Genomic DNA, 70,104 nt, shown 5'->3' on the forward strand with positions numbered 1-70,104 from the left:
TGATTCTGCTGCACGTGACCTCGTGTAGCGGAGTTGCAGTTGAAAAAAGCTGCCTGTGGTAATTCGGCATGAAGGGGAGTGGATCTAGGGCGGGCAGTGAAATTTTGGCACAGCTATAAACGGAACGGCTCTCAGCTACGACTCGGTTCCCGTCGTTCGCACCAAAGAGCTGCTCAAAAGAATCGGATCGTTCGCGAACGTCACAACACTGGTCCAGTATTTTGCCATTGATATCCATCATGTTGAAAAAAATGAATTATTACATTATTATATTTATTACAGAAATTATTATTGGTCTTCGCTGCAGAATTTACTTTCTCTTCTCAGTTCAAATTTTCATTTTTTCTAGCTTTCTAGTCTTAGTGATTGCAAGGACACAGCACATGTTATAGTTACATTGTAGGAGCAAATACCAATGAATGTTTTGAAAAATTAAAAACAATACAGTGCAAAGGGTGAACTGGAACAAAACCCTTTAGTCTTCCAACTCAAGATCTTTGTAAAAGCAGGCTATGCTTTGGTGGACACATTTTATAACAATTTGCCTCATAGGGCTCAGAAGTGATGTTAAAAAAGGAGACAGAACAAGGTGCAAAAGGAGCTGCAGCAGCTATGGATTGGAAAGGCCTTTTCTGATAGCTCTTTTCAGATACAGGATGAAGATCTGCAGCAGGTATAGGGATAAGAAAAACAGACAATCTGTAGTCCTCCAGGAGGCAAACGGGATTTCAGCATCCATGCAGACTTGAAACCATAATCCTTCCTCCCCCCTTGTTTCAATCATAATCAGACTGATCTGAAGCCAATACAGGGAGAGAGGGGGGATTGGTTCTGCAGTAATGATTACCTATTGAGCTTTCAACAAGTCAATGAGGCTGATTCCAGAGCAAGAAGAGGGGGCATTAGGTGTTCATGGATTCTGTCTGTGGGTTCCAGCTGACAGCACTGACCAAAGTAATTGAGATTAACAGAGATCCCTCCAGCGATGGATTCATCACATAGCTACGTCAGTCTCTCCAATCATATATCGACTGTAATCGATACAAATCGAACGGTTGTGGTGGCAACCACTCCTCAGTATTATGCAAACATACACTCAGAATGTGTACACAGGAATAAAGAAAAAGTCATTGTCAGATAATAACATATCATTTAATCAGGTAGAAAATATCTTTCAATTTAAACAACTACCTACCTAACAGAACTACCCTGATGTGAAACTGCTTGGTGGCTTACTTGGAGCTCAGTTGAACCAGCTGTCTGCAGCTACACACAGAATCAGTCAGAAAGTAGAGATGAATATAAAAATGCAAAGCTCCGCAAAATTCATGCAACAAAAGTTCTGGAGTGGAGCACCCTGATTCATTCTCCCATGTGTGTCTCCAGTGTCAAATCTGGACTCCAGTTTGGACAGTCACCTACTGTGGCCGAATCCCATGGAAGTTAATATAAGTATGCAAATTAGATTCAAATGAGCTCATTACAATGTATTCAAAGTCATTGCTTTTGCAGCTGGAAAGCAGTGATGCTGAGAGATTGGCTGTATTTACAAAGACATATGTGATCAAAATGACTCATTATAACAAATACATGGAGCAGAGATGATAAAGACAAGAAGTGGGTGGAGGAATAACCATACATTAAAGGGTGCAGGTGTGAAGACGTGCACAGGGATCACTCAACACTCTCCTCACACTCCTAATGATTGGGTTATATTGGCCCTTACAGCGCGTGGAGCTGATTGTGGAATTGTGCAGGATTTTGTCCTTCCCACTGTGCTTTTACAGCTCCTCTGCAGCCCTCTCCTCTCACTGCTATGGTCCTCCACACGCGCGGTTGTAATATCAGCACCACAGACAGCTCTCTCTCCAGCTCCAGCCTCAGCACCGACGGCACCCTGCGGGACTCCCCGGCGCCTCAAGCCCCCCCAGGCGGGCTGAGCCGGAGCGGACACACGGTGGTGGCGGTATGCCTCGGCTTTATTTTAGTGGCGGGAATCCTCAGCAACGTCCTCGCTCTCCTAGTCTTCGCAAAGTTTCGCTCCCTCTGGACGCCCATCAATCTCATTCTGTTGAACATCAGTCTGAGCGACATCCTCGTGTGCGTTTTCGGGACTCCCTTCAGTTTCGCTGCGAGTCTGCAGGGAAGATGGCTCATGGGAGAGTACGGCTGCAAGTGGTACGGCTTCGCCAATTCCCTCTTTGGTGAGTTGCGTGTGTACACGAGAACTTGTTGTCTGTTGACGCTTGTTTAAGTTTTTAGGATTCATATGGGCGTACGTGAATGTCTGAACCATGGTATTTAATGGCTAGTTGAGACATTTCATCTGGAAACCACAAATCTTAACCTGATTGTGGCGCTATACGTGGAAGGTCAGGGGGTCACCAAAGTAATTAACTATGTGGGAGACATAATTGTCTGTACAAAATGTCATGTCAATCCATTCTGCCAGGATCAGCAGTGTTGGATAGACTGACATTACAACCCATAGAGCCTGCTTCTCTGGAAAGAAATATGTTTTCTTCTTTTCTTTATATCTTGGCCTTGGAGTGTTTTCTTCTCAGTACTAGACGAGACAATTGCATGTAAACTGCAGTGAAATGCTGTCGGTTAGCTGCTCTTCAGCGAGGTCCTGTTAGTTGTGTCTACTTCTTGCACGGATTTTTACTGTACATGAAGTGCCTTCTTGTCTTTGATCTGTTTGGACTGACAGCAGGAATGAGGCACATAACATGAATCTCACATAGCCTATAGCATCAAGTATGAACTGTTTAAAACACGCTCTCTATCCACTTATTTTTGTTTGAATCTATTCCATACCTTTACATGTTTCGTTTGGCAGTGAACAAAGTGTTACCAGAAAGCAGGTTTGGTTGGACAAACTCAACCATGTTTTATTGGGGCAAGCAGTGGGTTTTATTTTAATTTCCACAAGGGATCCTTGTTTAATAAAAAAGTGATCGAATTGCGTTTTGATAACGATAATGATTCACTTCTCTGTCTTCTCCTCTCTTGCCCTTAAAGGAATTGTGTCCCTGGTGTCCCTGTCGGTCCTCTCCTATGAGCGTTACACCACCGTGCTGCGCTGCTCGAAGGTTGACGCCTCAGACTTCAGGAAGTCCTGGCTCTGTGTGGGAGGCTCCTGGGTCTACTCCCTCCTCTGGACCTTGCCTCCCCTCCTGGGCTGGAGCAGCTACGGACTCGAGGGATCCGGAACCACATGTTCCGTCCAGTGGCACCTCCGTTCACCCGCCAGCATCTCGTATGTGTTGTGTCTCTTCATCTTCTGTCTGCTGCTGCCCCTCCTGCTCATGATTTACTCCTATGGAAGAATCCTGGTGGCAATCAGAAGGGTGAGTTCATGATAATCTGTTACCCTCTTAACACAGACATGTTGTTTTTAACACACTGATGAGTCGAATGTGTCTGACATGTAGGACTAATAAATATCAGATATTGTTTACGTCGAATAGTGAAAACCATTTAAAGTGATAATCTCAAAGATTTTCATTTAAATAAATGTCTTTAAGCTCCTATCATCGAATGAGGTAACACAATGCTGATTGAGCCAATGGCCCACTGCATTTGCAGCATATGGTACTATTACAGACGGGGTGTTTGTGGCGACTTTCACAAAAAAAATCACATGCGGCGCCCAGTTAGTGACACGTTTTCCATCAGCCAGCAGTGGTTGGTCTGCCAGAGAGGGTAGGCAGAGCTAAGTGGCTGCTTTTCCGGTCTCTGCAAATGTAGCCAGTAAACAGTAATCTACTATGGCTGAACAAACAAAGAAAAGATCCAACTTCAAAAATAAGTGAAAATCCAAATTTTTTTATTAATCTTTACGTCACTTAATGTGTTTATTAGAGCTCCTGTGAGGAACTTTCTGTTTGTGTTGATTTTGGCGCCCCCTGTGGACAAAGCTGTACTTCTTATCTCTTTGCTGATTTTATCCTGCACATGCTTAAGTAGTGTTTTAAACCAAATCTCATCCTGCTTTCTTTAACAGTCACATGTATCACTCACTTTAAATGTTTGTCCTGGAAACAAAGGCAGCATGCAGTTAATCGCTTCGTCTGACACCTACCCCCCGCCAGAGGTTTCAAGTGTCAAAAGTCACTATATAGAAATAATCGATCTTGTCGCTGATGGTCTGGTTTGCTTATGTAGCTCATATAGAGTAATAAGAATTAACTTCACTCTGCTGCAGTGAAAAACTCACAGGAGGTTTAAAGGGCTTTCTTTAAGTGACAATCTCAAAGATTTCAATTTTTATCCCTTGGGCGCCACCTAATGGTGATATGTGGTAATAGCTGGAGGCTGCTTCCCAATTTAATCAGGCATCTGTGGTTGACTCCCTTTGTCATGGTCCTAACTCTTGATATTCCTCACTGACGGTCGCTTTACTTTTTAGCCTGTTTGCTTCATCTGAGCATCGAATTTGTTTCTTTTTCTTTGGATTTTCACTTATTGTTGAAGTTGTATCTGTAGTCATCAGAGACCGGAAAAGGAGCCGCTTAGCTCCGCCTACCCTCTCTGGCAGACCAACCACTGCTGGGTGATGGAAGACGCGTCACTAACTGGGTGCTGCTTGTGATTTTTTCCACAAATGTCACCACAGCCACTTAACAGACATTTATTTACATGAAAATCTTTAAGGTTACTACTTCAAATATTTTTTCCAACATGATGTTTTTTAAGGGGTACAAATTAAAATTAAAATAGTGTAATCAGCCAACACAAGATGAAAACAGGTATTACATTCAAGAAAACACATACAGCTCTGGAAAATAATAAGAGACCACTCAAAATGTTCCTTAAATCAGCATCTCTGTGTTCATGTCATGGCCGGCCCAATCCAGATCTGAACCCCATGAAAACCTCTTGAAAGTGATCAAGACGAAGATGGATGGTCACGAGCCATCGGACAAGCTGAGCGGCTTGAATTTATGTGTCAAGAGTGGCCTAACGTCACCCAACAGCAATTCGAAGGACTGGTGGAGAGCAGGCACGCATGAAAGCTGTAATTAAAAACCAGGTTATTCCACCAAATATTGATTGAGTTAAAACATTAGTATTTTTTTTTCTTTGCATTATTCAAGGTCTGAAAAACATCTTTTGTTATCTTAACCAGTCGTTATTTTCTGCAAATAAATGAGAATATTTGATTTGGAAGTACGGAGAAAATGTTAACAATAAAACTAAAGTTCATTTAACACAAACACAAACCTATAAATAGTAGAACCAGTGAAAAACAGATGCACTGGTGTCTTAATTTTTTTCCAGAGCTGTAAAATGCTCAATTTCGGTAAAGGCCTGTTGCCTATTTAGGGTTTTGTATTTATTTCTCAATCAAAACAGCAAACAGGACAATCCTTTCAGAAGCTCTGTAATCCAACCTGAACTGCGGTGTCTTTTTGGAGACTTTGTGAAATAAAGTGAAATAAATCCTCGCTTGAAGGGATGGCGACAGGTGACGACGGTAGCACTTCCTGCAGCTGCAGCTTTTGTCACCCAGAGAGCAAAACTTTGTGGTGTAGTTTTGTGCAGTTGTCCTTGAGGTAACAACCGAGTAAAATCCGTTAGTGTTCAGTTACAAATTAAGTTATAAGAGATTGAGACCATGTTGGTCTGACAAAGAAATAAACCCTAAACCATGACCCTCATTCTTGTGTCGATTGCTGGTGAGCTTAAATTTCCCACCAAAACCTTTGCAAAGTTAGAACTTGGAAACATTAAAAACAGTCTGAAATACATCTGATTCAGTCCTCCTGTGTTTAGAGTTTAAAAAGAAATGTAGTTGAAGTCAGGGTATCACGTCATGTGATGCGAAGCCAGGGTTGCCAGGTCCGCGGTTTCCAGCGGAGTTGGGCTACTTTTGAAGAGGCCGTAAAGCAGACCGTTCCCGTTGTGCCGTTCCAATTAGCGATCCTATCCCTTTCAGAAGCTCTGTAATCCAGCCTGAACTGCGGTGTTTTGTTTTTTTCTCCCACAATTTTTTCCCCCATTTGCCAGAGTTTCAAGATTGCCGGTCCCAGCCTATAGGGCGGGCAGTGAAATTTGGGTACAACTATAAAAAGAACGGCTCTCACCTACGACTCGGTTCTCGTATTCGCACCGAAGAGCCGTTCAAAAGAATCGGATCGTTTGTGAACGTCACAACACTATAGGACAAGTTGAAGTTATTTACTTGTATATGTCATTTGTATTAAATATGGCTGGACACATTGTATTCCTGACATTACATTCAGGAACAATCCCCTCACTGTAAACAACACAAACAAAGGCTCAGTATAAAACACATACACTGCATGCATAGAGCTGTAATTATCTCAGGATGCTGCCTTCCACCGTGTCCATCTGCTCAGTGATGAAGCCTGCTTAAGTGAGCTCTTGAGATGCCAAGGGCTTCCCTGGACACAAGATCATATCTCAGAGGTTGAGAACTGTCAGACTCCCTCTTGTGTTTGGAAGGTAATTTCAAGGAGCATCAAACCAGATAATCCCTGAAACCAGCTCTGTTTTTAAACACACTCGATTATTTCCTCCAGCGGCAGAAGATATTAAGGGCAGTGCTTCAGGGGAGTATGAGGGGCACTGGATGTGTTTTTGAGGGCAACGACCCCATCTTAGTTTCCTGTGAGTCATCCCTGCCTCGGTGGGGCTTACATAAACCTTCCAGTCACTCAAATAATTGACAATTAAGGACTCCCGATCAGTGTTGGCTCCCTTAATGCACTTTGTACTTACAACTCCTATCCATGAATCACATAGAAGGTATTTTTAGACATGGAAGCCACCCGTTACTATTGGATACCTGCTTTTATATAAGCTTCCATTTCATTTTTTTTTTTTACACCATGCACCCGAGGGAGTCGTAGCGGAGAAGGGCTTTGCAGACCTGATTACCGTACCGGTGAGTAAGGGCTCTGCCGTGTGCACTCGTCGCCCTCCAGCCGCGAGCCCTGCCCATAGGCTTCTCTTAGAAACCCAGCAATCAGCCTGTCGAGCCCTCTGCTGGCGTCCCTAGGGTGGCTCAGACTGACACGGCAGAGGGAGAAATGACATTTATGTAAACAGCATCAGTGTGGCTCAAGCTTCTGCATGTCAGCTCTCCATCCATGTTGCTGCCTATGAAGCTTCTTCTACAAACTCACACACTTTAGAGGTTTACTCTTCTATAATTGTTTATTGACAAAGGGCATGTTTCTGACTAAAATATACAATTTTATTCTGAAAATAGAGTCTTTTATTTAAAATAAAATGATTGTACTGTAATTATTTCTCATTCAGAAACTCATTCATGCAGAAACCCCTGCTCATTGAATGTTGTCAGCAGGGTTGCCAGGTCTGCGTGACAAAACCAATGACTGTATATATAGATGGACGACGCGTCTCCATCTGCTCTCATTGTACGGAATATATGCCAAAATAGCCCCCGTGATAGGCGCTGCCATCTTGTGATGGTGACGTCACTTGGAGCCAGAGTCTGCGCAGTAGAGATCGGTGGGTGGAGTCACCGTAGCCACTTCCATTAACCACAACACACACTTATACTGCATATTTAACAGCAGAACAGCTTTGTGTTGGTCAGAAGTTAATGTTCACAGGTATGAAACTTCAATGACTGTAGTGATTGTTTTTGTTACGGCTCCTCTCGCCGTTTCTCCTCCACTCTGCTAATCAGGAACAGATCGGCTGCAGGAGCCGTATGTTAACAGAGCTGTCAATCATCCTTTTGACAGCATTAAATAACTAATTAAAAATAAACTTGTTAGAAAAAACACTTGGACATAAATCAGCATGATAACAACTTACTATTATGACAGAAACCATGTTTGAGAAACATTTATTTGATGTGTAATTTGATTTTATAGTTTGACTCATGTCCCATCTGTTAACATGGAGGAGGCGGGCTTTATGACCTATACTGCAGCCAGTCAGCAGGGGTCGATAGAGAGGGTTTGGCTTCACTTTTAAGGAGCTGTCATGTCATCCATCTTTTTATACAGTCTATGGACAAAACCAGCCCAATACTAGAACTCAAAATATACCCCTGCCAAACCATATGCCATACATATATATACATACCATATACACTGCTTTTAAAGTCCAATCCTCATGAGTGACTAAACTCAGACGGTCATAGAGGTGGGTGAGAGGAGGATGCTGTAAAAACTGGCATCCATCATGGACAACTCCTCTCACCCCCTGCAATCTCAGTGATAACAAAAAGCGTTCATATCATCCCCAGCCACACGTCCCATCCATTCATTCCGTTTTCAAATTTCCAGTCGTGTATTTTTTCCCGTATTTTGCCCACTTACAGGCAACCCTGGTTGTCAGGAAAGTTGTAGCATTACAGGGATCGAGTTGACAGAGCAACAGAGTTTATGACCTCATACAAACTGTAAGTGAGCGTGTAAGACGTGAGGTAATTTGACAGCCTTTCCACTGCTCTTTTATTTATAGAGCACCATGATGAGCAACACAGTGGTAATTACACAACACGGTGAGCACAGGGGGAAGTCATCAATGACAGCAATCTCTGAGGATACTGCTGGATCCACATGGCTTATGAAATATTGTTTACGAGCTAATTTTAGTCCACAGCTAGATTCATTGAGTACACCAGGAGGGACCATTGGGACGGACATGATGAGGCATGTGTAGTGGACGGGTAGTTTTTTTCTTGTCCAGAGGAGTCCTCTGTGGCTCTGAGGGGAGTTTTTTTTAAGTGTGCGTTTGCAGATTTGTCTGGTTCCCAGGCAACAATTTGTCCAAACAGGGCACCAGTGTGACAGACTGCCATTTACTAAAAAGTCAGGACACCTCGGCCTTTCTTGCTTTGATTTTGATGATTGTTTTTAAATCTGTCTTTTTTGAATGTGTGTCACATTTTCTGGGGCGTGACTGTAGCCCATTTCACATTAACCTGTGTGGAAGATTTCTGTTTACATGGTGTTTGTGTAACTACGCAGCTGCACTTAAAAGCTTTTAAAATAGTGGCATAAGAAGGTCCAAATTTAACACGGACGTTCAAGAAGTCTTGAGTAGCCGGTCTGTTTGGGCTTTTAAACCGATTATAACTAGAATTTTAGGCTCCATGTAAACCCAGCTAATGTGGGGAGAGAGAGAAGTATCAGCGTGCATTGCTGTGTCTTTTACGGTATTACCACTGGATGGCACCAGAGGGAGCTGTTGTTGCGCTTAACCCATCTACAGATATTGGGTTTCTGTAATCAATCAAAGAACAAAGTGAGGTAATGGATGCATCGAAACAATCCTACAGACATCAGGTAATATGTCAAATTGATTCAGGTCTAACTTCCTCTCTTCTCCATGTCTCCAGGTGGGTAAAATCAATCTTCTGTCAGCTCAGCGCAGAGAGCAGCACATATTGGTGATGGTGTTGTCCATGGTGTCCTGCTTCATGCTGTGCTGGATGCCCTACGGCGTCATGGCGCTGATAGCCACCTTCGGTAGGACCGGACTGGTCACTCCCATGGCGAGCGTGGTGCCCTCCGTGCTGGCCAAGTTCAGCACTGTGGTCAACCCCGTCATCTACGTGTTCTTCAACAACCAGGTGAGCGTTTAGGCTGACCAGTAATCACTCTTATGTTGGATTTAATGTTATGTTGGTTGAAGCACACGTACTGTGTTTCATCCACAGAGGAGAACTCAATGTCAGTCTGTGACACTGAGGAGCAGCTCAGTCTCAGTATTTTTCTGTCCCTCTCAGTGTCTCTTCAGCAACACTTCCTTGGTGCTACATGCAGCACACTTCATGGCAGATAGCTCCTGTTTGTGGCCATAAGAGCTCTCCCTCCCCCACAGCTGTAAATGGGTCAGATGATGTTTGGCCTTGTTAGTCAGGCAGATTGTAGAGCTACACAAAGAATGTTTTCTAATGCAGTTTCAATCAAGTTAACCCTAGTTTTATTTTGATTTGTGTCCTTTGACCTGAAATACATGCTTGTCTTGTCTTTTGTGCTTCCAAACAGTTTTACAGATGCTTTGTGGCCTTATTGAAGTGCAGCGGTGAGCCGGAGTCAGTTCAAGGAGAGGAGCAGCCGACTCCGAGGACACAGTTCTCTGGTTTGTGCCCTGTTCAGAGACAACCTTCCCTCAGCTCTTCAAAACCTCAGATCCTCTGCAGCCCCACAAGAGCTGCTCTCTGCAGCCAGCACAATGGCCGCCACACTCTGGTTGTCCACTACACTCCCTAACAGCTTTTAACTTTTCGATAAGACATGACCTAGACTATGAAATGTAATGTTTTTTATTTTTAGATTTAATCCAAACGACACATTTTCCTTATTACCCTTCTATCTCACTCTGCTGTTGGTTTTATGATACAGATTAATGTCACCTTCCATTTGACTGTTCACTCAGTGCCAAGTAGTCCAGCCTCTTACTTCACTTGGTCATGGCTGACCTTCAGTATATGCAAATGACAAAGTAAAGCAGGTCTCAAGTTTCCTGAGAGACTCTATGAATGTACATCCAGATGCACATAACACCTACAACTCAGTGAATGTCTTTTATGGTTTAAATAAAATTAATCAGCTGGACCAGAAACGCTATTATAAAGGTGTTTTGGATTTTTAAGCATCAACCTGTGTTCTGAGTCTTGATTTTTCACAATAAACAACAACAACAAACAGGAGCGCTGAACAGTATAGCATAGTGATTAGTGTAATGTAATATTGTGTTATATGCTGAAGGAAGAAGAAGGAACAATAATTTAACATAAAAAGATATTGATGCAACAATTACAAGAATGTAACTTTATATTATTAATAAAATGATCCCATATTGTCTGACATCACTGGCAAACATTAGACAATAGAGAACTTATTATTGGGATCTATTTTTTATATCAACATTTAGTTTATTCAGAGCATTAGTAAATGTGAATACTGTATACATTAGATCAACAGGTGAGAATATTTGTAACCACTAGGTGAGACTATGAGCTGCTGAAGAGTGTGTCTTTGTGCTATTAGATGAACCTCTGTAGTCTTAGTGTGTTCACTACCACAGCATGCTGATATTTTAAGGAAATATTTTTTTTATTTACAGAAAGAAAGAATCTTCTGTGGATCAGATATAAAGCTTTTATGCAAATGCATGAATGTTTAATACATCAATTCAATACTAAGTTTACTGTGTACACTGTACAGACTATTACACACGTTTAGAAGGTGTGTGTTCACAATGCAGTACCTAAAAATAACTGGGTCAAAGCTGCTGTGAGGAACTTTCAGTTTGTGTTGATTTTGACGTCCCCCGTGGACAAAGCCGTACCTCTTATCTCTTTGCTGATTTTGTCCTGTACATGCTTAAAGTGTTTTAAACAAAAAATCTCTTCCTGCTTTCTTTAACCGTCATATGTATCACTCACTCACCATCCAGTCGAGGCAGACGGCTGTTCAACATGAGTCTGGTTCTGCTCGAGGTTTCTGCCTGTTAAAAGGAAGTTTTTCTGCCAATGTGCCGAATGTTGCTCAGTGCTACTGGTGATTCATGTTGGGCCTCTCTTTAAATACGGTATAGACCTGCTCTTTTTGTAAAGTGTCTCGAGATAACTTTGGTTGGAACTTTGGCGCTATACAAACAAAATGTGAAAATGAAAACGAAGGCAGCGTGCAGTTAATCGCTTCGTCTGACACCTACCCCTCACCAGCAGTTTCAGTCGGTCATATTGATTAATCAGAATTCATTTCAGTCTGTTCATAACCATCGAAATACTCCTCACAGGAGCTTTAACTTGAACAAATAAGTGTTATTTTTTACACAACTAATATGGTTATTACCCAAATTAAGAATTGGCTGTTCCAAAAAAAATAAATTGATGTATTGTTTGTTTTATATAATAATGTGGATATTATTCAATATTCAAAACTGCAGAGGACACATTAAAAATCGGTCACAAATAAGTGACATATAAGACATAATAATAAAGTTCACTGCTATGGTATCTTTAAGTTTAGCATAACAGTAATATAAGGAAAATCACTAATCCATCCATCCACTGGCACAAGCACTGACCCGTTTCTGTGCAGAACAGACCAACAACAACTTTTTATGCAACCTTATTCTTGCAAAAACAGTCCCATGACAACAGCAGAGCTGCATCCACTTCGTTGCATTCTGCTCTTCTGCAGCTTTCTTTGACCTTCTGTGGGAATATGCCACATAACAAATGTTTCATACTAGCCCAACCAGGGTTTGTGGGTACGGTAAAAAATTGATCTCATTTCAGGAGAACGTGGCACCACAACAAGCAGAGTGTTCACACTCTGTGGTAGACTGAAGACCTCTGCGTGTGTCTTGTAAACCTTTTTAAGTTGAATTGCATTCATGCTATATTACACTGGAATTTGTTCCAGCTTACTGAGCCATCATAATGATATTTTATTTTGGTAAAGTTGTGGTATATATGTGTTACTTCCTGCTTCTGGTATGAGTCTTTAAATGGCTTCTAATTGAAGAGTTGCTGCAGGCGTGGTCATATGCGTTGACCAGCTCCAACAGCATGAAATCTGTAAGGACACCATCGAACAATCACTACATTGGCTTTTGGGCAGCTCTGATGCAACCTACACAAAACACAAAGTTCCTGCATGCTAAAATGTATGTGAAATATTTTTCCTTGACATAAAAAATTGAAGAATTACCACATCGACATAGAAATACTAAATAAAATAAGGCTCAATAGTAACACAGAGGAAACAGGAAGATGCAAAGAGGTATCTGAAGACATGTGCATGTTCTTGCTAAAGGTCACATCTCAGATCACAGAAATACATGTTGAAGATGTCAAAGCTTCCAGGAAGTAACGAGAGTAAAACTCAGCTACTTGAGAGAGCAGTTGTCAGAAGTGCATGGGGTGTCAAGGACCTCGGGCCTCTCTAGGTTTCACCACTCCTCCCTGCCATGATCAACACTTACCACACAAGCGCGGCTCCACCGCCGGTGCCTCCACGCCACGACGGGTCCCATCCAGTCCTCTTCCCGGCTCCTCTTCCATCACGGGGCCACAGCAAGTCCCTCATCCAGTTTTTGGTCGGCGTGGTGCTGCTGCATTTATTTCTGTCGATTGGAGGATTCATCTATCTGTCCCACATTGGCAAAATGGTAAAACTTCTCTTATAAATAAGATTTTTTTTACAATGCAGTCAAGATGATAATTTGTGCCATTAGCTGTGCACTTACAATGTAATCTTCCAAATAACTACAGGCTGGGTTTAACACTGTGAATTTACTTTATAAAAGCGATGCCTTAAAGACTGAAAATGCTGAAAAAAAACTGAAAAGATTATTTTTCTGATTCATTGCCAAATTGGTTTGCTATTATTTAAAATAACATGAGAAAGATCAGTTTAAATCGTTTACACATTTTTTTTCTGTGCAATAAGAGCCAGTCAGTCAGTCAGTCAGGCCAAAGTAGCACAGGAAATGCTCTTGTACAAGCAGGTGAGGTGTGATATTCACAGCGCACTGCGTTGCTGCAAGATGAGAAAGTTGTGAACACAGTTACAAAGATATTTCATTGTTACCTTTCTTTATAATTATCATAGACAAACTAAATATTGTACGTGTTCCTGATGTTCGCTTTTTTCATTCTTACAGGAAAAACTTTCCCCACCTGAAGGAAAAGGTACAACTTTTTCATTTTTTGTTTTTAATACAAGTAATTTTATACTTTAACTTTGATACACAAATATAATTTGAATGTCTCTGACCAGATATTCGTTCTCTTCTCCAGTGTCCTCGCTTTTATCTGAGATGCAGAAAGACCTTTCATCTGAAAAGCAGAGAGCGCTTTCATCAGAAAAGTCCTACAGAGCCTTGGCAAGCATGGTAGTTGATCAGAAATCACGCACCAAAACATCTACAGGTAAGAAAAAATCAAAACTCATACTTTGGATTTAAAAAATGCAGCAATCAGTAGCCATAAATCCATTTATAACTTCAGACTTGGAATATTCTTAACATTGTTACAGCAGCCAAGATGGTGCCGTGGACGGCAGCCTCGGTATCCTTTGCACTCTTCATCATTGCACTTTTGTCTCTCGTGGCTTGTACATAAAAGTTTTTTATCTAATGTTTAATGTTGGCTTGTAGTTTCTAGTTTAATATTTAATGTTTAATGCTTGTATATAGAGAGCGAAGTTGAGCCGGAGTCAGATTCCTTGTATGTGTATGTACCTGGCCAATAAAGCTGATTCTGATGAACTTCTCCCTTATCCTCTCCAGCGGGTTATCTCCAGTGGGACACAGAGCACTCGGTTTTAAGGAACATCAGCTCCTTCTACAAGAGCTGGCTGACGATCGAAAAGTCTGGGAACTACTTTCTCTACTCCAAGGTGACCTTCTCGAAGGGCGACTCTGAGCGCCCGCTGTCCAGCAGGGTCATGCTGAGGAAGAGTAAGACAGCAATGGAGAAGGTTGCAATGCAGGCCTACTGCAGCCTGGACAGCCACAAGGGGTCTGTGTCGATCCCCAGACTGTGCACGGCATCGCAGGGGGAGGTGGTCGCACTGGAGGAAGGAAACCAGCTCAGTGTCCGGGTACAAGACCTCTCACTGGTGGACTACGATGAGGGAGCCACAGCCTTTGGGATGTACCAGCTGTAGGACTCGTCTTTGAGCACAAGCATGGACCTAAAGGAAAGAGAGGGAAAGCTACGGAGGCCTCTCCTAAACAGACTGGAGCGATAATCAAACTAAAGATTTCTTTGCTTTTTCTTACTCAAATATAATTTATTAAATGAGATATAATTGTGTATTATGTTGTCCTATTTCGAGAATGTAAATAGTTGTTCCGTATTTATTATTGTACACGTTTTGCGGCTGTTAAATGAAACTTTAATATTTAACCTAAACTATTGGTCCTCCCCTCCTCAGTTTGTCTTGTATCTTCCCCATTTTGAGAGGTAGTCGTAAGTTAGGGAGATAAACACATTGTACTTAAACATAAACATATGTATGAAAATTCTAAATACAACAAATGTTAAAAGACCACGCGTACTCTTCTGACAAACCACAACGGATCGTCCTGGGTTACAGAGAAATCAAACTTTCAAACTACTTGCTATATAGCACACTGCGTCTACATTCAAGCTCAGTCTGTGCCACTTTGGTTAAACATTTCTAGGACATAGGAAACCACAGAGCAAAAGATGTATTTTCTCATGATGCTTATAAAAAACAGAACCACAAAGATGAAGATCACTACTCAAGACGTGTAGCTACGCTCAGTAACGACGATACTTTCAATATTGTTCGCGGTTATACAAGATTTGTGTGAAATTCAATGTCAATGTCCAATTATCAACTTTCTATTTATAAATCTTGTGCATGTTTTATTATTACTGACATTTATTTTAGTACCTGCAGATTATTCATTGTTCCTTCCTTTAGCAGCCACTGGTTCTCATTAGTTTTTAACTGTATATAAATCAGTCATCCAACTCTTAAAACTTCAGATTGTGTGATCCATCTTCTTTATTGTCTTGTGGTGATTCACTTTAAATGCAGATGGATTTTATATTATAGGCACTACCTAAAAATAATATAATGCAATTTACAAATTACTGTAGAGAACATTCAGTTAATTATCAAATATACAGAATTTAATACTGTAACGGCTCTAAAAAAGCAGAAACATCTGAAACAGTGGAAATATAGTAATGAGTAATGTCAAGTTCTTTTTATGAAATGTTACCGCAATGCACAGATCACTGTGACCCTAATGTAGTTTTTTTTTTAACAAACTGTATCCTACTGAAACCATCAGGTCTGAGAATCTACAGTAGCGCCGAGCTGCTGAGTAATATTAAAAAGTATTTAGTGAGTAGGATACAAAACGTCCCCCTCAAACAAAAATGCAAAACGCAGCACAGTTTAAAGTTAGCACATGGAAAGTGTGAATCTCTATGGAGGTGTGATTTGATGCAGAGGCAGCGCTCTCTCACAGGATGTCATCTAGTCAATCCTTCCATCCTGTAAAGGTTGTCGTGCCACCAAAACTTAACCCACAAATTCCTGAACCGCACACGAGCTGAATGCTGCGTGGAACAGCCTGCCTTGGTGGATTTTCCGGTTTGAATGAGGAAACAGGCAGTTTTACTGCTGTGTGGTTTTCCATTTCTTTGCTCAAAGTGATGCATAAAAGCTAAAACTCCACTTCTTATATTAAATTTTTAATAAAAGAATGACCAAACACAAAGTACAGAGTGTCTAGAAAAAAAAAAAAGCATTACAATACTTGCAACAATAATTGCATAGAACAACCTTTCAAAAACAAAACACACACGGTGGTCTGGAGACGTCATTTCAGATAAACAAACCGGCGTTCAACCCACTCCCACCGGTAAGTGCTCAGTGAGGCTGCTGGGAATTGAAAACTACAGTATGTGGTACTTAATGAAACAACTTAGAAAACAGCAACCATGTTAATCTCCACGGACAACTTACAATGAGACAGTCTCACATCTGTACAGGAAGCAGAGTCTCTGAATCTGGGTCTGGATCTTAATAGTGACTAAAAAGGAGCTGCAGCACCTCAGCGAAGTGAGTTCTTCGTGCATGCTGAAGTTCCCAAGAGCAAAACAATGACTGCTGCAGATGTACCTGTGCTTCCTTGTCCCCTGCACCGTGCTCTGAACTGCCTGTACAGACGTGAACGTGCCAACACAGATTGTACAGTATGACGTTACGTTTTGGATTATTTGTAATGGACACTTGGACCTGGTCTGTGATCTTCACAACGACCATCAACACCAAGAGACTTAATTAAATAAAGGCAAAATGAAAAAAAAAGATGAATGGCCAAACTGCATGACAGCTGAACCACATGGTTTGGCCCTTCTTTTGGTTAATAAACTGGGTTAATTCATTCATTATTATTGCATTTATATCCAAACCTGGCCTGTAACACTGGGTCTAACCCAGACGTCAGCCAGTAAAGCAGTCACTTATTGCATTTCAATAGCTTCCACTGCTGCTCTACAGCGCAGCAACAGTGTTGACAGTGCACACACAATTAACCTCATGAGGAAATGTACCGTTGTGGGTTCTTGTGCATCTAACGTAGCAAGCAAAGCCCTGTTTATTTTTCGGACCCGTTAAGATCGAGCTCCTCCTATTGAAATAAAAACAACAAACCACGTGTAACACTTTCAAAATAAATCATCCATTTAGTCCCTGTCTGGTCTTAAACTCTCTTAAAGTTTGTTGACCCTTTCGGGAGGCACTTATAACAGTCGAGCTCTACTTAACATCCACAAATAAATCTCTATGCGTTTCCTCAGTCTGGCTCCGTCAGCTCTGCAGCAGGCTGCTAGTAACTTTTCCTATTCTGTGATGAAACAAAATCCCTCTTAGCCAATACAGATATTTTTTCTGCCTTTAAACAACAGTATAGTTTCATAAAATTACAGATTTAAAGGCAGCAAAACTGTATCTATAAAGGCTAACGCGCAGTTAAATGTTTGGGTGAACAATAAATAAAGATTATTCTTTTAAAATAATGCTAAGCTATGCATTTAATATGAGAAACTGTTACACGAGTACATTTTAGTAAGAAAAGTAGGGGTGACATCTTTGCCGTTATTTGCGCACTCTTAAATGTATAATAAATGATATATAGATAAGCCTTTTTCTATTCTATTACGCAGCTTCATCCCTGAAAGCTTTGGACTATATATCTGAATATCTTTTCTGATGCAGAATTCATACTGTAGAAACGCTGTACATTCATGCAGTTTTTAAATACATTGTAAAGGGCTGCATTTGGAAAAAGACAGAATGTTACATCATGAGCTAACCTGATTGACTCTCTGAAACGCCTCCAAAACGACCTGGAAACCTGTAATGTGAATGTCTAGAAAGTTGCGGAAAAGTCAATCTTGCATGCGCATGAAAACTCAATTAATCCACCTCTCTTCAGGGCAAGTAAAAAATGACAATGACCAAAAAAAAGTCATGATGTAAAGGGAAGAAAAACAGTCCCCTGGGTAACAGAAGTGCATGCAAGAGAACACATATTGGACTTGATGGCTTCGTACTTCTTTCCTTTTCCAACTGAAGCAAAAGAAGCAGCAGAGAACTTGTTTTGTCCGCGTCCAATATCGTCCCGTTTGCTGGCGAGTGTTCACGGTGCCAATAGCCAAGAGGCAGAATGTTTGAAACATCCCCAAAATCAGTCTAAGTGTAGCTGAGCTGCTTCATGAAGAGGCATGTGTTTTTTTTTCTTTTTCTCAAAGTGAGAGGCTGGATCAGGAAGACAGATTCGATTTGAAGAAGATGTCACATCACGCTCCAGCACTTGAAGCGAAGAAACTTGGAGCTAATTCGCAGGAAAAGGAGTCCAACTCTGCAGCGTGTTGTGATTGAAATATGGAGACTCGACAGACACACACACACACACTCACACATCTGAACCCTACTGTCCTTCTCCAAGCATGCTTGCATAAATGTACCCATACACACACAACAGCCGTACCAGGATGTGGATGATTGTACGGATGTGTTCAGTGGCTGCCGTCTTCCCAAGCACAGTCATTCTTCTGCTTGGCCAGTTTTCGAACCACTCTCTCCAGCTCTTTGCGGGACTTCTGCTCATCCTCCAGAAACTGCTTCATCCACTTGTTCTCCTGCAAAACACAAAGGCAATAACAGCGCTCACTAAACAACTGAGGATATTATTGGCTGATAAGATACATTAACTGTATCTGTAACAGGCGCAGTAAGAGGGGAGGGGGAGGGGGTAGAAAAAGGAAAATAATTGTTGTCGAAATGTATGCACATTATTTATTGTTACTGCTAGTTTATTGTTTGATTGTATATTAACTTCAAGTTAAATCAGACAAAGCTACATAAAAAACCTTTTTAAACTGACAATCTCCAAGATTGCAGTTTTCTTCTCTTGGGCGCCACCTAATGGCGGTATACAGTAATTGACTGTCATCTGAGCGTCCAATTTGTTTCTTTTTCTTTGGATTTTCATTTATTTTTGAAGTTGTATCTGTAGTCATCGATCTTTTCTTTGTTTGTTCAGCCATAGTAGATCACTGTTTACTCTCAACACTTGCAGAGACCGGAAATGCAGCCGCTTAGCTCCGCCTACCCTCTCTGGCAGACCAACCACTGGGTGATGGAAAACTCGTCACTAACTGGGCGGCGCTTTCCGCGAATGTCGCCACAGACACCCAGTCTGTAATACAACTACATTCTGCAAATGCAAAGGCTTTCATCAGTGGGCCATAGGCTCGATCACCATTGTGTTCCCTCATTTGGCGATAGATAGAGACTTAACAGACTTAACATTCATTTAAATGAAAATCTTCAAGATTATAGCTTTCATGTTATATATGATTAAATTAACTGAGGTGTATGTAGAAAAAAAAAGGGAAAAGAGAATCTAGGGAGAATTCGAGGGGAAATGGGAATTGTAATTTTAAAATGCTGTTAAATATATTGTGGAATAACATGTATTTGTTAGAATGTATTTAACAAAGAACATTGATAATTTTTGGTTTTAATTTTGAGGCCTTTTTCAATGCAGGAGAATGAAACAAATCAGATGACAGACATTCTATCTTATTTTAACAGCCATACATGTCAACACAACAGTACCATGAAGACACGGAGCTATGTGTCCTTATGTGTCCTAACAGATGCACACAAATCGTGTGTTAGACGGACTTTTTGAGTGTGCTCAATTGTTTCACTAACACAATCACACTTACCTTTTTCAGTTCATGAACCTCGTCCTTTAAAGCATACACGGCATCAACCAGGCTCCTGATACAAGGAAAAGAAAATTTCTTATTTTTTGTATTTATTTTGTCCTTTTTCTCATAAAATAAGAAGGTAAAACATTATTTGCCAACATAGTTGTATATCAAGGTTGCACTGGCTTTCAACTCAAGGTCATACTGTGTGAAGATTACAGCCTAAATAGGATCAATATTACATTTCCAATCTAATCGCAGAGGAAACACGGATCCAAATAGAAATGATAACACAGCCTGCTTTGTCATTATTAGCACAATAAGAAAATGAAAGCCTGTCTAACCAAGTTATCATCCACATACTTTTCCTCAATAACCGTCTGCCCGTTACTCTTCATCTCCTCCACGATGATCTTCTCCTCCTCTGGCAGAAGCACCTGAGGGATGCACTCTTTTCGCACAGCTACACACACACACACACACACACACACACACACACACACACAGACACATTAAAGGGAAAGCTTGATTCATGGCTGAATATGTACAATCTAAGAAAAGACAACAGAAACAATTTGTCGGTTGTTCTCACTCAAACACAGACCTGTGGTGGTCTGGTGAAGGCTGGCTCCTGTGCAGTACGCCTCAATCACCCTCAGTATCTGAGCGTCCTCCTCCAGGGCGACCGTGCCTGGCAAAACCAGAGATCAATATCATGAATACACACTGAGGAGTTTTATTAAGCAGATGGTGTCAACAAAAATATAATCAGTAGCCACGCGCTGTGTTGATGCAGTGAACATCGATTACATCAGAGGGGCTCTTTCAGTGCACCCACTTTTCTCTACTATGTATGCCAATGATCAAGTTGGTAATGATTTCCTTAATGACACAAAAAACATCCTCCTAAATATCTTAACTGTACATCTGAATTTTACATTCAATATTAAAGACCCAGTGTAAATCCAGTGTTTGTGTTGAACAACACGTTTTCAGATGGGCAGGTTTGAGACGTCAAAAACCTAAGGAGCCAATCCCATTAATGGACGAGGTGTTGCTGTGCATATCGTTATGTGCAACCTATGGCAACCACTTCGGCGAGGCGTGAGACGGCTGTAACCGCCATGGTAATTTTTGCAAACTCCCTACTGACTACTCGCAGAGCATTTTGTACGTCTTAAAATATGACTGGCGCTGGTCCGTAGCAGTAAAATTCATGATCTACGCTGACAAACAACAGCTGTACAACCACAAAAAGTAAACTAAGCCTTATTCCTTCCGAACATTTTATATCTAAGTGAGATAGAAGTCCTACTTTTCCTCATTTGAACATCATCATCAGACGGCTTCCGCTCTTTCTTCCTGTTGCCTGGCAGGAACTTCTTCATGGGCCGTGGGCTCTTGCTGGAGTCCTGAAGGAGTGCAACATTACACATTTAGAACATCTTTACACACACGCACACACACACACACACATTAATACTGCTACACACCTGTAAAGCCACGGCTCCAAACCAAACAGAATGCAAGCTTACAAGGATGCGCATCCCGTATGAACAAACAACATGAATAAACAAAATTGCATCAACAAACAAGGCAGCAGGCATGTTGTGATCCTGACAAAAAGGGCTACTTAAAATGGCCTAAAGGTATTTCCCCCAGTCTATTCACCATGTTAAAACCAGCCACTGACTTCCGTAAAGGAAGAAGAAAATCTGCTTTACATATTCACGCTTTACCTGTAAGACACAGTTCTCATTACTTAACTTTTTACACTCCAGCTAACCACAGTAATGTGGTTTTATGAATGAACGATTTTTTTCTCTTGATGAGTTGAGTTTTGGTTTTGAAAACTGGTGCAATGTTTCCTTTCATGAGCACATTAAAAACAGAGGTGTGATGAATAACTAAGGGGCTAAAAATAACAGTAAGGGGGATGTGCTTTTAGCAAAGCAGACAGCTGGCAAACTTGTGACCTATGAGCATCTTCATCTTATAGTATTTTACATGATGTCATTTTCCCCAGACCCTGAACTGGAAAGAAGAAATTTCATTTACCTTAAGTCAAATGAGCAATAGGAACATAGGTAGTACAAAAGAAATCATGGGGCAACCTAAACTGTACCTAAAAGTCCCTCTGAGGTATCAGGAACAACTGATGGCACTGCATCACGCAGCACAGAGCGTATTTCCTGAGGCGTAATCAGGTTCTGCTCTCTTCGGCTCGGTGTTCTGGAGACTTGATGCGTGGGAGGAGAGGAAAAGTAGGGGTGTGTGCCAACGGCAACCAAAAGCACGCAACATGTTTTGCCGCAAAGACGGTCAGTCATTAGCTCCATGCAACTTCTTTGAGTACAACAATTCTTGTTTCTTTGAAGAAGAAGTGTGTAGGATTTATTATTTTGTGGTGAGGCTGCAGATTGCAACCAAAAGACAAACTGCTTTCTCATCCTCCCCTTCCAAGCCTGTAGGAGAACCTACGGTGGCCATGAAACTCACAAAAGGTCCGCTATAAAACAATACCTACAAACTGGTGCCCTCTTCTACTTTTCTGGGGATTAAACACAAATAAAAACATACATATACATATTATATTACTGCCAATAACTCTGATCTTACACACTGGACCTTAAAAGCTTGCAGTATTTATTTCAAAGCCACTTGGAAGCAGCAGAACATAATAGAAGAGGCCTTTGCATATAAAGCTTTGAAAGCAAACATGTTAAACAACAGCAGACAAAGAGGAGATGCAGCATGTAGTTGGAGTTGGTTTTTGGTTGCCATTTCATCAGTGGTAACAAGGAGTGTAACAATACCTCAGTCTGGATCGATATTTTGATTCAATGACCAACGGCAAACAGCAAATATTGATCCATATTGCGATACGCCATCTTAGGTGCACCTTTATTTGTTCCCACGGCATGGCTTTACCATTTCCGGAGCTCTAAGGTCAGCTAACGCTTCCCACTCCACAATAAACGACAACTATGCTAACAGATAATGGCAGCCTAGAAAAGCACATTGAAGATATTTGCTCCCCTCTGGAGAATAAATGAGGCAGCTTTGTTTTATTTCATTTTAAAATTCCATTTTATGTTGTGCTTTATGATTTTCAGAGTTCATGAATACATTTTGTGAAACCAAATTTTTGTTGCTTTTTGTGACTTGATAATATAAATGTAATGGATTGTGTCAATGGGCGTATTTCGTCTCGTAGCGATCGCAGACCCCTTAATTGAACCGACTCAAAATTGTGGCAGACTTTGTGACATTGGCAAATATTGTACCGTTGTTCAAATAATCGATATAATATTGTATCGTGATGAAACTTGCGATTTATACCCCTAATGGCAACCACTTTGTATTATAAAAAAATAGAGACACGGGGGGCTGGTTTAGCTCAGTTAGTGGAGGAGGCGCCCCGTGTACAGAGGCTACAGTCCTCGACGCACTGATCGCAGGTTCGACTCTGCCGACCAGCTGGTGCGTATCATCCCCCACCCTCTCCTTCCAGCATTTCCTGTCTCTCTTCAGCTGTCCTATAAATAAAAGGTAAAAGCCATAAAAATAATCTAAAAAAGGATAATAGAGACAGCAAAAATGTGTGTTTAGGGTTAGATAAATGACGGGGATTTACAAGCAGAAAATGACCTGCTGGATGTATTTTTAAGGATCTGTGAAGAACATTGAGGGTGAACTTTCTTATGTAAAACCAACAACAAACAATTATGTTTGGTTTTATTAAAGAGCTTTTTATGTCACACTTTCAGTTGTAGGCTCAATTACAAATGCATAGCAGTGCAACGCCTACATTTATAGGGTGATTAATAATAGCAACGACCATTTCAGTCTTAGTAAGAGCTGATGTCTGTTTTCCAACCTGGCAAAAACGTTTTAAAAGTTAGTGTTGGGCCCACATCGTTGTGATATCTGATAAACTTGTAAATCATCACATATGGAAAACATAGTTTCTACAAGATTTTCCAGTCTCATGGAACCACCTTAAAAAGAAACATCACTTAACCCATAACAGTGTGACACACTGACAAAACCAGTCAGGGCTGAGTGATAGAAGACCTGACTGCACTTGTGTGTGGATTTCCAAAAGCATCAGCTCCAGTAGAAACCATGGTTACATCAGAAAGTCGTTTTATCAGATAACTGATAACGTACTAAACCGTAGTGAGAAGAAAAGAGCGAGACTCGCAGGGCCACAGAAAACAGGAAACCCAGCATTTGACAACGAGGGAGGAGTGAAGCAAACAGAGCATTGGCATGCTAGCTCAACACATACACACACAGGCAACCCTATTTCAACGCCGCCCCCCCCCCCCCCCCCCCCCCCCCCTCCCCCCCCAAGCCTACATTCTTACCCACACACACAGAAACAGAGTTTGGTCTAACCTTACCTTCATGATATAAGACATCCTCTACAGAAGGCAGGACAGAGAAAGAGAGAAAAAGGGGAAATGTGCATGAAAAATGTGATGAGAAGAAGGATGTGATAGAGAGAATGGTGAACACCGCTGCTGGCATTCACCGATCATTTGTCAATGTAGAATAGGGTGATTACTTTATGTAAAAAAAAAAGATCTATGAGTGTGCATCTTTCTCTCTGACAATTTGCCCACTTATCCAGAGGACTGTGCGGTCAACCTCTGCAGGCTAACCCTTAAACCTGCTTGGTTTCGATTCGCACAGTGGACATGATTTAATCTGTGTAGAGGTATAAACCAAAACAGCTTCAACAACACATCTCTAGACTGTCCATGATAACTGAAAGTTTGAATGCCTGATGACTGTGTCGCGTCTACCTCCCACTTGGACTACCGACAAACAGCTCACACCTGCCACGCTTACCTCATACTGGTAGTGTACACTCAGTGTTCTCCAATGCCAGTCAGACTGCAATGTTCCAGAAAGGCTACAATAGCCGTGGTTTTCAATTTACATAATTTACTGCAAACGTATAGTTAAAATCAACGTTACAAAAATATTTGTATTTTACAGTCGTCGGTGCTTTTGCCCATCTATTGTGAGAAATAAGAGTTCTTCTGTTAGCAATACCAGTATCGAAAATACCTTTTATATCCACCTAAATGCGGGCTCTGTATCAGTGAGTAGCAGAGTTGGAAATGAACTTTTACGTCCACTCGTTTTGGCAGGTGGCGGGTGCTTAATTTCTATGGCCCGATTCAATAAAATAATTAATTTAAAATTAATTAAAATATAAACTTGTTTAACCAGAAATCCAGTCTTCTTCATCACTACAAACAGTGGCCTTCACAGCAAGTTGAACTGTTCTGGCCCATGGATGTGTTGTGGCTGCCACTGGCAACTACGGCTTCAGAGCAACGATGAAGAAATGACTTCAGTATGGTGCTAGCACACATGAAACATCAGTCAGAGCTGGCAAAATGTGAGCATTGTGGCAATATTTTACAACTAAAAATCCCTCCTGTAAAAAGACTACGTGTATGGTATGCGAGGGATGAACTGAAACTGGCAGTAATAATTCTAAGATAATCCAAAAGGCAACTGGACTAAAACCAATCAGTTTAGAACTGAAGAAGCCTTTTGGATGAGAGGTGAAACGTCTTCAAGAACTTCAACCAAGTCCAGTTGCCTTTTGCAATAGTGTTGCCATTAACGATTAGTAGTATAGGCCTACAGCTTTACCACACTAGAGTCTGTTTAGTACTTGGTATCGGCTGCTACACGAGTACAGGTCTCTGTATCAGTATTGGGATAAAATGGTCTCGGATGTGCACACTATTATAAATACTATATCTATATATCAGATGGTTTTACTGTTTCCAGTATAAGCCTGTGTCCACGTTTAGTAAAGATTGTTATACAGATTCCAAAAACCACTAAGCAGTAGTTCTTAAAGGTTCTGTTGTCTTGATGAAAAGTACATGGGTTATTAAATTCGACTAACATTATAGCAAAAATGCTAATATATAAATAAGCTAATATAGCAACAGAATAATATAATCGAGGTAATCTTTATGTCATAAACAGAATATCCAGATCAGATTGGACCACTAACTTTAGTTCCGATGTATAACTTTAACTGTTTAATGTGTGTCATTAGCCGCAGAAAAATGGTCTGTATTTTCCACTTCACTTTTGCGCGTTTGGTGGAAAGCTTGCTGTTAAACAGGACAAGAAGAGACAGAAAGATGGGACAGGTGGGGGGCTTGCGGTAGAGGGGGACTACTTTCCGTTTCTGACTAATAATACTAAGCTCGTGTAGGCTTGATTGTGCAGCTCTACAGCCTCCTACCTCTTTGTATCCCAGTGCAGCAGACGGTTTGAGGGGAGGTGCGGGGCGCAGGCAGCTGAGAGACCACGGCTTGCTGGTCTTCGGCGGTTCCAGGGGGCCGCGACTGACAGCGCTGAGGCTGCCCAGGTGGGACAGGTGACTTGAGGTGCCGACCATGCTCAGTGGCTTTCCTTCTACAGTCTTTGTGGGACAGTGAAAAGAAAGAGATGTGTCAGACTCAGACATGCACAGAAAGATGAGTCTAATGCATGTCACCACAATGTGAGAATTTGGGTCGGACGTTTTCACACTTCAGCACAGTGCATGGTGCACTTTGGGTTTTGGTTTGACTTTTTACTGTATACGTGTGTGTTTATGTGAATGTGTGTGTGTCCTAACCTTTAAGATGGTGCCTGCAGGGCTGCCTCCTTTGGTAAAGGGTTGAAGGTGCTCCAGCCACTCTTGTAGCTCCTGGGCACTACTGCAGAAAACTGTGATGCGATCAATCATGCTTCCTGCAGCACAGAAACACACACACACATTTCGCTCAGTAAAAGTTACACATGGCTGACGAGAGTGTTCATATAACGTCTCCTTTTTTAACTGTCAAGTTTACGATTCCTGTAGAGAAAAACTTCGCACATCTGTTTCATAGGACAGGTGCGTAGGTGAGGAAAAGATTCGTCAAAATTGCACGTAAAGTCCCGCACGCTGTCTTACTTGCAACGTTTCGGTACTCAACCTTCATCAGGCAAAACGAAGCAAAAAAAAAACTGAAAAACTTTTTGCCTGATGAAGGTCGAGCACCAAACCGTTGCAAGCAAATAAATGTTGGACAGCGTGCAGGAGTGAAATTTGAAAATTAATTGAAAAAAGTGATGAAAAAAGACGTTAATAAAAACAGGGTTAACACGGTCACACCTGTTGTCTTTGTCCACAAGGATACTCCTGTCATTGAGATACGGCTAAGTGACAAAGGCCTTTTAAAAATCTCTGTATGAAGCAAATTGTTTTCTTTGACAATACAACTTTTAACGCATTTTTCTGACCATCTTTAACGGCCTACAGCAGCATATATATCTTACATGGAGAAGGCTGCATCGACAACTAGATGAACGTTAGATGAAACATCAGCTAGATGAATCGTTTAGAATACTGTCATCAGTAATTGTTCCCCGGGAGTTTTTGAAAACACTCACCGTTCAATAGCTAATGATGATCTAGGATTCTTTTTTATGGGTTACAACTCATCATAGTGCATCGCTGTCATTATCTTTTCTAGAGGTTAAGATGCAAACCTGTGATGTCAAAGGCATAGTGTGCATTGTCTGCATCCTCTGCATGTCTTGTTACCGTGGTGCCCGTCAGAGGAAGTCTTCCCTAAATGAGAAAAACAAGGTTCATTTCCCTGAACTTAAGGAAGTATGTTTGAAATGAGCAATAACATATGTAGGATTATTTCTTTTTGTGATGTTTCTCACCTGATAAATAAAGCCACTCATCCTAGGACTGGCGGAGAGCATGACCAACACATTAGGGAACAGCATGAGATAGCGCTCCTCTTTTTCCTGCAAGAGCAACAGGAAAGACTTGGTTGCAACATGACCTTTGAGTTTGTGCATACCTGTAGTGCAACAGCTTTGCTAGTGAAACAACACGTGGTGTTGGATAGCCATTGTTTGAAAATAACAAATGAGTGGTAGTCTCTGTCTCACCTTCTGATGTGAAACTATCATTATAGCTGACACAAGCCTATTTTAAATCAGGTTAGCAACGAGGTACTAGTTAGCAAAGCTGCTGCTTCTGACTGAATGGAAACTAAGGCGAGATTATGATGAGGCGGTTGAACGGTGAAACAAATATTGAGAGTATGGTGGGTGGAAAGTGGTCGTGAATGATAAAAAGAGAGTGAATCTACATTTCTAGTTCGGGCTTTCTTCCACCAACACAAAGCGAATAATAACACAGAAACCAAACAAGAGAGAGGAGGTGGCTTTAGTTTGCATATGGCCTAGATAGGTTTCTGTTCTGGCACTTCAGAGTGGATATTGGAGTCACAAATCAGGAGGACGGACTTCAGCATGCACGATTCATAGGCAAAGATAAATACTTTAAAAACATTCCAGTTACCATCAGTGCTCTTAGAAACGAGACTTTGCGTTAGACAAACAAATCTAGAGCACTTCACCTCAGGGTTCACACCTCTTCCTTCTCCTTACCTGAATCAAAAACCACATTTTCTCAATCTAGCACAAAATGTGACGTATAGAAAGACAAAACATGCTGACTGAGTCACTTATCATAATTTGGACCTGCAAAAGGAAGGACCTTCAAATTAAGTGCATGCGTTAAAGATCGGTGCCGCTGTTTGGATTTCAGGCTTAAAATCAGGATTGTTTAATGTCTAACTGCAAGAATTGGTCATATGAGAGCAGGAGAGGTATTAAAGACCAGCTCCAGTTTTAATACATATGTAATGCTCTGCTTGAAATAATATATTTTGTCTGACATGTTTTTTCTGATTGACACGTTGAATAACCTTGTAAAAATCCACCCAAGGCATCTCTCATCTCCCTCATTAAAATTTCCCCAATCTGCATAGTCCCCAAATTTCCAACCGCGGCCTCCGTCGCAAAAACAAAACACGCCTCTGCCATCGTTTAGTGGCAACTTGTTGACACTTAGCTAGCTTGAAATGCAGTCATTAATAGTAGTAACGTGAACATTAGTAGCCAGTAGTCAGTTTGCAAAAATTACGATGACGGTTACAGCTGGCTCGCGCATCACCGAAGTGGTTGCCATAGGTTACACATAATGATATGCATAGCGTCACCCCGTCCGTTAACAGGATTGGCTCCTTAGGTTTGTGACGTCTCAAACCTGCCAATCTGAAAACGTGTTGTTCAGCCTGTCCTTGGTACACTGCAGTTTAAAAGCAGACAGGCCCAGCCATGGAGATGACTGCTGATGTTGTCCCTGATATGTCTTGTAGCACATGAGAAACACCACATGGAGATGTTTACAAGGTTAAACACTTGATTTTCACTGGAGGGGGTCTTTAAATAGGCAACTTCAGAAATGTATATGATCTTTATGAATTACTGTTACCATTGATAATGGATCTTTCATTTTGATCTATTTCCTATTGAACATTTTTAAAATATAACGGAAGATCGAATATTGCATCAGCAGGAGTCTGAGACTCCAGGGTCGGGGACCTAAGAGAAAAATAATTCTCGTATTACTGAAAACTAAGGAGTTATAATTAAAGAAGAGGAAAGTTCAGGGAAGTAACTCAGAAGTTTCTAACACCGTTAGACCGTACGAGTACTGGGTAATAATTACAGCGTTATTAGTGTTGAGATAATAAAGGAGTGTGGGACTGGGAGAAAATTATAACTGACAAGTTATAATGAAGTAGAAGCATATACTGTTGCATTGTTCTGACTGGACCTGTTTTTATAGTTTACTATATTTTGTATTCTGTATTCTATGCCTGGCATAATGCTCTGTGTTGCAAAGACTTTTACAGATGGGAACAGTCTTCTCTGTTCATACTAAGCCCCATTTTGTGTCTAGTAATGCAATAAATCATGTCAATGTTTTCCTTCAGTGATGCCGATCTATCCTCATTGACTGATCTGAACCCAGGGGACTCTAATCTGCAGCTTTCACTAACACAGCCAAATCCTTAAACAATTAGATGGAACACAATGACCATTGATGTCAGATCTGGTCATCCTTTACTCTTTGCAAATCTAACAAATCTCTCACCTCACTGGACCCATTTTTCACGTGGACCTGGGACATGTAGGCTACGTGACCCAGGGTCTTCATGCTGTCTCCCTCCCAGGCCCGCACTGGCTCTGACAAGATCTGGAGCTCCAGGTTCTTGCGTTTTCGTAGATCCTGACACTGTGTCTAAACACAAAACATACACCAGCCAATTAAGAGAGCAAAAAAATTGTTATTTCTCAACAATGTAATGATGGTACTGCCTTCAGTTGTCCTTATCCATTTCAGTGTTGTATCTAAATTTGATTGATTGTGTTTTCTATGTTTTATGTTTTTTACCTGCCTGCAAAGCAAATTTCCCTCAGGGGACAATAAAGTTAAAGTTGAACAATGTTGGATATTTAATTGAAACAATCATCTACAGAAGGCTCCTTAGGAAAGATTTTTAACATGGTTTATTTCCTTTTTAGAAATATAAAGTCATGAGCAGCACAGTTTTCCCCTCACCGTGGATATGGATAAAGAAAATGTCAATTTTTTTACTGATCAACCTGCAACATTAGGAGTTGAGGTGCTATGTGGGGGCTCTCCCTCTTCATACAGAGAAAAATGACAACGCAACATCTGTCATTTTCCACTGCACATTAAACATGTGTAAGATTGTGTAGACGGAGTTCTGCAGAGATGTAACTAGCATTACAGTGCCTGCCCACCCAACCACACATTCAAAACACACAAGAAAGGGACTTGCATATTACAACACTAAGGTTTTTTTCCCCTTTCCTGTGAAGCCCTTCTGAAGACACACGTGCGTAGTCTAAGTCTGAGTCTAAGTCTGATTCACCTCAGCCATATTTACGAGGAACTCAGAGCTCTACTGAGGAAACTGTGTCTCACAATGATTTTCACTCAGGTACACTGCGGTTGCCCGTTTGTGATCCATGTCTTTCATGACTGCGCTTTAGTTTACACCCACTGTAGGAACTCCATTATCACTAAAAACGCAGCAGGGGAAAAGCTCAGGTGATTCTACGCTTGACTGATGTAGCGTTTTAGCAAGTTAATTTACACAAGAGATTAAAATAGTCCAAAGCATTCAGGGAAATTGCATGAATTTGAAAAGGCCAAATTTTAACCTTTGAAAACAGGGACTTGAGCTTTGTTCAGGAAATAAATATATAAAAGAGGAAAAAAAGGGTCAATTAAGAATCAAATAATTGAGAACTGACATGAGAGGCGTACAGGTTGCTTAAATCAGCCTTGTTCTGTACTGATAAAAAGCCTGATCCCAGGTGGAGATTAACAAAGATGATAAAGTTAAAGGCTAGTTTAAGCATGCAGAGCTCTGTTGTTATCGCAGACTTACCACAAGGCTCTTAAACGTTGCTGTGGCCTTTACAATGTCGGCGTAGTCCGGGTGCGCTTCCTGTGGTGACAATAAACAGCATCTAAATAATAAAGCAGGTCAAGTGTACGTACTCTACATTAAGACATTTGTAGTCATCCAGCTTTTGGTGATAATTAAATAAATAAAATAGGTAAAGTGAAAAGCATGTAAGCGTTTGGAATGCTCTGTTCATACCTGTACTGTTTAGTTGTAACAATGATATTTGTAATTCCCTATCTTGGAGGAAATATATTAAGTAACATATATTATTAGTAAAGCTTTTGCCATTGTATTTTCTTTATATGTATTTTCTCTTGTACCTCCACATGTCTCTCCAGCTCCTGCAGCAGGGTCGGGTATTTGTCGAGCCTCATGAAGGGCTTACTGAGACTGGTGGTCAGGGTCAGGATCCCTGGAGCACTGGCTCCCTGACTCTCCATGAACTTGTCTAGTTCCTCACTGTTACAACACACACAAGTAAAACACTTTACATGCAGAATCAAGGGGAATTTACTTTTTTAAGATTATTCCAGTGAGGATAGAGTAGGTTCACGGACGCTTTAAAAGACTTGATGATAAGAGAACTTTGTGGTCTCATAAAGCCATTAATGTTAGCAAAAAAAAATCTGAATAAAACATATGTGGCATCAAAATATAACGTAATGCAAAGAGGTAAGAGTAGTAAAAGAAAACGTAACGTAACATATTGAGGAACTTTCAGTTTGTATTGATTTTGGCGCCCCTGTGGCCAAAGCCTACCTCCTATCTCTTTAATGATTTTGTCCTGTACATGCTTAAGTGACAATCTCATCTGCTTTCTTTAACAGTCACATGTATCACTCACTTTAATTTTGTCCTGGAAAGTGTAAACAAAGGCAGCGTGCAGTTAATCGCTTCGTCTGACACCTATCCGCCCCGCCAGCGGTTTCAGGCATTAAAAATAACGATACAGAAATAATCAGTCTCGTCGCTGATCGTCTGATTTGCTTTTGTTGGTCATATAGAGTAATCAGAATTAACTTCAGTTTGATTCATGACCAGTGAAAAACTAGTCACAGGAGCTTTAAAGAGCTGGGAAAAAAGGTGACAGCATCGAATAGATATCTTATACTCTCATGTAACATCAGACGATTAAAACCAGTAAAACTTAACTACGCATCTGCTTCCAGGTTCAAAGACATGTTTCTATATAGTAGATTATTTTCATGTTAAAGAAGTCATTTTTTGTCATGTTGGTACTGAATTCAGATTTTGTGACAGTAAACTCAAAACTGTTAACTTTCTCATGAACCTCAAATGCGGGCTAACCCCCTTTTTAAAGGTTTCCAATTAAAAACCACTAACGCTGTGTATAAATATACAGACATTGAATCACACCAGTGCCTCGTGCAAGAATGGACCACAAGCAATAGTGTAACAGTAAAAACAACTTTTTTTCACTTTTACTCCTGACTGCAACAGATTCACTTCACTGCAAACGTTAAAAAAAAAGGCGCTTTGAAAGTAAAGCCATTCATGAGTTTCCATGACTAAAAAGCTTTAGTTATATAGCACGGGCTGGTCGCGCTCGGTGAATGTGAATGTCATAAAAAGGCTCCTGCAACTGAAACGCAAATGTGCTTACTGTGAAAAACTGTCTCGCTTGCCTGTCAACATAACCACAACTTCATATATCCTGTCAACAGTCAGCTTCCTGTGTGAAATTAAACTTTATTTGACGCCTACAATGTAGAACCTGTGAAACTACCTGCACTTAACTCAAGATTTTTACATTTAAACTGCATCATGGTCATTCTGATATGTCACAGTGACTTTGATCTATACAATACAGATTCCAAACACCAGGTCCCATTCAATGAGGATGATGCATTTTTACAGCATCATGGCAGACGGAAACTTTCAGCACGAAGCAGTAACGGCTCAGACCGAGGGTAGCCTCCTGGCCTTTTACAGAAGGTAAGCCTGACACCTTGTGGTTCAAAGCTAAACTGCACGCTGCAAAAAAAAATATCACACTGCAGTGACCCGACTCAACTTCTCTTAAACATATCGAACAAAATACTGTGAGCAGTCTGAGGACACTTCGGTTGATTGTTCCTAAACTTGTTTGCTTTTGAGACTTTAATATATTAAAGGCTACAAGCCCAAGTTGTTAACAGTTAAAACAAAAAGTGATTACATAATTTGAATAGTTTTCAGGGGCAAACCATATGCAATATCAAAAGAAAAAGAACTGAGACAAGAGAAAAGGTTTAAGGAATAAACAGCTATCATCTTGTGACCTCTTGTAGGTATCCAAACCCCGGGTTGGGAACCACTAGTTTATGATATAGTTAGAAATGGGGTGGGACAAAATATTGATACGGCAATATATCGTCGTCCTGACTTGTGCAGTACAACTATCAATATGCTGGGGCCAAATATCAATATTTTTATTTAGAAAAATCAGGCGCTCTAAACAGATTTCCCTGCGATTTTGACTCACTGTGTCACTACTTCATGACTCCTCGCGGTGGCGCTCATGACATGAAAGAGGGTAACGTGAATGGAAATGAATTGGCCGAAGAAGAAGTTGACAGCAGGATAAAAGAAGAAGAAGATGACGGCGGGATAATGTCGGACAGCGGTGAAAAAGCAGTTAAGAAATGCACCAGCCAATTTCAAATCCAAGGTCCTAATTAGTTCTATAGTTGTGTAAATTTAAACACGTTTATGTTTTGTATCAGTCTGTGTCAAATTCTGTGACACCAAATTGCGGTGAATAAATACAATACTCCTGCATTTTGTATTCTTCAGTTAATGAGATATCGTGATGTATCATTATATGATTGTCTGTCAATATATTAATTATCGCAGAATCGCTGTCTTGTGATTTTAACACTATGGTGGGCCACGTATCGCGCATGTTATCGTACAGTGAGTTACTATTCGATTCCCAACCCAAGTTAGACGAAGGGTTCCGATTCTGTTTTGGAAACACAACCAACAGCTTCTACCATCATGAGGCACATTCAGGTCAAAATCTCAACTGAAAATTAGTTTTAAAGACTTGCCATGATATTGCCATTCTATAAACTTCCCAAAATGCACCATGATTTGAAATCAGACTCATCTTTGTGGTAGTCATGAATGTCTCGGGTGTGCTGTTTTGTGTGCGGGGGCTGACCTGTGATCAGTGAGGATGCAAACAGCTGAAGGGTGGCTGGAACAGTAAGCCATGTACAGAGTCTTGATCTGAGCCATCATGTTTAGATAGCAGCCCGCCACTCGCTGCTGGCCCTCTGGGACTCTGCAAAGTCAGACGGAGACAAACGTTGGTGAACAGTGTGAAGACAGAGGAAAATGGTTGGATAAAGAAGAGACATACGGAAAGAGACAAAGAGAAAACTTTGACTACGTAAAACGGTTTGCCAGGGCTCATTGGAGAAGCGGATAGCGTCCTCCAAAAGGCACAGAGCCAAATTGCATTTTCTTTCCTAACATCACTAGCTCCCCATAATAGCATGATCGGACTGAGGTTGAAAATCGGCAAACTGGCCCTTCAACACAAATTTTAAAGAAAATTGATGATGGTTGAAGGCCTTAAGCTCAAAGTGCATTAAATAAAAGGTATTTTAAGAATTTAAGAGCACACCGCTTAAATTCCTGCTGGACATTTTCCAAGGACCGACTTTTAAAATGAATGAACACATTTTTCCTTCCCCCCGAGGCAGGTATTTATAGATGTCAGAATGTTCCCACTAAAGCATCAATGCACCACAAGACTGGATTTTTCAAATCAATATGTGCAAAGTTAGTGACTTTGAGTAAAATACATTGGGCTACATGAGCACTGTGATTATGTATTTTAAACTGCACCGTTTACATCTTGTTGATATTCTAACATTAAGAAATGTGTACGACAAGATCTGGGAGGAAGGAAGTAATATAATCAAGTATGTACGCTCTGTTGAACACTTGGCAGTAATGAATAGTATCTGTGCAGTGTATTAAATGAGCTGCTATCAAACATCTATGAAACTACTAACACACAGGAGGGTCCAAACATTACTCTACACTGAAATAGTTCTAATAGAAGTTGATCATAACTATAACCATCAGGTCTTCATGGTCAGGTCTTCTGTAAAGCACGACTTACTTGGTACAGTCCTCCAAAGCTACACACAGTGCCTGCTGGAAGGTGAGGATCTCCTCCAGGTTTCCACACAGCGTGGTGCTGTCTGCACTGCTCAGCCTGAATATGCACATATTCAACATGAGCAGAGAAGAAAACAACTGTCCTACATGCATGATGAAAGAAAGTTCAACATTAAAGTAAATTAAATCTTAATATCAATGCAATTTCATATGCTGCCCAAAGACATCTTGCTAATGCAAATTATTATTATTCCCATTCATGGATCTGCCACATCTTGTTGCTCTTACTTGTCGCTGGCTTGCAGGGGTCGTAGATAACAACTCAGCACTGTTTGTAGTTCTTTAACAAACTCCCGCTCATGTTCCAAGATGTCCTGAACAACCTAAAATGTCACAATCAGCAGAATACTTAATGTTTGCAGAGACCGGGAGAGCACAGTTTTTCCATTTTTTTAGATAAAACTTGAGCACATTCCATCTTAAGTTAATTTAAAAGACAGAACAAAATAGCCTCCAAGTATTTTGCTCATTCATGAGTAACAAAAGAAGCTGTTCAGAGGAATTTTTAAAAAATGCAGTTAGAGGTGAGATCGATCACTTTCCAAATCTAAGTATATTTACTCGACTTTTAACCTGGACAGGTGTGACCCGAGAAGAGAGAGAACCTGCATTTCCAATAAACTCCAATAAACAGTTGAGTCATTTGAATGAACAATGCATTCAGCATTGCCTGCTGCCTTGTTGATATTATAATTTGCATAGAAACACACATTTCCTGTGTAAGCAAAGGGACGAAAAAAGATACATTTCTACATGCAGTGAATAATTTTCACTCACCACACTGAAGTAGTTCTTGGTAAGCTGAGTTCCTTTAGGAGACACTGGCTTCTCTGTGGAGGAGAGAAAAAAGGATTGGAGAGCTCCTCAGAACTAATTCATAAAAATCATCAAAGACATTTAATTAAAACACACATACTAAAAAGCCAAACAATATTAATAATCGTAGTTATTAGTTCAAGATTTCAAAAAAATGACCAAATGAAAATAACACTGGTGTTAAGATGATGACCTCTTTAGTGAGCTACTTTCTTTAGACTAATGAAAGTTCAGCATTTCTTATTATACAGGACAGCAGAAGAGAGACAGCGCAGGAAATGTGGGGAGTAGAGAGTGGGGGATGTCATGCACCAAATGACTGGCAGACCGGGAGTCCAACCTGCGATCAGTGCGATGAAGACTGTAGCCTCTCAAAATGGGGCACCTGCTCTACCACGTGAGCTAAACCAGCGCCCCCCTTAGCCTTTCTATCACATATTCTCTCCCCTATTTAGCGTGCAGTTGTAGCAAAATTTATATTATACAAAATGATAAAAAAAGGTTTCAAAGGTCATTGCACCATCATACTCAGGACTTTTTGATCCTGCTCCTGTGGTCGAACTCACCGCAGGGTTTGATCTCCCGGACGTAGTTACTGGGGAACCAGCCTGTCTTGCTGTTGAGCGAGCCCTCCCACCATCCTCCCTCCTCTTGCCGCGTCACAAGAATCAGGTCCCCTTTATTGAACGACAGCTCATCCTCGTTGTTCTGTTTGAAGTTGAAGCGGGCCTTCACCATCTGCCCACCTCCACCGTTCTCAGACATCTCCTGGTTAGCAGCATAAACACAAATCTCATAAGATGCATGAGAAAAAAGATGTCTGTACTTATATACAATTAATTGAAAAAGAAAATCAAAAAATCTTTAAAATGCACATTTTGCTTTACTTAATTTAACAATGTTTGTGCTTCTCATGATGGTATTACTCCTTCATTGTGGAAGGAAATGCATTGAGTTGTCATTAGTGGTAAACTGCTACTACATGATCTGACAAATTCAACAATCGAATGTAGAAAATGTAAAAAAATCTAATTATTGTGAGCGAGCATATGGAAGAGACCATACCACTGATTTGGATTGTCTACGCAGAGAGCCTTTGGATTTGGCCGAGGAGAGCGTGTGCGTCGATGTCGACTGACTAGGAGAGGAGGCTGCGGACTGCTGACATGACCTCTCAGCGGCACAGTCTGCGGACACACACAGTGGAAACATAGAGTCTCTGTCATTTTGGTTACAGTGATGTGGGCAGCTATGACTCCCTGGTCTTCCCTGGTCGTCAAGAGAACATAACTTAAGCTTGAAAATTCACACACAAAGACAAAAAACACACATAGGCTATTCGTTCATCACATGTATTTATGAGGACCCACTTAACCTAATCTTAAACGGTAATAATAAGTAGGATTTTCCTAGATAAATAAAATATAGACTTTTAAAAATATAATATAACATAAATCATCACTTATGGGCCTCTATACATGTGTGTTGGTGAGTGTGTGTGCAGACCCTTGTGAGACCCTTCTCTCTGCATCTATTCTGCTGTTTCGCTTTGCACGGGACGTTTTCAGGAGGGGCGCTGTTGTGATTCCCTGAGCCAATCACAGCGTTTAGGTGAGTGTGGGAGGGGTTCAAATTAGCAGCTGAGCCACATTCAGACTGGCGAATATGGCGAAAGAGCGATGCAGAGTTGGCCTTCTTGCTGTTGGACAGGTAGGTGCCTCAAACCGGGTAGGACAGGCTAACCTGCGGTTGCTAGCACGAAGGTAACCGTGATACTGTCGGTGTTAGCTCGGCGGGGTCGGCATGTTCTCGCACAAGAGAGAGTGAGAGTGAGCTTCTGGTGACAAAGAGCCCTGGAGGAGGGGCCCAGTTTGAATGTGTTGTTGACAAAACGCAAGGAAAAATCCTCCTTATTATACCTTTAACCATCAGAACTACATATCTTACCCAAACCTAACCCTTACCTTAAAACCAAGTCTTAACCTTTAAGAGAGTAACGGTTTAGGACGAAGGACTGTCCACAAAGTTTCCCATTGCGATGATTTAAAACCGAAATTCTGTCCTAAAAAGATATGAGCCGACACACACTACCGTCATCTCAGCTGATTCAGGTGCACATATTTTGGGGCCTGACAACTCCATAATTCATGCGAGTATGGTCCAGTGCCCTTCACAGCCCCAGGACAGTAAACACGTAACATTACACGCTGAGAACGCCTGCTGGAATCATCTGATTTAACCTAAAATGGCACACTGCTTAAAAATAACACCAAGTAGATATAAAAAAGGAAGGCAGGATGCAGACTCAGCCATGTGTTGGTTCAATCCGACTAATTGACACATATTTAACAAAGCTTCCTCCGGCCCCGTCTCTTGTTGAAATTGCAGCTCGGGTTGTGACTTGTGAGGCACATAAAAATCTACTTTATGTCACACAGACCCAACGCCCCTCCAGCGTCATCACTCAGCCGCTGCCGCAGAAGAGCAGTGATTTAGGGTCAGTGGCTGCCAGCTGTCTTGCAGCGTGAGTGCAGGCCTCGAGGATGCACTGACAGAGGTATCAATTTTGTTGCCAGTAATCACTTGAAATGTGACACATGTCAGCCCTGCAACCTCTTACGGGCTAACAAGCTGAAACACACTCACTAAAGACTCAGTATCAGATGCCAAACTTGATGATAGCTACTTGAACTGTTGGATATTTAAGAAGATTTCAACAGTGCACAGCCTGAGGAACGTCTAATTCAAATCTAAAGCCATTTTTACACTGCGGTTCCGCCTCAGCGGCGTAAAGAAGCTCCATCCTCATGCCGCCTTTGTCATTCCACATTGGACCACGCAACGGCGGCGTAAAGCTGCCCCAGTGTGTGTTTTTACATTGCGTTCCGGCGTTGCAGAAGAAAACGTGCGCGAGGTGTAAACAAACAGCGTATGCTTCAAATACACACACGGCGCTGTTACGCCCTGTCGGCTCGGTAGACGCAGTTTTGCTTCTGTTACTACCTCCGATGCCGGCTCAGAGGCGGAACGACTTCGCCACACCACTTCTACATAGCCTAAAAGACAGAAAGTAACAGAGGCATAATAATCCCACTTTGAACTGGCAGTGTAAAAAGCCCTTAAAAAGGCAGGAAAATGCTATGGCAACACTTTTTGTGTGATTTTGTTTTATCAGCAGTTAAACTGTAATCTATGTAATGTATGTTAAGGTGGGAAAAGGCTACAGATTCCCAACCGTCTTCCATATGGTGAGACGTCAGGGGGGCCTAACTTATGTGATGAAAAGGACCCTGAAGGCAGCAGGACAGTCAATTCATTCATTCATTGCAGGAGGTGCTCATGGATCCCACATTTCACTCCCAACACACACAGAGCAGAGTAACAAGCCCTTCTGTCAGCTAAGCTCTGTAGTTACAACCATTGGTGTTTATACATGCATCCAACGTACAAACCCTAAACAGACGTTAATGCATATGGCAAAAGCAAAGCTGGGCTTGGAAGAGGATCATGAGTAAAATGAGAAAAACACCAAGGCCTCTTATGTTTGATCAAATCAACTAACTTATGACTAATCCACTTCAAATCAAGCTCACTTCTGACGACGGGAAAACAGCTGCGGGGAATAGCCAGCAAATAAGAGATTTGCATATCAAGCAGAGCCCAGCACTGTGAAGAGGCCTCTGGTGGACATCCATCATCCACTTCATTTAAGTGCACTCAACAGATATCTCTAAAACATCGTGATATCATGTTGTGTTGAAACAATGATAGAAATGACTTTACAACAATCATTAGGCAAAACTAAGGCTACCATCCTCTAAAATGACATCATTGTATCCAGGTTTTGTGACGACTGACAAACCACTTAAAGAGTAAACAATGAATCACAATCAATTACAAAAATACAAATCAATTAATAATAAACGTGGCTGCGTTGATTTCACACATCTTTACTATCAATAGAGCAAATCTAAAGCACATATCCTGCTACACTATTTACATACAGGAAGTCAAACATGTGTTCGCAAATAGCTCTGAGCACTATGCATGTATTATTAAGCATCCAAAGCAGAAGCTTGGTCTCAAAACGCTGACTTAATAGTTCTAAGAAAGCTGTGTGCTGGAGCCTGGTATTAGCTCTTCAGTGCCCTCAAACAAGGACTCTCCAGTGAAGTAATTAGCCCCAAAATGCTGTGTGGCTGCTGCACGGCGATTTATACTGCACTGCACTTTATACTGCGTCCTTATTGCAGAAATGCACTTAAGAGGGGGGTGTGTGTGTTTTTAAACGCAATACATTCATCTTTAGTCACATTCTGGATTCTGTTTCATTATGAGCATATAAACATTTCAATGAACACTTTTTTATTCAAGCTGTGGATGCACATGAGTGAGTATGGCGCCCAGCATGACACAAACACTCACACTGCCATGCCAGCTGCCCATGGGTTACACACCCAATCATAACGGAGAATGACTGCATGGACAAAGTCTGTGCAAAATAACCACTACCATAGCACATAGACACAAAATGTCACTGCTAACAGGTACTTTTTACTCATTATCTAATCTTGTTCATTGGAGTGTATGCATCAAGTGGCAGGGAGAGGTGAACACCATGGAGATGCATTTTGTGCAGAATTTAGCAAAGTAAACATCAAAGCGATGTTTTCTTCACATTGAATTTAATGTATGTTTTTCTGATCTGGGTTTGCAACAGTCTCTCATCAATTCCTCTTAAACTATTGATGGTTTTAAATCTAAATTAAAGAAGCTCTGAACCTGATGTCCACTATTAGTTATTGATATCTTATTAAATTGTTATTAAATGTGCTATATGAATGAAAAGACCTCACTTATCAGGATGCTGTAATATAAAAAGCAATACTTGTTCTTGCTGCTATCTGATTTTAAGCTTTCAGAGAGGACACTATTATCAATGTTCAAGGCCTGGAGGTACAGAGAGAGAGAGAGTGTACAACTCTTACCTTGTGTGGCGAAGTTGACTGCCAGCAGAGTGGTCAGTACCTTGCCAAAGTTCTCGCCAGTGTACAACCACTCGGGTTCAAACCCCTGCATGGAAAAGGAACAGAGAAGATGCTGTTTAGACCACAAAGCCCTAACTCCATGCCTTCATAAGATCTGGAATCAATCAAAAGTCGGAGGGGTAATGCTTTTAACGTGCACACAGACTGAGATGTAGAGAGATAGATGGAGAGAGGGACGCTAACCCCAGGCTGAAATACAAACAATAGAAACACATACGCACACACCATGTAACACACAGAGGGATTTGAATAAGCCTGTTACTAGACAGAGATAAAAACTGATATGTCGAGCGTGACCCATATTCTGTGACTTAGTGGTGTGTAATAAAAAAAGGCAGTGCCAGACTCATTTGTGATTGGCTGTGCACTTACACACACACTTTGATGCTTTCTCTCTCACACACACACACACAGTCACACTGCTTGCTTGCGTGCTCTGGTTCAGACAGCTATCTTCTTTCCACCAGCGGATAAGGTTTCACATTTTAAATAAAACATCTTAAATATAGAGTTTGAGTAGTAGAGCCTTGGTCCTGAGTTGTGTATAACGCCATTCACACTTAAAGCAAGTGTGACCATTACATCTGTAGGTGGGGGTCAGCATAAGGGTCTTCAACTACAAAGGTTTACTCAAGGCTGCTTTTCATCATGTATAAAAATGCCCAGAACACTCTTTTCTTTACTTATGTTTACCACTGGTTTCTAAAGGAGAAAATACAGGAAAACATAAGCATATGATAAGTTTGAAGTATAGGATATGACTCTGACACAGCCAAAAAGGTGGTATCAGCGAGGACGCCACTCCATCCATGATCTGATACTATTAGCCTGGAAATAAAACTAGGCTACTTGTTTCTTCTACTCCAAAACAATGGCCTACATAGCAATAATGTAGTGAAGGCAAGCCTATGTATCAGTATCGGTGTGACAAAGAAAAAGGTAATTGGCACATCTCTACTGGAAACCAAGTTTGCATTGAAAAACTAATTAGACCAATTCTTACGTCACAGTATTGATCTTAATCACTGATAGCTGTTGCCAGTATTGATATCTTGACCATGGTTAGGGCCTGCAGTTGCAATGAGCCACGATACTCTTAATAACTGTAGTAGGGTATCAAATTAATCGCATAGAGAACATGGCGAAAACACGCTGAGGCCTTGCACGGTAATTGGCGCTTCCTCTTTCTGCATCTCCGGGCAGAAGTGAAAGCAGTATGACTGCTCTCTTTGTGCAGTCACAGGACAAACAAGCACTATTTTCTAAAGGCAAAAAGAAAGAGGAAAAACTCCTCCTAGCCACGATCACATCACTGACCAAAGGATGGGTAGGGCTAGCTGTAGCACCACAGACATCCCTTGGCTGATACATTTGACAGGGGATCGTCCAAAAAACTTCTGCCCATGAGCTACTGGCTGGCCACAAAAGGTCTAATTATGGGCTAAAGCAGGGTTGGTGGATGAAAGCAAAGGGGACCTCCCAGACATAACAAGCCAGCTGGGCAGAACTACAGAACCACTTGACTTTGCAGTAAGCCAGGCTTGCTGACTCAATTAGCTGTTTAAAAAAACCAAGTGATGTGATTCAAGACCAGAAAGGATTATTTATAAAGCTGGAAGGAGAAATTACTGTCCAGTGTGGCGGTCACAAACAGGCTGGTATGGAGACAGAGAAAACTCCCAACATCTGCAAATGATTTATGTTCCAATATTAGGACATCTTGTTGTACGCTGTAGGGCCTGGGGAGTTGTTAACCTACAGCCACAAACAAATATCAAAGTCACTGCAGCATTAGTGAGATGAAAGGGAATTAACACTTTTTCAAACTTAATTGTTGCCTTTAAAACGGAGGCAATGTTCATCAATGTTCACAGTTACCTTCCTGTCTGGTTAGAGAGAGTGACTGAGAGCATGGACGTGAGAGGAAAACATATAGCAGATAACAACACAAGCAAAACTGAGTTTAAGTCTTCTGTTTGCGTAAACTGTGATGGGCTATAAGGAGATAATTAAAGAGAAAGGTCAAGGCATTTCAAAACATCGTACGTAAAACTTGACAGTTAACTCACCTCCACTTTCAAGGACGAGCATCCTCTCAAAAACTCCCTGATGTTGGAAACGCAGTCCGCTTCAGTTCTCGGGTCCTGGCAATACTAAGCACGCACACACGAAATAAATATATTAACACATACCTCTTTGTATTGACAGATAGAGATCTGACACAAGAACTAATCAGAGGCCATTGCTAGAGTCTTCTCAGTTCATTAAAAAAAAGAGCATAAAGTTACACTGTTGTACCAGTGCGAGTAAAGTAACATTCAGTTAACAGAATAACTGTGGATTCTTCCTGCGTCTCCTTCATGCATACATAACCATTAACACCACATACGCGTCAATGTAGCCAGATTTAAGCAAAACATCCGCTTATTTTGCTAACTTTCAAAATAAAAGTCTTAAAAAAACCGTTAGTTGAATAACTATGAACGACACTTAGTTTGGCTTTTCGCTGCAGATAAATGAAGTAAACGACTTTTATTTTAAGAGCAACGTATGACAACTACACAAAAGAGTAACAATCTAGGTAGGCCGCCAAATCAATTAAAAGAGAAGTTGCGACTTCCGGTTTTATTCGTATAAGCTGTTTCCGGTTGTGTTGACGCCGCTTTCTCAAAGGGGAGGTCACACCGGGAAGAGTCTTTCAAGAGGAAGTGACGAAAAGTCTCTGCAACTGTTGTTTATCATTATCAACTTTGTCATCTCAACAACTTAAACAAGCATGTTATTGACGATGATTTGTTAAGTAAATAAAAGTTTTTGTGAGTCCCGTTACTCAATCGCTCCAACATGGTCTGAGTATTCAATGCCCCGTGCACGTATCCTACCAAATGTGTCCTGTTTTAGGTGGGTGTTCACACCGACTCACTCCTATGAAGAATGCGGAACATTTTCCTCGCTTCACAGGAAACCACTTCTTGAAAATGTACGTCTGAAAAATACACATAACGGGTCTGCCGTTCAGTGCAATACGTATCAAGAAAGACATGCGGCTTTACAAACTTCACGGCTCGGTTACAGTGAGCTGCAAAAATGAAGGCCTGCAGCTGCTGGGAGAAGTTCTTGTCGGTATCGTTTTAATCAAACCCCTCCCTTCCTCACACCCGGAGCCGTCGATCATTTGGAATTTTGTTGACTTGACTTAACTTAAATCAACAACTCACCTTGGGAGTGAAGCCAGGTATGAGCCTCTCCGTGAGCTTGCACAAGACGACCCCATCCTTCAACGATGTTTTCAAAAACTCCTCCGGGTCCGCTATATTCTTTTTAGGCGAGCTGAGCACTCCTAGTGATATTAACCACGTTACAGTCTGCTCCTCTGGATTCATAGCTCCACAAAATGATCATTGCCTAAGCACGCATTGCTTAAAAAAAGTGGCGGCCTGTTCCGTATCTATATGCAACTCACATCCGCACTTCTGCCAGAAGTTAAAAAAGAGGCGGTGGGGGAAGGACGACGCTGTCTCTATACGTAAAACTGATGATCACCCCTACTGGCAAATAGGCACCTCAACAATAGACAGGAGTGTTTTCATCTGCAAAGCTGCACATGCTGGCAGAGGGCATTTTCCACTCATATTATGTTACAAGATAAACTGCAGCTAGGATCAGGAAATGACACCGGGGAAGTGATATCTGAGGTGTATCAGCACATTTCGCCACTGTGGGTAAAACCAAAGATATGCGATACATTAACTTCCTCTAGCAGGATTGTTTGGTGATCAGTCAATTCTAAATAGCATTTAAAGTATAGTAAAAAGTGATCAAGGTGCGCAAGTTTTCTGACAGCAATAAAAGCTGTATTACCATTATGTCAACACATACTAGACAGAGTTTTAATATTTTAAAGGGGAAACACATTGGATTATCTCAATGAATCCAAACTACAGTTATAGTTAATAATGGTAAATGCTCATTTATCACCTTTCAGAAAGTTTAAGAATGGAGAAAAAAATACAAATATTCAATCAGTCAGGCACCACATCTCTGACCATGTTAAAAGTTAATGTATTAACAGAATCCATTTGAGGAGGAAATGCTTCTAGTTGCCCTTTCATTCATGACAAGAAAAAAATGAACATGACAAAGCTCTCTTCAAAGTCTTTATTGAAAAAAAAAACCAGATACTCTAAACAGGTCCATGACCTATGATCTTCTGACACGCATTTCCACTTGGAGAAAGGATTCGACGAGCACTCTCAGACGCCTGTGCCAGAATCTAAAAGACAGTAAAAGATTGATTGCACACCAACAGTTTAATTTAACAACAATATAAATCAGTTAAATCACAACCAGTGCAATCCTTTATTACCTTCTGTATGAAAAAAAACAACATTCTGCATAGAACTAATCATGCTTATATTAATTTATCATAATCTTACCACAGACAGGTTTTCAGTATGTATAGATGAGTCTATTGAACATACCCGCAGTGGGGCGCTGCACTTTCATCGGTCCAACAACTTGAGGACGCAATTCAGGTAAGGTCCAAGGGCAGTTGCCTTGGAGGGTTGTTCATCCTGCAATGGGAGCAATACTTTAACACGTTTCCCTTCTCCTAATCATGTATTCATTAAACATCTGAAAATTTGTTTGTAGTCCATGGTCCAACTGCGAATTCGCTTCAGTGATCGTTTCCAGTTAGGCGGTTAGGACGATGGTGTTCTTCCAGAGGTCTCCATTGTTTGAATTGGCATGCTTGTAGGAGTTGGTTGGATACTGAAAAAATGGCTCATAACTTAAACATGTCTTTTAATATTTACCTATGAAAGTGTCTTAAGAAATATCTTTACCTAGGATTGAAAAAAAAAAAAACACTGTTGCCAATCACTTTACTGGGGTTTGACGACTGGTTAAGTAAAGGTCATTGTTTCAAGGGCTCATTTGGCAAAATGGCTGAATACTTTCATTGTTGACAAGGGACGAAAGTTCTTGGGATGTTGGTGCACTTTTGACAATTTAAGCTCATTAAACGGACTACAATGAAAAAGTCACATTCACTTGATATCCATTTTTTGTCCTCTGAGGCAAAAGTTGTCTTGAATGTTGCCCTTTGAGGGAAGACTGCAATACAGGACAATGAGAAACTCATTTACAGATGAGAAACAAAGAGGTTTGCTTTGCTTACCAGCTGTTGACTATCAGTCGAGTTGCATTTGGTTGTTGCCTTTGGTTTTGACGTTGCATGCCATCATATGGCTCTAGGGTGATGGATCCATTTCCAAGGAACTACATTGGAACATTTCGACAGTAACATTTGCCTGATCCTCGAAAACAGCAGCGTCCACTTGATGGCACATTTGTGTTAAGCATGAACTGAGGTCATTCGTCTATTTATATAGCATGAGCAGAGACTCACCCAAGCTTAACAGGAACTTCGGAAACATCACGCTGTTACTCAACATTGATATTACGGTCTCTGGTCTTGTTTTGGTTATTGAAGAGCAGTGGTTAAGGTTCAACTAAAAGCTTTATTAGAGTAGGAAAGCCAGACTTATAGGGAATTGCAGATTCCAACAGCACTGAACGTACAAAAACTAACACTCACTTGGTAACTGTACTGTTACATGAGCAAGAGAAATGCTAAAAAAAATGAACAAAAACTTTAACACATAAAAACTTGGGAAGTCAAGATACAGGTTCAAAGCTAAGCGTCATACTCCACAGATTTAGACATGGCTAGTTTGTGACGTTAGATTTCTTCCAAAACACTTGTTAACTGTGCACGGAGAGAACTTTTGCTTCAATGCGTTTTTCAAGTCCAGTTCAGTATCTGCTGCGAGCCATTCCTCTATCGGGTCGATTGCCACCGCGGCCACCACGTGGCCCTCCACGACTTGAGCTGCTGTATGAATCACGAGGAGGGTAGCCTCTCTCGACAGGGGCTGGGCCCCTCTCCTGCCTGCCCATTCGCTCACGGCTAGGTGGATATGGGTCACTCCGACTGCTGGGGTAACTGTCACGACTGCCATACCCATCCCGGGAACTGCTGCCATAGTCATCGTAACGACTGCTTCCACTGCTCCCACCATAGGATGGTGGGGGGCCCCTTGAAGGTGGGGCGCTGCGAGAGTTACCTGCAGGGTCAATGGGTCAGGTAATTGGCAATGTTCCATTTATACATTTTCTTGCACTGTCAGGTGCTCATTTCTGCCAATAGAACTAATTCTGTGACAGATAAATTTACCTGAAGTAATGTTCAAATGTCCAATCAGGTTAATGATCTTCATCTGAACATTAAGTTTATATGAGCAGTAACATATCCAAGCACAGAGAAAAATGGGCAGTGTTGCCCATTTCAGCATGCCATTGATTTGAGAAGCCATTTTTCCTTTTTGAGCTCCAAGTGTTAGAACTGAAGGTAAGGACGAGGTTTTCAGAGTTGTCTTGATGATTTTTATGAACGTTACTCCTTGAGGGAGTGCTTTGATCAGGCAACTCATACCGAGTCATCAACGGACGTTTCCACAGACTTTTGGGGTTCCTTATTGTTGCAAACTCTCTGGGCCACATTAGATAACCTGCATGATACTGCAACACTTATTCTTTTGCTGGATGCAGTGGTACTACAGACGGTGATGGGTGGGACAAGGTTTTGATTTTTTCCCAGTTGAGATGCCAATTGTTCTACTTTTCTAATACAAAAAAGTATAAAGCTTGTACTGCAGGACAGGGATGCGGCCAAGGGAGAGTAAAACGTTTTAAGAAGCTGCCCGAGATGTGGTTTCCTCGGGGAGGGCAAAAACTGCATTGTCGTATGAATGGAGATTGCGGTATTGAATGCTGGGATTTTGGTTGTATTTGGCGCAGCTCTTCTTTGTGCCACGGTGGTTAACTTCTTTCAATATACTCATGGAGTCATATCTTACCGTAACCCTCATATGAATCTCTGTAGGAGCCACCACTGGGACGGTCCATATATCTGGGTTCTCTGCCTCCCCCATAACCATCGCGGTCACTACATTGTACAAAACAATGTTAGTTGACGACTACATGAAATCTGAGCAAATTTTTCAACCACTGAAATCAACTCATACCAGTACCTGTATCCTCTGGACATTGAACCATAGTCGTCCCGGGAGCTGGAATTGGAGTATTCTCTGTATGAATAATCTCGGGCCGGAGGTCCATAGTCCCGCGAATCTCTGGAATTATAGTCCCGGCTGGAGTAGCTGTGAAATGTAGCACAATTAACTTCAGAGTTGTTGATTGATGTTAAATATATTGGGTGGTAAATGACAAACTTTTGATGACTAGTAGATCTAAACCATTTTTCATTTTACAGTGAAGTTACTCTAAAATATACTAGTGGAATTAATTTCTACTCAACACACTCTGCAAGACTTCAGTTGGTCCAAATTGCTTCACAAGGCTGTATAGTGTAACCAAATGTGTAATGTCTGACCTGTCCTTTGAGTTGTAATGGTCATCTCTTGGTGATGGATAATCATCCCTCCTGGACATCATGGAGTCTCTGCGAGGTGGGGGTGGACCATACGGATCCCTGTCCCTTGACATGGGAGCTGAAACACACAAAGTATTGACAAACTGGCTCATTAATCCCAGAATAACAGCCTAGGCAGCCTCTCTGGGTACTTCCAGGAGAGCTAAATGATATGTGAAAACTGGGTGCTATTAAAACTGCTGGCTTGGAAAGACGATGGAATCCTGACAGTACAATTCAAGTAGCACTTGCACATCTGTGTGTTCAGTATAAATAGGCTAAGTACCAACAAAATTCCCCAAGTACTTACGTCTGTTCATGGGGCCAGAGGGGGCTGATCTCTTTGGTGGGGGACCTCCATTACGGACTGGGGGTCCTCTCTTCATTGGGGGGCCTCTGGATGACATTCCTTTAAAGAAGGGTTCTACATTCCCTGAATTATCATAGTAGTCTTCACAGACAAGAAATGCAAATATTATTAAGGTGAGTTTAAAAAAATATTACAGTAGCAACATTCAATCACAAAATACTACAGTTACACACATATTCTAAGTTACAAACTCAACTGACAGAATTAATAAATCAAATTATTACCTCTTGATGGCGGGCCCCTCATACCACCAGGACCCCCCCTGGAACCGCGGGGGCCTCTGGGTGGACCACGACTACGAGAGTGCATGGGTGGGGGTCCTCGCCTGCCAGAGCTTTCAAACTGAGGCTTTGTAGCTTGCTCCACTTTTATTTGCTTGCCATCTAGTGACTGTGGTGGAAGGGTTACAGTTACAATCATAACAACAAGCAGACTGAATATAAAAGACGTTGGTTGAATGAGAAAGGCTTTGCTCACTTTTCCGTTCATCTCTCGCGCTGCATCTTTTGCATCAGCTGGAGTTTCAAAAGTAACAAATGCAAAGCCTCTTGATTTGTTTGTTTCACGGTCCTTCATCAAAAGAACTGAAAGGAGATAACAGATTTAGCACATGGTTTGTTCTTGGTAACTGACGGTTTAAGCTGATTAAATTATTGATGGACAAAAGGTACAATAGTGAGCATGTTTCTATTACTCCTACTTTATTAACCAACTGATTCTTTTAAGCTTAAGCTATAATAATATCCTACATGGCCCAAAGGTTCCTCACTTTGAGAGTTAGTTTGGTTAGCTACAGTGTGATGACTCAAAATCTTGTGCATCAAAAATGATTGTCATTCACATATTTAACATTTGTGAATTGTATGCAAATGAAAATGTTACAGCCCCTATGGAATAACTAATATTTTAAGAATTTACAGTCACACTCACATCTGGCATTCAAAACAAGCACGAATTAGCAAACATTTTAAACGATTAAAACGGTAGTGAAGTTTTTAGCCACAGTACGAACTAAGAAGAAAATGGCCAACAGTGGCTAAATTCACACCTTCTACAATCCTGCCATATTTGCTGAAGTACTGCTCCAAGGCCTTCTCGGTCGTCTCGGTGTTCAGTCCACCGATAAACAGCTTTCCTGGTCGGTCTGCCTCTGCCATGCTGCTTAATCCACAACCTGCAGCAAAATAAGGGTTGTATACAATGGTAGCACATTAGCATTTTCAAACACAAACAAGCAGGTTTCTTTGTCTTCAGTATCCAAACAAATCTGTGGTGATTACCTTCCTACTGGCGAAAGTATGGACGTGCAAAATGGCGATAAACGTGCCAGCAGCTGTTGCTACTTAATTTTAAGTACTCAAGCTACTAACGGGGTACTCAAGCAGTAGAAGAACCACCACGATACTTATAAACATAAAAAGGCAACTCCCATCTAATTCGTTTCATGTAAGCATGCAGCTAGCTGCAAGCAGACAGCCCTGTGCAGCGGCTTTGTATATGCTAACGCTACGATGAAAAACGGTTCTTCCACTCCCTTCCTTTATTTCTGTTTCCGGCGGAGTAGAGGCGTCCACGACGGGAACTTCTTCTTCGTTTGCTTTTTTCTACAGCTTCCGTAGATCTTTTTTTTTGTGGTGTTTTATGGCGGTTGACAAACAACGTTATGGTGCATTACCGCCACCACCTGGTATGGAGTGTGGATCAGAACTACTGTATTCAATACTAACCATTTAGAAAACAACGTGAGAGAACCATAACAATTCCACATTCTCAATACCAGTGGTGAAAAATAGGAGACAGATTTTGGCAAGTATTTTAGCAGTTTTTAGGTAATTGTGCCTGACCTGAGGACCTTAATTTTCGAGGCTACATTTTATTTCTATACACCACATTCAGAGTAAAAGATTATACACCACTATATTTCTCAGACAGCTTTAGCCACTAGTTTCTTTTTAGATAAAGATTTAGTAGTAAGTAGTTTAGAAGTAAAATCAAAGTCAAATAATAATCATCAACTAATTTAATGTATATTATTCTGAAATGGGCCAAAATGCAAAATGATGAATTTGATTAGTACTTTGAAATAATTTTGATGCTAATACTTTTGTACTTTTACTTGTACTATTTATACATACACTACTCACAAAAAGTTAGGGATATTTGACTTTCAGGTGAAATTTATGGAAAATGTAAAAAGTTCACGCTACAGTGGTATTATATCATGAAAGTAGGGCATTTAAGTAGAAGCATGTAATGGTGATTTCCTCATCCCAAACAATTTATTGAAACAAAAGCCAACAACAGTGGTGGGTATACCACAAAAAAAAAAAGTCAATGTCTCAATAACTTGTCATGTGCCCTTGAGCATCAATTACACCTTGACAATGACGTCTCATGCTGTTCACAAGTCGACTTATTGTCTGCTGATGCATGGCATCGCACTCTTCTTGAAGGGCGGCCATCAGGTCATTGAGGTTCTGGGGTACAGAGTTACGAGCCCCTGAATCCCATAGAAAACCTATGGGATTCAGGTCTGGAGAAAGTGCAGGCCACTCCATTTGAGGTACCCCAGTCTCCAGCAGCCGTTCCCTAATGATGCGACCTCGATGAGCTGGAGCATTGTCGTCCATGAAGATGAAATTAGGCCTGTTTTGTTCATGCAGGGGCACAATGACTGGATTAATGATGGATATCAGGTAGCATAGGCTTGTCACTGTACCATTCACAAAGTGTAGGGCAGTTCTGTATTGACTAGACACACCTGCCCACACTGTAACACCACCACCACCAAAGGCTCGTCTGGTGACAACAGTGGCTGATGCATAGCGCTCTCCTCGACGTCTCCAACATCGTTGGCGGCCATCATTTCTGCTCAACGTGAATTGACTTTCATCAGAGAACAGCACTGAGGCCCACTGGTCCCTCGTCCAGTGTAAATGCTCCCTGGCCCATGCAAGACGATGACGCCTGTGCCTGGTGGTGTGGTCAGGTACCCTTGCAGGTCGTCTAGCACGCAGTCCACGCTGATGTTAACGGTTTCGAATGGTCTGACGTGACACTTGGGTGCCTCTCACCTCCCTTAAATGTGCCTGGAGTTGAGTGGCATTCATCATCCGGTTCCGCAGGGCACTGTTCACAATGAAGCGGTCATCGGTGTGGGATGTGGCCAAAGGATGTCCACTTTTATGCCTTTCTGTGACTCTTCAAGTCTCTCTGTATCTCTGTTGCAACCTGCTGATGACACTCTGTGACACTCTAAGCTCAGTGGCCACTTACGTCTGAGACACGCAATGGCGAGGTACTGTTGATCAATTGTTAGGTGTCGTCTTGGTCTCATGATGTCAAAATGTGAACAGCATGATGAGGAGGACTGTTTAAATACAGATTCTAATTGAACCAGGAAATGTATTCATGGATCAAACACCTGTTGTGAATTTTGCCGTTAAGCTCCTTGTTAGAGAACAGCAAGTTGTGCAGAAAGTACTAAAACATTGGACATGTGCATTCAAAAGTTTAGAGAAGGTCACATTAAGTTCACCTGTAAAGGTTATAGTGCATTTTAGGTTCATCCTGAAATTTCACCCAAAAGCCGAATATCCCTAACTTTTTGTGAGTAGTGTATATTTATTAGGTCTACATTTACTTAGTTAAACAACCAAAGTACTTTTTCCACCACCATTGCTCATCACCATTAATGCCCATGTCAGAAATGAGAACAACCAGACGACTGTGTCTTAAATATTTGCAAGTGTATATTAACTATTTCCAAGAGTAGCACACTATTGCCACCAACAGTTTGAGTGCAGTTACATTTTTTCCTGTGCTATTAAAAAACAATGGGACTGTAGCATGGGAAAAAAATAAAAACAACCCTGATTTAAATATATCCATTGAACTGTCAAAAGATCCCAAAATTATTGGAAGTTTTAAGCTTCCAAATTATACTTTAATCGTTAACGAGGTCATGAATGCGCTGCAAACCAGCTCTGATGCCACCAAATCATGCTTTCATCCTACACCATAATTTCGACTACTTTAACTGTCAATTGAAATTGAGCACAGAGACATTTTTCTCCAACAGATCATATCCCCATTCTGTTACAATTATCATTACTATGTTGTTCTTGCTAACACAGTTGTGCCATTATTATTATTGACATTGTAACCAGGTCTGTATTATCTGTTGTTCTAACAAGGATATATTTTATTGCTGTTGCTCTCTTTGCCTGTCTGTACTGCATCTCCCTCTATCCCACTTTTTGGCTATTTCAGTCACTCAACATAAGCCTGGTTCTGCTCGAGGTTTCTGCCTTATTTGTACTGGAGAATAAAATGAAATGCAGTATAGCCTTCAAGAACTTGTACCCATGTGCAATCCTTCTTAAAATAAAGATTACTTGACTTTCATCATGAGCCAGTCAGAGATCTGGTCAGACCGGTAGCTTATTACAGAATCTGGTGTCTGTGTAGCCTACTGGCAATTGGTTACACAAACGGACTGTAAATAGGATTAACGACCAAACAGGCAAAGCAGGAATTGGCTGTTCAAAAATACACCGGGAATCCTTTTTTTGTGCAACCTTTAATTAAGAAGTGATTGATGGGTAAATTTTGATAGGTAGCCTATACCCTCATATTAATTAAGATCTAAAATATATATATAAATTGTCAGACCAGTTAGGATTCTTCTACATCGCCATTTGAAGAACGAATTTAACGTATTTTGCCCAGTTTGCCCATGGGTTTCTCCCTTTCCTTACGATCTCTTTGGAGCTACTGCCAGAATAATTTCATAATCAATTCTTTGTTTGACCGGCTTTCACAAGTATGTGTAGTGTAATACCCAGCACTGTTGGCAGGGACAGAAAACAAGGATGTTAATGGAGGAAACGATAAGCAACGTCAGTGTTACTTCCACGGTGTCAAATGCGTCAAGACGTTCAAAGAGAACATGACGTCCGACTGTTAACCTTTCACAATAAAAGCATGGGCGATTTTTGCGTTTCTCCATTTAAAACATATAGTATTAATAATCGTATTTGTTATGTGTATTGATAAAAATAAGTCTATCAAAAAGTATAGGACATATGTGCATAGGCTGTGTCTGTGTGGATTTGAATAATTAAAAAGGCTACTAAACTTCCGTGTTTATTTTGAAACTAAAATCATATGACTTCTGGGAGTTACTTTGTGGCTTCCGCATAGCTTGACCTAGCTGGACGTCACGGATGCTGGTTTCGTTAGACAGGTTAGCTCAGCCCCTGCGTCCCGGTAGAAAGACCTAGCTAACAGTATACAGAAGCTAGCAAACATTCCTGTCTCTTAGAAGGAGGAACACTCTCCTTCGATATAAGTATACAAAGTCTTCGAATAACCGTGTACGGGATAAAATGAAGAAGCGGATACACTTTGGTTTCCTCCTGGTTTTTTCTCTAGTCTCGTATTTTTCGTCTTGCTCGGCGTTTTATCTTCCGGGTTTAGCCCCAGTGAGTTTTTGTGAAGAAGGCAAAGGTGGTGAAGATTGTCAGGTAAGGGGATTCTTAAGACTCACAATTCGTTCCTAATGTAATGCAGTTGTTGCTATACGTAGATTTTACGTACGTAGTTAAAGTTATTTGCCTCCTTAATCTTGCTAGCTAGCCAGTCTTCTCCACAGGCCCCGGCTATAACCTGGAACCGGAGCACTGGCATACTATGATAATGCACTGGCAATTGTTTTGTTTGCTTTTTGGCACTCGCTGTTAGTGCAAAAGGGATATTCATTTCTAAATATATACCTTCTGGGGTGTCAGGCTTCCACCAATCTATATTTATATTGTAAGCAAATTTACACTGAGTCAAACAATGTATAATGACAAATAATGTAGATAATTGTCTATGGATATGTGGGTACACATATATATAAATGTATAAGAATAGTATGTATTATATATATATATATATATATATATCCATATTTTCAAATAGAAGTAGGTAACTAGTCAATATGATAATCATAAACATATAATTAATTACTTTTTGTCTTGTAAGACAATAGTGATTGGTTATAAATAATATATATTTGAATAAGTTTAAGAAAATTAATGTATAGGTTTGTCAGCTTCCTTATTTATATAATCGATGAATGATGAGGGAGAAGGGGTGGGATTTAATAATTTTGTACTTCTTCCCACTCCCTTTCGGATGTGTAGATCAAATTAACAAATATTATTTTCTTCCTTTGTATTAGGTCGTATTCAGTTAAGATTGAGTCATTTTTTCCTTATTTACATTAGTTGTGTAAATGATCTGTAACTTGTTTAGTACTCACGCAGCACAGATTTTGTGCAGGGTTCTAAAAGACTAACTGTTTTTTACTTCTTTACAGACAAAGATTGAACTGTTTGTCAATCGCCTGGACTCAGTGGAGTCGGTCCTGCCTTATGAGTATGATGTGTAAGTAACATTTAGTTCTGGCTTAATGTAATTTGTGTCATGTCTGGATATACAGTATGTTTTACATCTCAATATCGTATTCTGTAAATTTGTTAAAGGTTTGACTTTTGCAAAGATGTCACAGAGAGGAGGCCTTCTGAGAATCTTGGACAGGTGCTGTTTGGTGAAAGAATTGAGTCTTCACCATACAAGGTGGGTGTTCATTAGAAAATCGAAGCCTGCATGGTGTTTATGCTGTTGCTTATTTTTAGATTTCATATAGGTTCCATATGCTGAATGTATTGTGTGGATGAAAAATGACTTCTCTGTCCTTAGTTCAACTTCAAACAAAATCAGAAATGCCAGAAAGTGTGCACAAAAACCTACAAGAAAGGCAGCCAGGAGGATGCCACCAAACTGGATTTTCTTAAGATGGGAATGCAGCTGAATTACCAGCACCATTGGTTAGTGAGACATTATGAAAACACTAAACAGCAATGATGTTAAATCAAACATACATTAGCACACACTGCATTTATCAAGACACTTAATAAGGTAAACATTTTTTCCCCAGGATCATTGACAACATGCCGGTGACATGGTGCTATGAAGTGGAAGATGGACAGAATTACTGCAACCCAGGCTTCCCCATTGGCTGCCTTGTTACAGCAGATGGCAGAGCTAAAGATGCATGTGTTATCAATGTGAGTTGTTAATTCTGTGTATGAATGTGTACTTACGTTGAAATTAAGTCTCACCTTATTGGTCATATGGTTGTGAAGTCGTAAAAAGTCATTTCAGTGAGTATTTAGAGCATATAAGAATCTTCAATACTCAATTTCGCCCTTGATTCAAAATGTCCTGTCTATTAAAGTCTAAAGTATTTAAGAATACTTATGAAAACACTATGGAACAATCTTTAATGTAATTATTGATGAAAGGTCATAGATGGGATACAAATATAGAATAGTACAAATCACATATGTAGGATGACCCCGAAGCATGAAGTAATCTAATAATATACAGCATAGAAGATACTAAACAACATACAAATGTTCCTCTGAGGACTTCAAGAACCTAACATCGAGTTTTTTTTCAGGCTGAGTTCAACAAGAAGAACACATTTTACGTCTTCAACCACGTGGACATCACGATCAGCTACCACAGTGGAGGATCAGAAGGATGGAGAGGGGCTCGGCTGGTTGCTGCCACTCTAAAGCCAATGAGGTAATTGTGGTTTTTAGTAGAAAGATATGATGCCACAATATGTGTGTATGTTTAATCCAACTCAACATATTGCAATTTATTTTATTAATTTTTTTATTTATTAATGTTCATTAATGTTGCTCAACAGTATCAGATATGAGGATGAGAACCACCTCCCCACCAATTGTGAAGAAGGTAGTAACCCAATGGAGGTCCCTGGGGAGTTTGACAATGATGTGTCGGTAACTTACTCCTACTCTGTCACATTTGAGGTAGGCATCCAACCTATTTGACCGATTGTATTATTTAACTTGTATAAAAAAATGTATATTCTTATTAGAAAAATGAAGTTTGTGTGTGATGATTTCTTACAATAATTTTACTTCCTTAAACAGCAAAAAGATTCTATCAAGTGGGCCTCTAGGTGGGACTACATCCTGGTCTCCATGCCTCACACCAACATCCAGTGGTTCAGGTACGAAAGTAATCTTTGCATGGTGCACCACATAAACACTCTTCCTTATACTTCCTGGGTCTTTAAATTTGTTAATTGATGTCTTGTGTTTGTTCAGCATCATGAACTCCTTGGTCATCGTCCTCTTCCTGTCTGGTATGGTTGCCATGATCATGCTGAGAACCCTGCACAAGGACATTGCCAGATACAACCAAGTTGACCAGGTAAAGGCGTTGTTTATATCTCTGTTAGCTGGAGACGATTCATATGTGTATATGTGAAGCACAAACATACAAGTAAGGATTTCTTGAGGATGCAGTTGCTAGAAATACACCACAAACAGATGAATCTCTGGATGGTTTAGTGTGACTGTCAATAGGTCTTAAGTGTGTACTGCAGGGCACCATGTTGCAGCCATGGAAATGAGCTATTCAATGTGGCTGGTGCCATGTAAGCCTTATATATTGCTAGATGACTAAATTATTGAGGTTATGTTATAGGAGTTTAAATGTGGTTATATATTTTTCATAATGTTTTTGTATCTCAATTCACAAATATTGGTTGTGGTTTTCAGCTGGCAGAGAATTTACTTGACATTTTCATCAGCACACTGGCTGCACAGCACCCAGAATTGTAAATATTTTGTTACATTTTACAGGCTGACTTGATAAAGCTTCCCACGACCAAGGAAAAATCCTCAATACCCTATGTAAGCTTGTCCAAAGCTGTTTTGAACAGAACATGTTGCGGTTTTTAAATCAGGTGTTTGGGTATGTGATTCCCACAAGCACATTACAACAGTATGTAGAATGTGGGGTGGATATTTGTATTTATTTTTTAATAGCTTAAAGCTGCAACTTACTAACCTTTCAGATACTTTATGCTGAGTTTTCACCCCAAATTTTACAACTTTTGGTACATTGAGTGTTCTCACTCTTCACTTTATTTTGCTCTCCTGGCACATGTCAGATAGTGAAGTAGCATTCACTTCTTGGTGGTTGGTTAACCTTTAACTTTTATCACTTGCATGTTATCTTCTTCCTTGATTGTGACTGTTGCTGTATTGCTGTCTGCCCCCGCTTCTAGGAGGATGCACAGGAGGAGTCCGGGTGGAAGCAGGTGCACGGGGACGTTTTCCGTCCCCCCAGGAAAGGCATGCTGCTGTCTGTGTTCCTCGGACAGGGCACCCAGATCTTCATCATGACATTCATTACACTCTGTAAGCACCATTTTACAATATATATTATTTTTAGTATTATTCCTATCACTCAATTCCATCAGGATTCACCACGGCAAGGAATAGCAACAATGTCACATTTTGTTTGCACTTATTTGTTACACTAATGTATCTATTTTTGCAGCTGGCATTATACTAAAAGACTGCCTCACTACAACAGAAAGCATGTGAAAATTAAAATTAAAATATAAGATATATATGCCTCTGAAATATAGCAAACTGCTTTATTAACCCAGAAAACATTCCTATAGGCATTTGCATCGTCAAAGTTAACTTATATTTCAGTCCTGGGTTTGCAGTTCCGCTGGTATGTCTGAATGCGTGTACTGATGCCTGTTTGCCCCCCCTGCAGTCCTGGCCTGTCTGGGTTTCCTGTCACCGGCCAACAGAGGGGCTCTCATGACATGCTCTGTGGTCCTCTGGGTGCTGCTGGGAACGCCTGCTGGTTATGTGTCTGCACGCCTTTACAAAAGTAAGTTTAGTGGCAAAGTCAACTCAGATAGCGTAACGCAAGTGTGATCTTAAATGATATCCTCATTCATTTCTGTTTCTGCTTACAGCATTTGGTGGTGAAAAGTGGAAGACAAACGTCTTGCTGACAGCACTCTTGTGCCCAGGGTAAGTTCATTTTCTGCGCTTACTTTGTTTTTTTTCGTTCATTTGACTAATTTTCGTTCTTAATTTCTGCTCTGTGTGCTTGGAGTAAAATGTGATGTGACGTGTATGTATCCTTATTTTCTCTTAGGCACGACTTCAATACATCTCACATGTCTTTCTTTCCTCCACAGTATTGTGTTTGCTGACTTCTTCCTGATGAACCTGATCCTTTGGGTGGAGGGTTCCTCAGCAGCAATTCCCTTTGGCACTCTGGTGGCCATTTTGGCTCTGTGGTTTGGGATCTCTGTGCCCCTCACCTTTGTTGGTGCCTACTTTGGATTCAAGAAGGCCGTGAGTTAGACCTCTTAAGTCTAAAAGTTGAAATAATTGAATGAATAAAATGTTAAAGAGTTTCTAACTGTTCCTCCTGATCCTGCGCAGGCTATCGAGCAACCAGTGCGGACAAACCAAATCCCCCGTCAAATTCCTGAGCAGTCCTTTTTCACAAAGCCCATTCCTGGTATAGTTATGGGTGGCATCCTGCCGTTTGGTTGCATCTTCATTCAGCTTTTCTTCATCCTCAACAGCATCTGGTGAGAAGCCAAGAATGTAGTCTGTCCAGTTCTGTCTGCCATTCTTGTTTCGAACTGCCACTGCCCTTTGTGCTCTCAGGGACCAAATGTTTGCTTGTTTCTCTTTCAGGTCTCATCAGATGTACTACATGTTTGGATTCCTGTTTCTGGTTTTCATTATTCTACTCATCACCTGCTCCGAGGCCACAATCCTGCTCTGCTACTTCCACCTCTGTGCTGAGGTATCTGACTACTTAAAAAATGAATTCATTGATAGCATAAACTATTGTTGTTGCGTTACAGTCCTAAATACAAAAGGAAATATCTAAAGTTTCTAAAGATCCTAAAAACATCTGCCTTGCTTTGCAGCCTTGCATATAATCTTTCATAATGTGATTCCAGGACTACCATTGGTGGTGGCGTTCCTTCCTGACGAGCGGCTTCACAGCGGTCTACCTATTCATCTATGCTGTGCATTACTTCTTCTCCAAACTGCAAATAATTGGAGCGGCCAGCACCATCCTCTACTTTGGATACACATTGATTATGGTCCTCATCTTCTTCCTCTTCACAGGTGAGGCTTTGAGTAAAGCTTGAGCCCCAGTGATTTCCTGCCTTTTTTAACACATAGAAGTGATACCAGGATGTCACCTTTTCATCAGCTGCTTGGTTCACTTTGTACTGAAAGCATCATAAGTGATAGCTTACTTTATGTCAGGCAGAATAGAGTGTGCAGTGTGTTGAAATGAATGGCATTAGCTCTGTTTGCTTTTCTCAGTGTTTGTAAAGTGACGCTACCAGTCACACTCAGGATTCAGGATCTCTATCCCGGTCTGGTGGCATAAAACTCCAGGAAGTACTTCAGAGTATTATGCAATGTGTCTTTACTTTGTCATTTAATTAAAGCCAAGCCTTGGCCTTCTTTATTTGTGACCCTGAATCAAATGCAGTTAAAAAGCAGTTTATGTGCAGTGGTTAATCTTTGCTTTAAGTTTGATGACAATCAGATACACGGAGGGAAATGTTCAAAGTCCCTCTTGGTCTGATCCAGTTTCGCAGACTTATTTGGGTTGATTTTGTTGCCTCACATTTGCTGTTTGAAGAGGCAGAACCTAGTTTTATCAGGGAGTTTCTTTTTCCTGTAGATAAAAAGATTCAGGCACCACATTCACTCGTTGCCATGGATAATAGCTAGTCTATATGTAATCAGGAATCCTGCCCAGTCTGTGCTTGCACTTAAAGTCCAGCAGCCTTGTGGCAGAGGTTGTGCAGATCTATGTACCACACATGTTATCACACAGCTAGGATGAACAGAACATTGCGGCCGCTTTTGTCTCCATGTTTCAAAGAGACAGAGATTGACACATGTTGACATGGTAACAGCACTCTCCCTGTCCAGCTCTCATGCACACACCTACTCATGTTAGACTAGGGTTGCGTGTGTGTGTGTGTGTGTGTGTGTGCGTGAAGAAAAAGGACCATATACAGGGCTAGATTAACAGCCTGGGTGTTAATGCTGCTGCTTGCCATGATGTCAGATGATGACACTTTTTCTGGTGTTGTACTGTCATAAGTCCAGATAAAAGTAAGCATGTAGCCCTGCTTGACACTATCTTAAGGCAGAGCTGTAAGTAGCAAGGGGAAGAGATGTCAAAAGATTATCACTTAGAAATAATCCAAGCATTCAAGGAAAAGACGATCAGTTTCCCTCCTTGCTTCCAGTTTAGATCTAAATAATCCTAATCTCTCCACATTTTAAGATTTTATTTCCTTGTCTGTTTTGTCAACTTATCCCAACTTATTTCGGGATAGGTCCCCCACTGAGCAGTCAGATAGGACTTGTAGACTTGCATGAATTGATCCCGGATTTTGATCTGGTGTCTTGATTTTAAGGGAAGTGCTTGCACTAGTTTTTCTGACTTCTTCGAAAGATATCTACCCTAACCTGTCAAAATAGTTTCTTAGATAAAGGTTAAGTTCAAGTTTTCAACATTTTTAACAAGGTAGCTGTAAATGTTCACATGTTCTTGTGGATCTTGTGGCCTTTCATATGTCCTTAACAGAGTGTGCGAAAGCAGCTAGTCCCACTTGGATCTTTTCCAAAGCAGTTGCTTGCATTTATGTTATTCTTCTCCTTTTGTTCCAACATTTATCGAATCATTCCTCTAACCTGTCTTTTCTTTCCAGGTACAATTGGCTTCTTTGCCTGCTTCTGGTTTGTAAATAAGATCTACAGTGTGGTCAAGGTGGACTAGAGGACAGAGAGAGAGACTGACTCCTTGATGTCGCAGTACTGCCCTCCTCAGTGCTGGCTGTGTGATAAAGTGGTTCGAATGGACCTGAACTGAAACCATCACTTATCATAGAAAAGACCCGAAGAGCAGAGCCCGTCCTCTTTTGTGCTTTAAACTTATGTTGCTGTTTTTCTTTTTAAGATAAAATATAATTTTGTGTTCACTGTCCAGCAGTAATACTTTGAGTGGCTCCTTGAAAATCAGTGTGGGTTCCAATGGTCTAGCTGTCCTTGTGAGCAGTTTGTTTTGGTGGGTTTAACAAGAAATGCTAAAATGTTTTTATTTAAATTTTTTCTTAAGACAGTAAAATGTTCTGTATTTTGCTTTTCTATTCCCTCACGGCTTAATGTTTTGTTTTCCGTTACATGTACTGATGGTGGAAAAAAATATGTACATATACTGTATAAAGAGAGTGCGCGAGAGAATGCTACTTAAAGATTGTCACCATTATGAAACCTTCTGTAGTTTATTTTCTTCCTTTCTTTTTTAAGGTAAACATGGGGCTACGAATCCTTAATCATCAGCTTGTAATGTAGTTCAGAAATTATATAAAACACTATAAAACACATCATTGCTATGATACATACATGTCCTTTCTTTTGTATGTGATGGCTGGCTGCATTTGAGTTTTCCTCACCTAGTTAGAACAGTCTTTCAATTAACTGGTAAAGTACATATGCACCATTGAGATTCACCCTTTTAGATTTTAAGTGGTTTGCTGAACTTTAATTACGTAAAACACTGCTGACTTGTGCTTCAAGCAGTGTGGAGTCATCACCCAAGGTGATAACATTTTTACAAATAAATGCCATGAATTCAAAACGAAGGCCTTTCTTTCTTTGAGCCACTAGAATGCACCTGTTAACAATTTACAATAAAACTTACTTTTAAGGTTATGGTGTTCTGAAACCAAACCACAAAGCAGAAAGAGCATACATAGAGGAGACAGTAACTGTTAGAATAAAACAGTCTTAATACATGCAGCAAATAGTGTGTATTGCTCAATTCATTGCCTGATCACATTCTTCCTTTTACTCACTACCCACATGTTCCTAATTATCTTTGCATCTTTCAGGATGACGTGTAATTATTTAGATCTCCTGTAGATAATTGCATTCAATGTTTTCAGCTGAATGCTCATGCATTACTTGCCTTTCTGAATTGTAGCTTTTAAAATGTAGAAATTTAATACAAATGCTGGTTTTGGTTTATGTATTAAAAAAATCGACACATTGTCCGAGTACTTACAACTGTCCTAACATGACCCAAGGTAGCTCTCACTCGATGCATTTATTTAATGTCTTTTATTCGTGTAATTTCCTTTTATTATGCCTTACTCAATTCCCCTGCACACTTTTACACAGTGTTGCTTTGCCTGGTGTCAAACTGAATCATTCCTGTAAGTTTATGTTTAAAGATTCTGCTCATTATATCTAAAGACAGGCATTTGTTGACAAGGGCAGGGAGTTCTTCCACAATACGCCAACGCACACCTATTGCCAACAAGCAGTTAAAGTTGAATATAACATTTTACACGCATTACAATTTACTCACTTTTATTAAACAACAGACATCTTTAATGTTGGATAATGAAACCAGAAATAATTCAAAATCACAATAAAAATCACAAAAATATGTAGTTTTAAAGCACTTAAAAACATAATCTCTTATTTCAGGACACATTTCATTACAAACTTTACTGTTCCCCTTTTTGCTTTACAGCGCAACCCTATAACAAACTTAGTGTTCAAGTTTGATTGTCGTTTCAAACACTGTAGCATGGATAACTTTTGACTAAACCAAGGCTCAAATCCACGTCAGGCCGGTGAACTGTTTCCCAGAACACCATCATTTAGCCTATTAATAATGAAATAATAACACACTGGGAGCAACTTGGCTCATTCTGCTAGATATTTTTTTCTCTTTCTCAAAAAGTTACAAAAACATGACAAAGTGGAGTCTAGAGACACTTTTCATATAATGCACATAATGTTGTGATGCACCTGACATCATTTGGCAACACATCTACTCGATTTACTCAATGGCTTTCTCTGAGATGAGTCACTGCGAGCATATAACACTTATATAAGTGCTCATCCTCGCCGTGGCTCTTAACAGTTTTTCTATTACAAATATAGTATCAGGAGGTATCTTTACAAACCTACATGTACTTTGATATCTCATAATATCTTGTGGCATGTAGCTTACAATGAATAAGTTCTATTTTTTATCACACCTGCCTCTCTAGTCGCTGCATCTTTTGAACAGAAATACTGTGCTTCCTCAGAGAAAGGCTGACATCACAAATGCAGTCCAAATATACAGCGGCACATTTGAAGATGCACCTTGTTTGACTGAGAGTGAGAGGAAATGAAGAGGCTAAGACAATGTGGCCGTTCCCATTAGGCCGAGGGAGTCGCCAACTTCTGTCTGTGATGTGTAACAGGCAGAACAATATATCACATATCTATTGAGACTAAGGCGCTTTGAGACTTAGAATACCTACTTTGACAGGCACACAAACATACACATCCACTCGCCAAACAAGAAGAACAGGGATGGGATCTACATATTTGTCCTCAAGCATACCCTGAGTTCATTAGTTGCAGGCGTAGCTTGCCTGCAACTAACACAAGGACAGTACATCCTGTGCCCCTCAGGCAGGATCACAGATAGTACAACACACAATAAGTTTAAAGGAGAAATTGTGCAGATACTGCAGCTCAATACTTTATCAGAGACGCCTCTGGCCCGTAATTACAGCAAAAGGGTCAGCACCTACCACTTTCAGCAAACACAATATCTTTCTTGACACTGCAAGTACAGGTTAGACAAACTGGTTTGACAATAGACTTGCACACGTGACATACACAAAATAAAGTGTTGTTTCTGGATTTACTTTAGAACAAATCTTTTTCAAACCTAGATTGATTTAAAGGTCAATTTACATAAAAGGTGCCCAGACAATATTAGCATACATTTAAAATAGTCATTGTGGTTTGTAGAGACAAAACCAGCAGCAAACATTCAGACTTACCTACCACATCTGGCAACTCTTAAAACTGCACTCATGAAGAAAACAATGTGTGTTTAAAGTCTGACTAAGTCTTAATAAAGCAGTCAGTAGTCATTGTTTAGGATGTCATTCACACAGCCGGTATATTATACATTCATAATGTTAAAAGATGGAGATTGATTTAAATTAATTAGGTTGAGCATTTTAGCAAGTTTATGACAAAATAGATAATTATGTTGGTAATCAAGTAGTTACTACCACTACTCCTAATGCAAGGAACTTCAGAATGAACAACCCTGTTGGCCTATTCGCTTATGTGTGAACACAATGTAGGACAAGCTCTTCAAGTAACAGCAAGTATGGTCTGTCCAAAGACTAATCAAGGTAGTCTAAGTGCTTTGTTTGCTGTGGACTGTGAGCTCCCTCTCAGAGCTGATGCTGGTAGAGATGGTCTCTTTACGGCTGTCCCTCGACTTCCTCTCGCAGGCGGGAGAGGACGACGTCGTGCACTCTTCCCAAGTCCGCAGAGGTAAGACTCGGGCGGTCAGGCTGGGCAGATGAGAGTTGGCTCGGAAACGTCCCTCTGTAGTCGTGAAGCAGCTCTCCCCGGCAGAGCTCTGGCGGGGACGGCCCTGTTTGCAGAACAGCCCGCAGAGCAATGCCAGGAATTCCTTCCTCACGCTACGGTGCATGTAACCGTAAATGTATGGGTGGAGGCAGCACTGCAAAAAGAAGAGCACAAGGGCGAGGGAGGACAGCCAGGGGGGCACAGCTGCTCTGGCACTTATAGATATAGTGTTTAGGATGCTGTAAGGCCCCATGCTGAGGATATATGACGCCATGATCACGAAAACTACCCGAGCTGCCTTGCAGTGGTAGTGGAAGCGTCTGTGTCTAACTCGAACAGGGTACCCCTTTGCTGAGTAGGGCCCATCAGGTGAAGTGGCCTGCTGGGGCTGGGGTTGGGGCTGTCGCTGTGGACTGCTAGGTCCCTGGAAGTCCTGTGGGCAGGGCTGGGAGTAGGATTGCGTCTGTATAGGATGCACAAGTGCGTTTTGCCTTCGAGCTGCCCTGAAAACCATCCAATAACATCCGAGCATGATGAGCACCGGCAGCCAGAAGGAGAAGGTGGACACCACAGCAGAGTAGGACAGGCTGGAGGACCACACCACTGAGCAAACGTTGTGATGGCGGTCAAAGTCGATGGCCCCCCAGCCGTAGAGGGGTGGCGTACTCTGCAGGAAACTAAGCACCCAGGTGCAGATGATCAGGTTGGTGCCCAAGTGAGGGGTCATGCGGGTGGGATAGGAGAGAGGGTGGATGATGGCCAGGTAGCGATCCACAGAGACAACAATGATGGTGTTAACTCCAGCAAACGCAAAAAGGTGCATAAGCACCACCAGAGCCTGGCACAGTCGGGCATCCAGGGGCCACACACCCGGCACAGTGGCCGCGATGGCAAAGGGCATGACTAATACGGTCTGGAGAAGGTCTGCCAGGAGAAGGTTGAGGACGAAGCGGTTGGCCACGTGAAGAAGCTGAGGCTTCCTCTGGAACACCAGCAGAACCACGACGTTCCCAAACAGGGACACGCACACAATAAGAGATATGAGCAGCATCTTCACCACGCTGTTAGCAGTGGAGGACCAGACTGGGTCATGACTTGTGCTGGAGAAACCAGGTTCCCAGGGTACATCAGTGAAATTAGTGCCCACAGTGGGCTCCTGAAAGCTTGACATTGTTTGTCCGATGGTGGTGCATGTGTGGTCTCACATCCAGCAAAGGTGTTGACCAGGTGTTGAAGTCAGGTTAGTCCCATGTTGATCAGCAGAGTAAAAGGAGAGAAGGTTTTCAATGAGCTGCTGTGGGTGTTCTTTTTTTCAGCGGATTTCAGGTGTAAAATCCTACGAGAATCTCACATTGTTCTCAAATGCAGCCCACCTAACACAGACCACCACCTATTAAACGTGAACACAGTCGAGTAGACTCATCCATGAGTCGCCTGTAATGCTGCAAGTGACCATCACTTATTCGTTATTCATCGTGATCAGTGATTAATCCCGTCACTCACCGATTCAGGCCTTATTCTCTTTGACGCCCACATCTGCAGAGTGAAAAATGGAATTTGTCTGGCGACAATAAATGCCACCGTTCAAGCCGTCATCATCATCGATTGACAGTGTCCAGACGGTGGCAAATACCGCGGATTGCTAATCTGTAAATGATGTATAATACCTTGAAATGATCAGTGAAGCGATGTTTTGCTGGAGGATGATGCTCACTCTCCTCCCGCGCGCTCTTCCCATCGTTTCTCTCCCATCTCAGCCTCAGTCTCCAGTCAATGGCAGCGAGCTTTCACGGCTCAGCTAACATACGCTGCGTGTCTTCACCCAGCGGGGGTCTCTCATCCAGACGAGCATATCTCTCCCTCTCTGCTCTTTTCGGATTTCATGGCACACCAGACATTTATTAGTATTTTATCAGCTTTGAGTCCTCCTCATCAGTTTTAGGCTACTTACGGTCGGGTCTTGTCTCCGAGGTGTCAGAAGAGGGAGAAAAAAAAAACACACCAAGGACACCTGCACTGAAATCTCCCCCTCGCTGGAGCCTGTCAGCGACCCCCTCCCATCCGTTTTCCCCCTTTTGTTGTGGATGTGCAAGTGCGTTTCACGAGCCTGTCTGGCACGTTTTATACACGTTTGCATGAGAAGATACGAAAACAGTATTTTCTATTTTTATATAGATGATATTAGAGGAGACACACCAAAGAACATCATTATGAGGGTTGCATATAGCTATAAATGATCTCTTCATTCAACATCTATAGTCTTATTTCTATGGATCATTATAGAAATCAAGAAATGTCCAACATTAGGTCCTTTGCTCCCTTCAATCAAACACCTGATTGTCCATGTAACCTATAGCATCTCATCTAGTCCCACACATCTCCTTAGTAACAAGGAGTGATTCAATCAGATGCCTCTTTATGGGATCTTCACATAATGGCACAGCTCTCAGGGCAGAGGACTAAATAGGATTTAAGCTAACCTCCATTGCAGCATCTCTGCAGAGCACCACGCTTTAGGTTTAGAATGATGATGTTAAATGAGTCCAGTACTTCAGCATCAGGCGTGCTTCATCTGTTATTCTATGGTTTTATAGCCTTATGGCACAATGAAGCAAACATTATAAGTTTGATTATTCACATTGTCACATTCTATGACAACACTGATATTTGTTGGCAAAACAATATCGCTATAGCTTTCAGTAATCATCCATCCGTCCATTATCTGTAGCCTACCGCTTATCCTGTTGGGCGTTGCGGGGGGGCTGGAGTCTATCCCAGCTGTCATTGGGCGAGAGGCGGGGTATAGAGATGGACAACCTTTCACACCTATGAGCATGTCTTTTGACTGCGGGAGGAAGCCGGAGTACTCGGAGGCAGACTCCACGCAGAAAGACCCACTTCGTCCAAACTGGGGTTTGAACCAGGAACCCTCTAGCTGTGAGGCAACAGGGCTAATCACTGCAGCCCTGTGCGGCCCCCTTCCCAGTGGTGTAGTCTACGTGATACGCAGGTATACGCCGTATACCCAGTAGGAAAGGTCCCAGATTTCCGTATACGCACTTAAAATGCTCAAGGATACGTAACAACGCGTTTTCATTCATAAAATTCACTTTGTGCGCTCTGCCTGTGTTACGATCATGCACGGACTTTAGGACCATATGGGTTTCCGTCGACCGTGACATGACGTCACCTTACGTTACCAAGGAAACAACACAGTTGCTTGGCAGTGATTTCTCTGGCTCGTCAGTAGCTATGTAGCGTTTCACGTTTAAAATCAGCTTAATGTGTAGAATCACCACAGAGATGTGAAATGAAAGCAAACACAGAAAACACTCTTTCAGTGTTTTTGTAAGTCCACTGGCCCTGAAGCTACTGCCACTCTGGGTGAAACTGCTAATGTTACGGAAAGTACACAAAGGGAGCCTGATACCTGTTGATTGGTGAATATTTGTTGTTAGTACTGCTATAAAACTGCCTGTTAAAGTCTTATGTTGTTTATAATAAATTGACATGTTGATAACACATATCCAGTCTTTCAGAATGCTCTCAATTATGTGTGGATGCATACTGTATGCGTTAATAAGCGTGGTGGGGGGTCGCTTCGGGACGGATGTGTATGAGGCTGGGCGGGGAAAAATCTGAGTATACCCACTACAATAAACTAGACTACACCACTGCCCCTTCCATAATCATCCATCCATCCATTATCTATACTGCTTATCCTGTTCAGGGTCACAGGGGGAGCTGGAGCCTATCCCAGCTCTCATTGGGCGAGAGGCAGGGTACACCCTGCACTGATCGCCAGTCAATCACAGGGCTGACACATAGAGACAGACACCCTTTCACGCTCACAGTCACACCTATACAGGAAATTTAGAGTCGCCAATGAACCAACCGAGCATGTCTTTGGACTGCGGGAGGAAGCTGGAGTACCTGGAGAGAACCCACACATGCACGGGGAGACCACGCAGACTCCACACAGGAAGGCCCACTTTGTCTGAACCGGGACTCAAACTAGGAACCCTCTAGCCGTGAGGCGGCAGCGCTGACCACTGCAGCCCTGCTTCCATAATCATGCTGAAGATTTTTTTTCCCCAAGAGAACTTAAATGAACTTTTACTTCAGGGTTTCTTTTTGATTTTACTCTAAGGTCCATTTATTGGCTCTACTAATGTTTCCAGTCACATCACTTCATCTTCAAAAGCAGACCTACCAGCGTTCATCCAAAGTATTCAGAAGATAAATGACAAAATTACACCTATTTACAGTTTTGTATGAACTTACCTGACCTATAGTGATACGGTAATAATTCAAAAGTCCTGTTGACTTATTCAATATTTATTTCAAACATCGTATTTGCTGTTAAACCTGATAGACATCCTTTAAGAAGAACTTTGCATAAAGCCAATGATTTATTTGTCAAGGAAGCAATTACTTTAAACATTCCTCTTCATTCACTTTTTATTTACTGATAACTAAACTCCATGTTTGTGCATGTATTATAACTTTTTCAGGTTTCATTATTCAACCTCTGACAGGATGAATCCAGACCTGGTGTCTACATGTAGCAGAGGCTGACTAGATAAAAAGGTCCCCATTGAGACTGAGCTGAATTTTATTTACAACGCTTCTAAAGGTTCCATTCAAACAGAAAAGCATTCACATGCAGTGTTTCTGAAT

The 70,104-nt window shown here is 41.2% G+C and overlaps 6 protein-coding genes across 10 annotated transcripts; 3 read left to right on the plus strand and 3 right to left on the minus strand.

The window, feature by feature from the left end:
• Positions 1–1,816: 1,816 nt before the first annotated feature.
• On the plus strand, positions 1,817–10,479 carry tmtops3a (teleost multiple tissue opsin 3a). Its single transcript, XM_069670031.1, has 4 exons — positions 1,817–2,204; positions 3,025–3,353; positions 9,353–9,586; positions 10,005–10,479. Exons 1-4 carry the CDS (start codon positions 1,817–1,819, stop codon positions 10,227–10,229), a joined length of 1,176 nt encoding a protein of 391 aa, XP_069526132.1. The 3' UTR covers positions 10,230–10,479.
• A 2,419-nt stretch (positions 10,480–12,898) lies between these two features.
• Positions 12,899–15,495, plus strand: cd40lg (CD40 ligand). Its single transcript, XM_069670381.1, has 4 exons — positions 12,899–13,143; positions 13,639–13,666; positions 13,775–13,906; positions 14,266–15,495. The coding sequence occupies exons 1-4, from the start codon at positions 12,943–12,945 to the stop codon at positions 14,643–14,645; spliced, it is 741 nt and encodes a 246-aa protein (XP_069526482.1). The 5' UTR covers positions 12,899–12,942; the 3' UTR covers positions 14,646–15,495.
• Positions 15,496–16,192: 697 nt separating this feature from the next.
• On the minus strand, positions 16,193–44,811 carry arhgef6 (Rac/Cdc42 guanine nucleotide exchange factor (GEF) 6). Of its 2 annotated transcripts, XM_069669630.1 has the most exons (22): positions 44,417–44,811; positions 43,268–43,351; positions 41,139–41,223; positions 37,216–37,337; positions 36,717–36,918; positions 36,112–36,164; positions 35,563–35,657; positions 35,276–35,371; positions 34,304–34,426; positions 31,458–31,596; positions 31,117–31,176; positions 29,790–29,936; positions 27,497–27,583; positions 27,314–27,395; positions 26,415–26,530; positions 26,037–26,216; positions 24,157–24,177; positions 21,063–21,159; positions 20,352–20,438; positions 20,111–20,210; positions 19,763–19,817; positions 16,193–18,667 (listed from the first exon to the last, which is right to left on the minus strand). In XM_069669630.1, the coding sequence occupies exons 1-22, from the start codon at positions 44,579–44,581 to the stop codon at positions 18,545–18,547; spliced, it is 2,319 nt and encodes a 772-aa protein (XP_069525731.1). In that variant the 5' UTR covers positions 44,582–44,811; the 3' UTR covers positions 16,193–18,544. The 2 variants fall into 2 exon arrangements, with proteins under 2 accessions (XP_069525731.1, XP_069525732.1); XM_069669631.1 differs by lacking the exon at positions 24,157–24,177.
• Positions 44,812–45,355: 544 nt separating this feature from the next.
• On the minus strand, positions 45,356–50,641 carry rbmx (RNA binding motif protein X-linked). Of its 3 annotated transcripts, none has more exons than XM_069669921.1 (10): positions 50,347–50,641; positions 50,115–50,240; positions 49,544–49,650; positions 49,291–49,456; positions 49,007–49,120; positions 48,658–48,775; positions 48,296–48,424; positions 48,122–48,210; positions 45,680–47,329; positions 45,356–45,471 (listed from the first exon to the last, which is right to left on the minus strand). In XM_069669921.1, exons 2-9 carry the CDS (start codon positions 50,221–50,223, stop codon positions 47,019–47,021), a joined length of 1,143 nt encoding a protein of 380 aa, XP_069526022.1. In that variant the 5' UTR covers positions 50,224–50,240; positions 50,347–50,641; the 3' UTR covers positions 45,356–45,471; positions 45,680–47,018. The 3 variants fall into 3 exon arrangements, with proteins under 3 accessions (XP_069526022.1, XP_069526021.1, XP_069526023.1); XM_069669920.1 differs by having other exon boundaries at positions 49,007–49,147; XM_069669922.1 differs by having other exon boundaries at positions 45,680–45,772; positions 49,007–49,147; positions 50,347–50,639.
• A 3,645-nt stretch (positions 50,642–54,286) lies between these two features.
• On the plus strand, positions 54,287–62,662 carry tm9sf5 (transmembrane 9 superfamily protein member 5). 2 transcript variants are annotated; one of them, XM_069669983.1, is made up of 18 exons: positions 54,287–54,594; positions 55,434–55,501; positions 55,600–55,693; positions 55,817–55,944; positions 56,055–56,184; positions 56,580–56,707; positions 56,835–56,958; positions 57,082–57,161; positions 57,259–57,364; positions 57,799–57,849; positions 58,227–58,359; positions 58,730–58,849; positions 58,938–58,995; positions 59,166–59,325; positions 59,416–59,567; positions 59,677–59,788; positions 59,949–60,120; positions 61,734–62,662. In XM_069669983.1, the coding sequence occupies exons 1-18, from the start codon at positions 54,457–54,459 to the stop codon at positions 61,799–61,801; spliced, it is 2,022 nt and encodes a 673-aa protein (XP_069526084.1). In that variant the 5' UTR covers positions 54,287–54,456; the 3' UTR covers positions 61,802–62,662. The 2 variants fall into 2 exon arrangements, with proteins under 2 accessions (XP_069526084.1, XP_069526085.1); XM_069669984.1 differs by lacking the exon at positions 57,799–57,849.
• Positions 62,663–63,332: 670 nt separating this feature from the next.
• On the minus strand, positions 63,333–66,595 carry gpr101 (G protein-coupled receptor 101). The gene has a single exon (XM_069670346.1). It carries the CDS (start codon positions 66,593–66,595, stop codon positions 65,246–65,248), a length of 1,350 nt encoding a protein of 449 aa, XP_069526447.1. The 3' UTR covers positions 63,333–65,245.
• Between the last annotated feature and the right edge of the window lie 3,509 nt (positions 66,596–70,104).

This window comes from Semicossyphus pulcher, unplaced genomic scaffold (assembly GCF_022749685.1).
Source record: "Semicossyphus pulcher isolate SPU_LCO1_2020_fin unplaced genomic scaffold, fSemPul1.0.p SCAF_2, whole genome shotgun sequence".
Lineage (NCBI taxonomy): Eukaryota > Metazoa > Chordata > Actinopteri > Labriformes > Labridae > Semicossyphus > Semicossyphus pulcher.

Coding starts and splice junctions, on each gene's coding strand:
- tmtops3a (XM_069670031.1), top strand. CDS start 1,817: ATGGTCCTCCACACGCGCGGTTGTAATATCAGCACCACAGACAGCTCT. Junction 2,205..3,024: donor CTTCGCCAATTCCCTCTTTG/GTGAGTTGCGTG, acceptor TTGCCCTTAAAG/GAATTGTGTCCCTGGTGTCC. Junction 9,587..10,004: donor ACGTGTTCTTCAACAACCAG/GTGAGCGTTTAG, acceptor GCTTCCAAACAG/TTTTACAGATGCTTTGTGGC.
- gpr101 (XM_069670346.1), bottom strand. CDS start 66,595: ATGTCAAGCTTTCAGGAGCCCACTGTGGGCACTAATTTCACTGATGTA.
- arhgef6 (XM_069669630.1), bottom strand. CDS start 44,581: ATGAATCCAGAGGAGCAGACTGTAACGTGGTTAATATCACTAGGAGTG. Junction 36,919..37,215: donor GTAGACAATCCAAATCAGTG/GTATGGTCTCTT, acceptor GCTGCTAACCAG/GAGATGTCTGAGAACGGTGG. Junction 19,818..20,110: donor CAGACGGTTATTGAGGAAAA/GTATGTGGATGA, acceptor TCCTTGTATCAG/GAGCCTGGTTGATGCCGTGT.
- tm9sf5 (XM_069669983.1), top strand. CDS start 54,457: ATGAAGAAGCGGATACACTTTGGTTTCCTCCTGGTTTTTTCTCTAGTC. Junction 55,502..55,599: donor CTGCCTTATGAGTATGATGT/GTAAGTAACATT, acceptor AATTTGTTAAAG/GTTTGACTTTTGCAAAGATG. Junction 58,360..58,729: donor CATGACATTCATTACACTCT/GTAAGCACCATT, acceptor CCCCCCCTGCAG/TCCTGGCCTGTCTGGGTTTC.
- rbmx (XM_069669920.1), bottom strand. CDS start 50,223: ATGGCAGAGGCAGACCGACCAGGAAAGCTGTTTATCGGTGGACTGAAC. Junction 48,776..49,006: donor CTCTGGCCCCATGAACAGAC/GTAAGTACTTGG, acceptor TGTGTGTTTCAG/CTCCCATGTCAAGGGACAGG. Junction 48,211..48,295: donor TCAATGTCCAGAGGATACAG/GTACTGGTATGA, acceptor TGTACAATGTAG/TGACCGCGATGGTTATGGGG.
- cd40lg (XM_069670381.1), top strand. CDS start 12,943: ATGATCAACACTTACCACACAAGCGCGGCTCCACCGCCGGTGCCTCCA. Junction 13,667..13,774: donor TTCCCCACCTGAAGGAAAAG/GTACAACTTTTT, acceptor TCTCTTCTCCAG/TGTCCTCGCTTTTATCTGAG. Junction 13,907..14,265: donor ACGCACCAAAACATCTACAG/GTAAGAAAAAAT, acceptor TATCCTCTCCAG/CGGGTTATCTCCAGTGGGAC.